Below are 71,642 nucleotides of genomic sequence, written 5' to 3' on the forward strand. Positions count from 1 at the left end.
TTTCTATTTTTGATTAAAAAAATAATAATCAAAATTTATCTTATTTAATATTTATTAAATTATTATAATATTATTTAATTAGTTCTGACAGTTTAATAAATATTAAATAAAATAAAATTTTGATTTTTTTTTTGTTTTTTTAGTATTCCTGATTTTGTTATATGTAGTTATGTACCATTATAAAGATTCAAGGAAATTAATTATTACAGCATAGAAAAGTGCAATAATTTATATTCTTTTCTCATGCATATACATACATCTTCGGAAATTAAAATAAAATTCATTTCATTCATTTATGTAGTTCTCCATATTAACAACTAGAAGTTAGTGTAAATCTTCTTTTATTGTTAAGATCATTGTTAGAATTAATGAACATATAGAATAAAAAAAGTGTATACATGCATGCAAGATCTGAAGTTTGTTAGAGGAAAAAGTGCAATACACACAATCTGAAATAAATAAAGATTTACAAATAAAATAGTATATATGTTTTCATAGAGTTATTTAAATAAATAGTGGTCATTATTTGAACCTTATATAGTGGAAAATATGGCTAGATAGAGAAAGCAAATTGCCTATGAAAATGTGGAATTGTGCTCCATCTCGTTCACATTATTGCCAGCTCAGCTTCTGAATCTTAGTTTAGTAAATATTATTACGAATATTTTATAATTATTTTTATATATAGATATATTTTTTATTATTAGATGATAAATTATAAGATTTAATTGATATATTATAATAGTGTTATTTATTTTTAAAATGTAACTAAATAAATAAAATTATATTTTTAATATAAATATCCTTATAAAAAATTATTTTTAGCATCTTTATTTAAATAGATACTTCTTAATTTTTATCGATTCTAAACTTGTAGCTCTTTCAATGGATTTCTAATGTTACGCACAATTACACTTATCTAAAAATCTTAGGCAATGGTATTTTCATTAATCAATAATTTTTTGGTTGACTGTAGTATCCAATTCATCATGTTAAGAATTAATCTATTGCGGATCGGAATTTTATTTAAGGGTTTGTTACTAGTCGATGAATTGTTGTATACAATAAACAAGATTCGAACTTCCAATACTTATTTAAGCAAACGGGTAATTTGACCACCGACTTGTCTATTGTGGTCTAATTATAATTATTCATAAATTATTAATGACTTAATCTCATCCATTGATGCTATTATTTAATGGATGGATTAGATTAAAAGTAATGACACATATAAAGATGATCATTTCTCTGTTCATCGAACATGATGTTTTTACCGTTTCTACTTTTACTAAAAACACTCTAGTAAATTGTCATCATGATGAATATATGAGGGAAAGGAAAAAAAAACCAATCTTAAAATTTAATTAAACTAATTTTAAAGTTTGACTTTATCATAATTAAAATAATTATGACAACCAATCCAAATATAAAAATCACCACTTTTAAGATCTTAATTAATGTTTTTACTTAAATTAATTTTTACATGTGGTGTTAAAGTATGTGTTTTAAAAGTATGTAATTTTTTTTGTGTAATTATGATATATAGATGATGTCTACGGTTCTAATTTTTTGATTAATTATTTATAATAGAGTTTAATTAAGTGAGTTTCAAATTTTTATGTCATCAAAACTAGATTTATGGTTATATATATTCTACCTTTTTTTCTAAAAATTTTAGTTTGACCATAAATTATACTTATATATAAATTTAGTCTTGAGTTCATAGTTAGTATTAATGATAACTATTAAATTAATATTTTAAATGCTAGCCTTAAATTTTCAATAAAAGAAAAGTTTCTAACTGGTAAGAAACTTGGGAAAACCTTAAAATTTTTCATCTCAATATAGCCAAGTTTTATGTGATCCTTTCACAATTCATGTTTACTTCTTTCACAACTATATATATATATATATATATATATATAAATGGATGAAAAGACTTAAAATGTCGATCAAAATTGAGAGAATTTATACTTCCAATTCATCAAGTAAAAATTAAAATTAAGAAAGATTCATTTTTTCAACTTGCCTCATTGAAATTCTGTAGGATTTAAGTTTAAGGTTAAATGATAACTCTTCTAGCTATTGAAATTTTAAATATTAAAAACATGTTTGAAAACTCAAATAAAAAAAAAGTATTTTTTCAACAGATAATCATATTTGGAAAAACTTTTTGAAAATAAATTATAATTGAAACTAATAATTTTAAACTAAAAGACAGCTTATAAGTGAAAGCAATATTTTGAAATTTATTATTATAAGCAAAAACTATTATTTTTAAACCGTAATGATTTTATCATTTGACTTCAACTATTAAATATTAAATAATATAACAATAATTTAATATATATTTTTCTACTTATGCCACTTAAAAATATATTCTTTATACATTTTAAACATAGTATATTATCTTAAAACTATTTTTCAGCTAAAATATCTAAATATAAATTAATTGTGGCAGGATAAATTATTATAAAACGTAATTATGTAAATCATAATTATTAAAATAAATTTTATATTTTAATTTTTTTGTTTTTACGGTATTTTTTTTATCTCAATAAATTAATGATTAGTCTACCGCAGATCTAAACTCCATTTAAGGTCAACGAGTTACTGCATACATAAGACAGAATTCAAACTCCTCTATACTTGATTAATGGACCAATGAGTTGATTACTCGACAATTCAAACTTATTTTTAATATTTTTAAATATGAATTTAATTTTGATGTACGAACATTTAAATAATGTAAAATATTTTATAGAGTTATACAATTACATTTATTTTTTTATGATTATTTACGCTACTAATATAAAACGTAATTATTTTTATTAGTGTGATATTATGAAATTTGATGTATACATAAAACTATTTTACTCTATCAATGTATTAAAATTAAATTCCTTCAAATACATTATAAAAGGATAGAAAATTGGTGGGCCCTAAGATTGGGCCTAGTGGGTTGGTTTGTTGTAGGAATGTCAAAATCTAAATAAATGCCCCTTATCTACTATCATAGTGCGCGTTATTTCGTGCATTATGCCAAATAACAAACACTGACACAGGCCTCACCTGTCGGCTTCACGTTACGCCATCTCACTTCTCGGCTCGGCTTCGCTTCAATAATAAACATGCGCACCTGATGCCCATGCTCCATCTTACACGTGGTCTTTATCCATTGGTCCAAATCCTAATGAGATAGCCTGTGACCACGTGCCATGTAAATATTATATGCTGACAGGTACCACATCTCACCCAACTATCTATCCAGGTGGGTTTTATCAATTTTTATCGAGTTAACTATTAATTTCGTAAGATTCAAGTGTTAACAAAAACATTTTTAAAAAATGTTATTAATAAAATAATTTTTAAATAATTTAAAAATACGATAAAAATAATTAATAAATATTATATTTTTTATAAATAATAAAAAAATTATATTTAGTAAATAATTTATTTATTTGATTTAAATTTTATGATAATATTTTGAATAAATTTTTAAAAGGTATATAAAAAAATTTTAAATAAAATTTAATCTCTATTTTTTTTAAGACAATGTGATCATTTACAATAAAAAAAGTTTTAAAAAAAATTTGTCTGATACAAAATTATCAAAATTTAAAAATAGAAAGATTTTATTTTTTTAATAATATTTATAAAAATTTATATCAAAATCTAATTCTTAAATTTTTTTTTTAAATATATATTTAATATTTATTTATTTTTTGTTGCGTTTTTTAATTTTTCATATGTTTATTTGTTATTAATATTTTTTTAATTTATTTTTGTCAGCGATTAAATTTTGGGTACCCTTTTAATATTTTTTAAATTTTTTTTGTAGGAAAATAAAAATTGTGTACTTGTGTTGCATTTGGGTAGAGGAGGGTGCACTTTTACTTAATTATTATCGTTACAAAAAGATAATGTTATTAATAAAAAAATTTATTTTTTTAAGACAATTTAAAAAAAAACCACGAGAAATAAGTCTATGGAGATAAATTGGCGCTATATTAGATATGCAACCATTTTTCATTTGGAATGAACAAAACCAATTGAGCTTTAATATCCTGCTTGGTTAAAAAATCTGCAACCGAGTTTGCTACTCTCTAAATGAGAGAAAACTTTAATAACTAATTGAGTGAATATTAATTCGGTTCTTATTTATTTAAAATTAAGATAAAACAATTTTTGATAAAAAGAAAATTACTCATATCGATTCATAAAATAATTTATTACTGTCTCTCTTTCTTATTTTTTTTATTAAAATTAATGAAAAAATTTGATGTGACAATTACTAGTGCTGATATGAATGTTTGTTCAAAGTTAAGTACTAATCGTGAATTAAAAAAATAGATAAGGGTCTATTTATTTCTTTGTCATTTTTAAAAACGATATTATTTTTGGATTAAAAATAGGAATTATTTAAAGGTAGTCATTTTTTCACTTTTTTCTCAACATAATTTAATTTATTCTGTAAATTTTTTTTAAAATATTCTCCATAATGAAAAACAGAAACTACTTTAAACTCATTCATCTAAAAATTATTATTACAAATCAAAATTCAATTCATGACATCTTACTGTATCAGTGATCTAAACTACTCACAAGCAATGTTATTTATTTAACAAATTAATTAAAAAACTTCAAATGTCATTCACGAAAACATTTTTAAAAAAGTACAACTAGACAAACCATTTTAATTTCACTGAATATTCCAATACCAACATACAATTTAGGAATAGAGATTGAATATTACTAATTTTTTAGATGGTAAAATCTGTCACTAACCTGAACGGCAACAAAAGCTATCTCCATTCCACGACGTCAATGATTCCGTCAATTGTGCAGTTAAAAGCGTCGTCCAGATCCTTCGTAGCAGTCTTATCAGCATCCTTGTCAACACCACCACTAACTACTTCCACCCTTGTCCTTTCGCGCGAAGAAGATTATAAGGGTTTGGTTATTTTATAAATAAGGATTAGGGCTTAGAGGTTTATATGGGTGAGAGCGACATTTGTTGGTTCCTTTTTAATCCAAAAAATGACGTCGTTTTTTAATGAGACAAGAGGATAAATTGATTCCGTCAATTTTTCCTAATCTACATTGACACTTAATTCTAAACAAACGGCTACATCAACATTGATAATTGTTAAATTAGATTTTTTTGTCAACTTTGGTCAGAGGATACGAGAGAAGAGTCACAATGGGATATTTTATAGATGAACACAGATCAACGTAAATGATTTTTTTTAGTCAAAAATCATCTTTTTCTAATTTAAAATACACAGAAATTGAATTAGATGTTCACTCTAACTAATTTCTTTACCTAATTAAGTTGAAAAATCTTTTAAAAAAATTAATTTAATACGAATATATGATCCATTGTTAGATATTAAGTTTTTACAAAATTAAATATTTCAAAATGGTCAGTTTTATATTCAAATCAATCTAATTTTTGCTCTCCAATTTTTTTGCAAGACCCCCCACCTGAATCGAAACAATCCCAAGAAATGGTTTTAACTATCTAGAAAATTTATTTCATAGAGATGCTTTCTTGATAATTATATTTGAAACAAAACCTACTAGTAAAATAAAAAGAATTGGTTACTTAAAGTAAATTTCTATAATGATATTTAAGATTTATAAAACTATTCAATTTAATTTTTGATATTATAATTTTATTATAGTAATCTTTTAGGTTGAGTTTTGGATATTATAATGATTTTTTTATATTTTTCTAATAATTCAGTTATTTTAAATTTTCAATGCTAATGTGGTTATTTTGTCCTATGCTGGAGTGTTTATAATAATATTTAATTGACCAATATATAAAAGGCATAACCTATTATTCCAATATATAGTACAAAATATTTATGAATTTTACTAAAGAGATAATAAAAATTTTTGACAATATGTATAATAGATTTTAAATTTGGCCCAAATATATATAAAAAATAAAAAACATTCCATATAAATTACCTAAATAAAAAAATTTACTCAATTATTCTAAAAAAATTACCGTCTCAAATCCTAATTTATCAAAGTATTTCACTCCAACATCCTCTTCTCTCTAACCCACTGTCACTCCATCTTCATCAATAATCATCCTACTTTATCATTATTGTTACTTGGTTTGTCACACACCACCACCGATGTCGTTCACCCATAGTGAAAATAACCATCCACGCAAGGATAAAAATAATCATCTGCATACCTAATAAATTGAACATTCAACATATTTTAATTATATATAACTAAATCCAATCCAATCAAAATAATCATCCACATAACAATTAAAATAACCATCCGCATACCTACTAAAATGACAATCCTATAATCAGTTGTGGCCGTGGCCATTTAAATATCCCAAAGTCCAAATATCCTTCATGCAATGATAATAAAGGAAGCATGCAAATTCAATCTCTTCCGTAAATATACAAAAAGAGTTTAGGTAAAGGGTCCTAATTAAATTTCTCAGAAAATTTTTCATGCGCTTGTCAACGACGACGAATGGTGTGCGTGGCATAGCAGCGCCGGGGCCGACAAGTTTAGCGCAAGGAGTACGACCGAATGAAAAGAGAGAGACGGCGATTGTTGAAAACGACCTCGGCGTTGACTTCCGGCGTTGGAGAGAGACGAGCCTGGCACAACAGACGCGCAACAAAGAGGTAGAACTTGCTGTCCGCGATGATGGCTGCCGAGAGAGTGGTGCGAAAATAGCGGCAGAGGATGAGGCGCGTCGGACTGACCGACAGAAGTGGAGGCGGTGTCGATGGAAGATTGCAGCGGCATCAGTATGGTCCGCGAAAAGTGCAACGTAATGTGAGAACTAGAAAAAATACGGTGAATTTTATACGTGTATTATTGAAGATTATGATGAGATTAGAAATAATCGTAAATAGTATAAATTAGTTTAAATGCTAATCTTAATTTTTTAAGTTTTAAAATTTAAAATTAAATAATTAATAATCTAATTTTTAATTTTAATTTTTTCTTTTTTATTTAATCTAATTATATATATTATACGCTAAAATTATTATCTTTCTATACTTTTTCAATATGTATACACCATTATAGTATTCGAAACTCAATAACAAAAATTATTATAATAAAATTAAAATTTCAAATATTAAATTGAATAATCCCGTAAGTCTCACGCATCATTATGCATGCAAATTTGCTCCGGTTGCTTATGTGTTTCAATAATAAAGAAACAACACATACATACACGTATATAATTTTAAATTTATACAATCTTCAAAAGTTGATTAAAATATTTGTCTTTTACTCTTTCTCTAGCATGTGGCAATCATGTGATACTAGCTGATTATAAATAAACTTGCCATAACTTCTGTTTGTTTATGATTGTCACCAAACTTTAACTACTCATATCATTTTATACATAATCACGTCAACAAAAATCATATTATGGACATCCATCAACAAAAAGAAAATATATCATATCATGATCATGCAATGACATGGTGATAAGATCATGGGAGAATCAAATCAAAGAGTCTTGTATTATGAAGTGTTTTTCTTTTCTGGGTGGCCCCCCGGAGGGTGGGGGTTTTTATTTTTTCATGTTTAGTTTTAAAACTACAACTTTAATATATATATTATTTTGGTTAATTAGAACTTTTGACTGAGAAATTTAGCTTACTTTAAAGTTTTAATTGTCCTCTTGATATAATCTTAAGAAATTCAATATAATTTCAAATATAAATTTTCACCATGTAGCTAGCTATATATATAGCACTTATTTTTCTAATTATAATTGATTTTTATTATGAATTTAGTTTTTATATATTAACCGTGTAAAAATATTTTATATAATTATTTAATTGTGTTTTTACCATGGTTCTGAAAATCGGATCGGACCGGCCGGTTCAACCAGAATAATTGGGAACCGGTTATTTAGTCGGTCTGGATAACGTAAAAAATCGACTGGCAAAGAACCGATGAAAAAACTGGTCGAACTGGCAGTTAACCGACGAATCAGAAGAACCCTTCGATTTTTGGCGGTTTAGTAATTTGCAACTTCAGATGCCAAACGACGTCGTTCTGGCTTAAAAAAAAAAGGCGTACGCGTAAGACCCACTATGCCACTAACCCTAATCTCCCCTTTCTTTCCTTTTCCAAGTGCATTCAGCGCCAGCGGCCATTCACCCACCAAGGCCACCATTGCCACCAAGCTCCATATTCCAGAAACCACCGAGCCACCCACAGCCATCGACGGCAGCCGCGACCACCACCGCGTTCGGCTTCTCGCTGAGTGATAAACCCCAATTTGACGGTTTATTTTGTATTGAATTTAGAGTATTTTGATAACCTTTTGTCACATTTAGCCTATAAATTAGCATGGTTTTGTTATCTCTCCCGTATTTGTGCCTAAGTGTAAAAACATGCTTTTTAAGCCGTATTTTGATAATTTTAATTCATCCTTGATTCCATAAGATGCCTTGATGCGTTTGTTAGTAATCTCAGGTTGAAATAGGCTAGGCATGGATCAAAGGAAGCAAGGAAGGAAGCATGCAAGTGGAGAGAAGCACAAAAAGCCAAAGAAGTGATCTCGGTCAAGCACGCGTACGCGCACAAGGCGCTCGCGCGCACATCGCAGAATTAGCCAGGGACGCGCACGCGTACCGTGCGCGCACGCGTCGTAGTCCGCACGTGATTCTTTTATTGCAGCACGTGCCTGGCGATTTTGGAAGGTTTCAGCAACCAACTTTGGCGCCAAAATGCATATAAGAGCCAATGATTGAAGGGGGTTGACACACATTCACATCCATAGACTCATTTTACAAGTTTTTAGATATTTTTAGTTAGTTACATTTGTAGAGAGAGAAACTCCAATTTCTCTCTAGGATTCATCTTCATTTTGTCAATTCTCAACCATTTCTTAGTGAGATCTATTACAACACTCAATTTACCTTGTTCATATTGTAGATCATCTTCTCTAATCTCAATTAGTGTTTGTAATTGTTCAATTCTCATAGATCTTAGGTTTAACTTTGTTGTTTTGGATTCTATTAATTCATTGAAGATCTCCTTTTCATTGTTGTTCATTCTTGATTGTTGTTAATCTCTTGTGTTGAATTACTTTGCTTCTAAAACTTTTTCTCAATTTTACTATGTCTTTCATTCTTGCCCTCCAAGTGTTTGAGAAAATGCCAACTTTAGATATGGAGTAGCATCCCCTCACTTGGCCTAATGGTTGAGTCATTGGAGACACTTGAATGGTGGATGTCAATTGTTGATTGAGAATTGAGAATTGCTAATTGACTTAGAGTGCACTAAAGCTAGACTTCCCTAGGGTAAGACTAGGACTTGTAACTTGAGTTAATTACTTTTACTTGACTTTCCTCTATGATTAGGGGTTAACTAAGTAAAGCAACACTCCTTTGTTATCACAATTGAAGGAAGCTATAGTGATGGAACTTCCAATGTTCAACCTTGACCAAGGCTTTTAATATTGATTGATTGTTGTTTTCTTTTATTCACACTTTTATGCCACACTCTTCAAGCCACAAAAGACCACTTAACCAATAACATGCACCCTTGTAGCATTCCTAGGGAAGAACGACTCGGGACTAATACTCTCGATTATAGATTGTAGATTTGTTTGATGATGGATTTTGCGTCGGTTTAGACTATACTACGATTGATTACTTGATAATTTCTATACCGGCAAAAATTCACTTATCAAAATGGCGCCGTTGCCGGGGAATGCGCATGAGTGCCATGTCTTTGGTTAATGTAAATATGTGAATATTGTGAATATGTTTGTCTTTTGTTTGTTTGTTGGTTTCCATTAGTTTTAGATCTCTATTAGTTTTGTTCTTATTTGCCACTATGAGTTCTCGTTCTTGTGGTTTTGGATATGACTATGACTATTTTGTAGGCGATGAAAATTTGAATGATAGCTCACATTATGGGAGAGATAAATTCTTAGGAAGGGAGCCATATCCATATGAGCAATCATCATGGCAACCTTCCCCCTCAAGTTACTACGATGGTAATCCTTCCTATAATGCATATCATTCCTATGGATATGATGATTCTTATCATGGTTATACCACTCAACCACCACCATTCTATGCACCATATTCTCAACCCACATCTTATTTCCACCAAGTGCCCACATATGATCCAAATCTATATTCCCCCTATGCATACCCTTGTGACGATTATGAACAAGCAACCCTTGAATCACCACCACTCCAACACTTTTACCCTCCAACCCAAGTTCCCATGGATGATACACTTGGCATCATTCTTCAAGAGCAAGAAGAGCTCCAAACCGCACTCACTAGTTTCACCTCAACCCTCCAAGAATTTACATCCCGTATAATTCCATCCTCTACCAATAACCAAAATAACTTCCCACCTCAAAGCTTTGATGAATCTCCTTTCCAACCCTATCATGATTTTCCCTCTCCGCCACAAACCTCCATGGAAGCGTATCAATGTCCATTAATCCAAGAGCAATATGATCCTACTTATGTTAGTAAAGCGGAACAAGAATTAAGGGATCGTTTCAAGGAAGAAATGGATCGACTTCAAGCAACCATCCGTCAAAAGATAGATTCTTGGGATTCATACAACAAGCAAAGCATCTTCACGGATGAATGTGAGAAACCAATCGAAGAGATGAGCATAAGGAGATTTTAAGATCCCAACACGAGGACAAGGAGATGGGATATGTCTTGCAACAAGTAGAGGAGGAAGAGATCATTGAGAAGGACGAAATGGTTAAAGGATTAAAAGAAGTTAAACAAGAAGTGGATTTCAAGCTTGAGAACACTTTCACACCAACTGATAGTGTTAATGATCTTGTGGAAGTTGTTGAAGTCTCTTCTATTGAACTTGAAAATGATGTTGAGGAGGATAATACGCAACCTCCAACACATGACTTGATCAATGATAAAGGTTTGGAGGAAGTTAGCAACCAAGAAGAATTTAAAGAAAGTTATCAAAAGATGGAAATCATCATGGAGGAGCCAAAGGAAGTGGAACCTACAATGTCAAGACCATTGGATATCTTTCTTGCTAAGTCGCCGTCCCAATTACAAATTGAGTGGGTAATCATCTCATCCTTTAATTTTCTTGGCCCATATCAATACGCGTTGTTAGAAACGGACGGTCAACTTACAACTCTTTGTGGGCTAGAGAGTAAGAACGGATTAGATGTTGGTGGACAATTTGAATCAAGGAGCATAAGGGATGGAAGATCAAACTTTGAGTTTCAAAAGTGGAGTGAAGCCAAATTCAATGGAACTAGGATGATGCGTATGAGTTACAAAGAGAATTCAATAAGTGTGTCACCCTATTGGAAGCATGAAGATCAAGAAGAAAAGGGGTTGACAAATAAAGTATGGGACCCCGGAACATACATAGACCACTATCAACTTAAGGGCCTCGTTACTTGCTTAGGCCCCCTTGAAGGCCTTGTACGTTTAAATTGGGACCCGGAGGCTATTGGAAGTGCAAAAACTGGTGGGGATTCGAAGAAGAGTTCAAGCATAAGCCACCATAGCAAGGACTCCATCAAAATGTCCAACTTAAGGACTTAAACTAAAAGTGCTAGGTGGGAGACACCCCACCATGGTAAACTCTTTCCACGCTCTTCTAATTTTATTTAATAAGTGATTTGAGTTACCATTGTAGGTAAGTTTTCATCTCATAATTAGCTTGTTTGTGTACATTAGTTGCTAGCATATTAACATGTATGTTGTGCTTAGTAGAAATAGAATAAATTTCAAAACCAACTTGCATTTTAGAAAGTGTGTGATTTTGACTAAATAAGGAGTTGTAGGCACCATGGGGAGTCTTTGGACAATTAGAGCTTTTAGGCATTTCAAAAAAAAAAAAAGAGGGGGGTGGACGCGCGCGCACCATGTACGCGCACGCGTCCATGAGCGGATGTATCATCACCCATATTCCAGAGAGTTGGGCCTCTCCTAGGCCAGCGTTGTGCCTCAAGCCCAACTCACTCCACGCTGACGCGCACTACGTGCGTGCACGTCCATACAACTATAGGGAAATGCACGCGTACGCACACCTGCCGTGTACGCGTCGATCGGCTGCTGCAACTTCTGGGCCAATACCCTGAGAGTTGAGCCGGCTCTGGGCAAACAATAAGCCTCTGGCCCAACTCAACTCGCGCGGACGCGTACATGCCGCGTGCGCGTCCATACGCCAAGAGAAGAAAAGGACGCGAGCGCACGTATCGCGCTTGCGCGCCCTATGGCAAACTGCCAATTATACGCGGACGCGCACATACCGCGTACGCGCAGGCCTAGTAGTGCAACCTCCAGGCCATTGACCAGAGAGTTAGGCCTCATATGGGCCAACCTTAAGCCTCCAGCCCAACTTCTTGCACGCGTGTGCGCACGGTACGCGCACGCGTCCTTGTCTATTTTGATCACCCACGCGTGAGCGCATTGTACGCGCACGCGTAGGTCCCTAGATTCTTCAATGCGCGCAGATTTACAGACTGAGGGTGTTCATGTGGCTGAGCCAGCACATATGGAGGCACCACCTTAGACACAGGAGTCTCAGCCGGTACCACCGCCACAGCCAGAGCCTATCGGTGTACCTATCTCGGATCCTCAGGATTAGCATCGAGGACGATGCTTGATCTTAAGTGTGGGGAGGTAGCCGGTGGCATCATTAGATACCGGTGAATATTTTAGCCACTTTTCTAGCTATCTCACTTTGCACACCTTTTGTGTATATTTGATGTATTTTGAGTTTATTTTGGATACTTTTACTGCTTGATACTTTTACTGCTTATTTTGGATTTATTTTGGATTTTAGATACTTTGATGCTTATGGATATCCTTAGATGTTTTAGATGATAGATTTCATACTTTTAGTTGGACTTTTCTTTATACATTTTTGCATACCTTTCTTTTTAGTTTGTGGTTGTGATTAGAAATCATACTTTGAATTGCAAATACTTAGTCACCCTTTTTGCATAAGAAATTGGTTTTAAGTGAAAAAGAAAAGGGTGAACTAAGAAAATTTTTGGATTTTTCAATCACAACAATGCTTAGTCAAACATTGAGATTTTTCAAGAAGTTTAATTGTAGGGCATTAACCCAATTGATTGGAAGAAAAATTTTTTGTGAAACTTGCTTGAATTTCATACCTTGTGAAGCATGTATTGAATTGAGAACACAAGCTTGTGAGACTTGAGCCTATTGATGTGGTTGCATTTTATACCCACTTATCTTCCATTCTTGTGTGAAATTGTTCTCTTTCTATGATTGTAATCCTTGATTTGCTTGATTCTATATGTCCATTTATTTCTTGTATTTATGCATTTATATGATTGAGGCCATCATTTCATTAGCTTACTTATCCAAATTGCCAACCCTTTTATATTCCTTTGTTAGCCAAATTGAGCCTACGACTAACCAACTTATTCCCATTTTAGCACATTACAAGCCTAAGGCGGAAAACCAATGAAAAGTCCTTGTTTGGATCTTTGATTAGCCTAGACTAGTGAGAGTGTTTATTATTCAAAGTTGGTGAGGCTTGGGAACATTGGATGGGATAAAAGGGGTAGTACACTTTCATGTTTAGGAATTGGGTACATATTCATGTATTGATTAAATGTATAGACCTTATGCATTGATGTTCTTGTGTATAGTTTGAAAGAAAAAAAAAAGAAGAAAAGAAAAGAAAAAAATTTGTATATAGAAAAAGAAAGAAAAAATAATAAAGAGGGGACAAAATGCCCCAAAGTGAAGTCAATAAAAAGGAATCAATGCATAGGTGTTATGAATCAAATAAGAATGCATGAGTATGTAAGAAAAAAAAAAGTGAAGAATGGGTGGTTAGAGTAGTTTGAACTTGTATAGGTCATTATAAAGTTAGGTGGGAAAGTCTATACTAATCAAAGATTCAAATCCTAGTCCACTTAACCATAAATGATCCTACCTTGACCCTAACCCCATTACAACCTCAATGAAAGACCTCATGATGAATGTATGCATGCATTAAATAAGTGTTGATTGTTAGAAGAAAATCAAATTTTGGAAAGCATGATTAGAAGAGAATTGAGTGGATTAACCCTTAAACACTTGAGCAAATAGAGCGGATACACATCCGATGAGGGTTCAAAAGTTCAATCACATGTGTTCACTCATATTGTTTATATTCTTGCAAGTTTGAACTCTTTTTGATAATTCAATACAATTGTGGTTTGGAATTAATTCCTATTGCCTAGCTCTTGTGCTTACACATGCTCTCTTGGGAATTGATTTGTTTGAACTAAGCATTTCCATTTGCTTAGATAATTGCATTTAGATAGGATTCATATAGTTTAGTTGCATTCAATAAATGTCATAACCCTTAGTTCCTTCTTATTTTAGCATGAGGACATACTAAGGACTAAGTGTGGGGAGGTTGATAAACCCCAATTTGACGGTTTATTTTGTATTGAATTTAGAGTATTTTGATAACATTTTGTCACATTTAGCCTATAAATTAGCATGGTTTTGTTATCTCTCCCGTATTTGTGCCTAAGTGTAAAAACATGCTTTTTAAGCCGTATTTTGATAATTTTAATTCATCCTTGATTCCATAAGATGCCTTGATGCGTTTGTTAGTAATCTCAGGTTGAAATAGGCTAGGCATGGATCAAAGAAAGCAAGGAAGGAAACATGCAAGTGGAGAGAAGCACAAAAAGTCAAAGAAGTGATCTCGGTCAAGCACGCGTACGCGCACAAGGCGCTCGCGCGCACATCGCAGAATTAGCCAGGGATGCGCACGCGTACCGTGCGCGCATGCGTTGTAGTCCGCACGTGATTCTTTTATTGCAGCACGTGCCTGGCGATTTTGGAAGGTTTCAGCAACCAACTTTGGCGCCAAAATGCATATAAGAGCCAAGGATTGAAGGGGGTTGACACACATTCACATCCATAGACTCATTTTACAAGTTTTTAGATATTTTTAGTTAGTTACATTTGTAGAGAGAGAAACTCCAATTTCTCTCTAGGATTCATCTTCATTTTGTCAATTCTCAACCATTTCTTGGTGAGATCTATTACAACACTCAATTTACCTTGTTCATATTGTAGATCATCTTCTCTAATCTCAATTAGTGTTTGTAATTGTTCAATTCTCATAGATCTTAGGTTTAACTTTGTTGTTTTGGATTCTATTAATTCATTGAAGATCTCCTTTTCATTGTTGTTCATTCTTGATTGTTGTTAATCTCTTGTGTTGAATTACTTTGCTTCTAAAACTTTTTCTCAATTTTACTATGTCTTTCATTCTTGCCCTCCAAGTGTTTGAGAAAATGCCAACTTTAGATATGGAGTAGCATCCCCTCACTTGGCCTAATGGTTGAGTCATTGGAGACACTTGAATGGTGGATGTCAATTGTTGATTGAGAATTGAGAATTGCTAATTGACTTAGAGTGCACTAAAGCTAGACTTCCCTAGGGTAAGACTAGGACTTGTGACTTGAGTTAATTACTTTTACTTGACTTTCCTCTATGATTAGGGGTTAACTAAGTAAAGCAACACTCCTTTGTTATCACAATTGAAGGAAGCTATAGTGATGGAACTTCCAATGTTCAACCTTGACCAAGGCTTTTAATATTGATTGATTGTTGTTTTCTTTTATTCACACTTTTATGCCACACTCTTCAAGCCACAAAAGACCACTTAACCAATAACATGCACCCTTGTAGCATTCCTAGGGAAGAACGACTCGGGACTAATACTCTCGATTATAGATTGTAGATTTGTTTGATGATGGATTTTGCGTCGGTTTAGACTATACTACGATTGATTACTTGATAATTTCTATACCGGCAAAAATTCACTTATCACTGAGCCCGCCTCCACGTCGCCGAGCTCGCCGAGCCCGCCTCCTCATTCGCTACCCACAGCCATCCACAGCAGCCGCGATCACCACCGCGTTCTGCTTCTCGCTGAGCCCGCCTCCTCATTCACCGGTAAGACTCTGTTCTTGTCTTCTGGATTTTGAACTTGCTTCCTTCTGGATTTTGAACTTGCTTCCTTTTGAATTCTGTTCTATGCTGCCTTCTTGATTTTTGTTTTTGATTTTCTGAGGTTCTAATCTTGATTTATGAGCTCGCCTGTTCTATGCTGCCTTCTTGATTTATGTTTTTTATTTTCTGAGGTTATTTTGATTGCTGTTTCATTATTTTCATGATTGCTGTTTTTTATTTTGAATATGTTTTGCTGCTTCTGTTTGCTGCTTCATGAATCATGATGAATATTTTTTGCTGCTTCTGAATATGTTTGCTGTTTCATTATTTTCATGATTGCTGTTTTTTATTTTGAATATGTTTTGCTACTTTTGTTTACTGCTTCATGAATCATGATGAATATTTTTTGCTGCTTCTGAATATGTTTGCTGTTTTATTATTTTCATGATTGCTGTTTTTTATTTTGAATATGTTTTGCACTTTTGCTGCTTCTGTTTGCTGCTTCATGATGAATATTTTTTGCTGCTTCTGAATATGCTTGCTGTTTCATTATTTTCATGGTTTTCTGAAGTTGTTTTCCGGTCTTTGATTTTCTTATTGTTATAGATGGAACAATCATAAAGTAACCCATAACCACAAGATAATGCTGTTCAAGATTCTCAAACTGGTTCATCCAGAGATAAATCTGATCCACCTTGGTAGTATTTTACAGCGAAGTATGACAAAAATAACAAGACTCAATATACATGTATTTTCTGCTCAATATATTCAAACTGTTATGCTTGTTGGTCCTCTAATTAAGTTATTGATGCTTGTTGATGCTGATGAGAAACCTTCTCTGGGTATCATGTATGAGGGCATGCAAAGAGCCAAAATTGCTATCAAGACAATGTTTAGAAATAAGAAATCTGCATACACACCTTATACAAGTATCTTGAAAATGCTGTGGGATAAGCATTTGAAGCGTGACCTCCATGCAGCAGCATACTTTTTGAATCCAGATTTCTTCTATAGTGAGGGGTTTGTTGAGAAGGCAAATATCTTGAGGTCTTTGCTTGATTTATTTGATATTGAAACTCTTTGCGATGACTCGGTTGCCGCAATGTAAGAGATACAGTTGTATCGAGATCGAAAAGGAAGTTTTGGAAGGGAAAGTGCATTGAAAGCAATTAAGAGACTTGAACCTGGTAAGTTATTATATTTCTATGTTCAATTTATTTTGAATGTTTTTTAAATATTAATGAGAATTGATGGTTGACTTTCATATCCTGGTAGGTGAATGGTGGAGGCTACACGGTGGGAGTGCTCCTAACTTGCAAAAAATGGCAATTCGTCTTCTTCATCAAACATCTTCATCATCCGGCTGTGAGAGGAACTGGAGCCTCTTTGAACAAATCCATTCAAATAGGAGGAACCGATTAGAGCATCAAAGGCTGAGTGACATTGTTTATGTCACTTATAATCTACGCCTTCAATCTAGAATGCATCGCAAGAAGAAGAATTATGATCCAATTGACATTCAAAGCATTGACACAGTAGATTTTTGGGTAATGCCGGATGAAGATGATCCTGAATTTACTAATGGAGACATCGAAGGCATTGAAAATTTAATTTATACGGATAATACTATGCCTTCATATCCTAAAGGTGATTGAAATAGCAAAACTTGTTTCATTTCCTCTCAATATCTGATGTAAAGTTGTAACTTTATTTTTTTCTTGATTTTCTATTTTATTTTATTAGATGGAGGAGATGTGGAACTTGATGTGGATTTGCCTAATGTTGCTGATTCTTCAAATACAGCTTCTTTTGGTGGTACTTCTGATGATGGTGGCTTTGTATTGCCTGTTTATGATGGAGATGTTGGAACACTTAATGATAATTATGATTTTTGATGAGTTGAACCTTTGATTAGTTGAAAACTTGTTAGTAATTGTTTCTTTTGAATGTAGAACATTATGGGTTTGTCATTATGTATGTTTTTTTTATTTAGTTATAAATTTTGATGTTTGAAGTTGTTTGTGAACCTCTAATATTAAGTAATGGATAATTTATTATGTGAAATATTAAATTTTATTAAGTTAAAAATTATTAAATTTATATACCTAAGATTATTTTAAATTTTTTAATAATTTTATTTAATATTTAATTAAACCGGTTAAACTCCTGTTAAACCTCAGTCGAACCAGTAAACTATTGAACCAATAATTTCACTGATTTATTAACCGATCCGGTTCTCGCAACCTTGATTTTCACACACCAATGATAGTAACTAACTTCGCGTATACTTAATTTGGTATAAAAATTAGGGCAAGGTCATATAAATATAATCACGTTTTAATTAGATTCTTGGAATTCACTACCTTTAACTTAGAGAGCACCTTAATTAATAGCTCCCTATTCACAAGAGAATCCACACACTAAGTAGGAGCCAATCTCTCACCACTCAAACAATCTAATCGCGGAAATAATAATTGCACCACGATTTGCTATTAGGGAACTCTACATGGTCATTAATAACTCTTCATCGTCTATAAATACTAACTCAATAACTCTTTTTTTATTTTGTTAAATTCGATATTAGATCAGAGTCTTTTACATGTATCTCACTGTCATTTAAAGAGTATTTTAGTAAAGAGTTGACAGTGGATAGAGTCTAAATTCTATCTACGAATTTAATTTTTTTTAAAATTTATTTTTATTTTATTAAATTGAGAATTTTACAATTTTAATTTTATTGGCATCCTACAATTTTTCACTCAATTCTATCCACAATAAATTAAATTTTTTAATCAAACATAATATTTAATTATTTCATATTTCATAAATACACTAATAAAATAAAAAATACAAAACTAAATTTATATTAAAATTAAAAACAACAAAATTAAAATGAAATTCACGTTAAAATTACAAAAAAAAGTGATTCAATCGCCATCATTTTTAGTATATATAATAATTTTTAGTATATATAATAATTTTTAAATATATACTATAATATATCAAAAATTGATCATATAGAGTTAGTTTTAAATTCACACCTAGAAATTGATATTTCAGGAATTTTTCAAAAATTAGGGTTTAGTGGGAGTACATATTCCGTACTCTGTACAATTTTAAAAGTCGAAGATGAGTGGTGGAGTAAGCGGGAAAGAGACTTTGAAGGTGAAACACGATGAGGCAGCCGATAATATCGGCAGAATAGATAAGGGGGAGAGCGGGGAGGGATTGCATTAGGAGAAAAGGAGGATCATATTTTGGGAGGGGTTTCTAAGTCTTTGAAGATTTCTTTCAGGGACAAAGTTGTGGGCTCCAAGATTGCTAAAGCTTTTTCACTCGTTGGAACTTTATCGGAAGATAACATTGCGGTAGTTTCTGGGAAGCAAGGAGATCTCTTGCCATCGAGTGTCACGTTATAAGGATGCTATAGTGATTAAGGTGTTAGGTAAACATTATAGCTACACTGCATTGTCTCATAAACTTCGAACGGTATGGAAGATTAAGGGAGATTTTGATTTATTGGATGTGGGATTTGACTACTTTCTTGTGATGTTTGATGTGGCTGAGGAGCGAGAAAAGATTCTCTTAGGAGGTCCATGGATGATCGAGGAAAATTATGTGGCTGTGAAGCCTTGGGATCAAGAGTTTAGATCAAGTGAAAACTGTTTTGGAGCAACTTTAGTGTGGATTAGAATTTTCGGATTACCAATTTGGTGCTACCAAGAAGATGCAATGCTCCGTGTTGCGGCTGTAGTTGGCATTCCCATTAAGGTTGATTTGGCAACAAAATTAGCTGAAAGAGGACGATATGCTCGAGCCTGTGTTCAGATAGATTTATGATTGCCAGTGACTAAGAATATTCTTGTTAAAGGTGTTGAATATGAGGTTGAATATGAAAGTCTTCACCTTATTTGTGGCTCATGTCTCAAGTTTGGTCATGATATGAAGGTGTGCAAGACTGACAGCAATGCGGGAGGAGGAACTAATGCCAAGGTGGTCAGCGATGTAGCAAAGCAGCCAGAAAGCTCAAATTCAAAAAATTCAGTGCATGTGAAAAAGGCAAGTTTTCATTTTGGCAAGAATCTTGGAGATGCGACTGTAAATGTTACTGTCCCGGATTTGGTGGAGAGTGATTTGCATGCTGTTCATGTAGACCATGCACAACATGAGGATCTGAAAGGCTGGACTCAAGTGATTAGGAAAGGAAAGTATAAAATGGGTCAAAATCCTTTTCCTAGCACCCATCAGGTCCAACCAAAAGCAAAGAAGACTCCTAACAAGGCTACCAATACTTGGACAAGGCCTAATCACCAACGTACAACACATGCTACTGGATCTAAAGTAAAATTAAGCAGGGGCATCAATATTGGAAAACTGGTTAGTGTGGCTTCTTTGGGGACCCGGCACAATGTTCATCATCAGCAGCAAGGTGAGACAACAAATGGCACTGTGCCAAAGCGTCCTCGCCCAAACTCTTTGCAGAATTCACCAGTAGATAAGGATGGAGCATCGACGGCGGGTATGGTGCAAGTTTCAACGGAGAAAATTGGGCTACAACTTGAGAGTCCATTAAAGGCAGAATCGTCGAAGACAGGGACATCATGTTGAGTCTCGGGTTTGTTATTGGAGCTCCCTTTTTGCTGTTTTTATGGATAGTTTCAATATCATAGCGTGGAATATGAGGGGTGCGTCTAACAAGATGCCCCGTGTGTATTGCAAAAATTTGGTGAGAACATATAAACCATCTTTCTTCTTTCTCTTTGATACTCATACCATATTTAATAATTTGAAGAATTTTTGGGATAAGTTGGGTTTTCATTGTGTTGGTATTGAGGAAGCAGTAGGACACAGGGGTGGCATTTGGTTTCTATCTTCTATTGCGAATACTTTTTGTGTGGTTATTGATCAAATTGACCAATGTATCACAGTGAAAGTGAGTGTGGGTAACTTAATTTGGCTTTGTAGTGCAGTATATGGGAGTCCTCAATTCGAAAAAAGATGTATGCTTTGGGATCATTTGCGTTCTATTAATTCAGGCCATAACGGACCATGGATAGCTGTTGGTGATTTTAATGAGATTGTAGCACCAGATGAGAGTACATGTGCTTATTTTTCTTCTCACAGAGCTAGTCTATTAGCTACTACTCTAGATGACTGTGAGCTCTTTGATCTTAAAGTGATTGGTAGGATATATACTTGGTATAGAGCAGTTCAGGCTGGCAGGAACTTGGCTAAAAGGTTGGATAAAGCTCTAGTTAATGAGGCGTGGATGACAATGTTTCCTGAGAGTTATTCTAAAATTCTTAGCAGGCTTCATTCTGATCATTGTCCTATTTTAGTTTGTTGTCATGGTAGCCTCATAGTGAAAGGTTCTCGTCCTTTTAGGTTCCAAGCTGCGTGGGCAACACATCCTTCTTATAAACATGTTATTAGTAAGGCTTAGAATCAAGAGGTTGGAGGCGTTACTGAAAGGCTTAAGATGGTTCAACAGGCTTCTTTGGACTTCAACTCAGATTTTTGGGAATATTTTTGTGCGAAAAAATAAGCTAGAATATCAGATTGATCTGATTTAACGGCGTTTAGAGGTTACCGATGTGTTATCTCTGAGAATTAAAGAAGCTGAACTGAGGGAAGATTACAATAGACTTTTATTGCAAGAGGAACTTTTTTGGTACCAGAAATCTAGAGAGCAGTGGGTCAAGTATGGGGATAGAAACATTAAATTCTTTCATCTTCAGACTTTGGTGCGTAGAAACCATAATAGAGTACATGGATTATATGTTAGAGATGGGTCTTGGTCTACTGATCCAGATATTCTCCAGGAAGAAGCCCTCTCTTTTTACAAGAATCTCTTTGGTACAACGGAAGAGGTTGAGGTTGATTGTTTAGGGGATTTTCCGATGCCCACTCTAAGCACTGAGGCTTGTACTAGGTTAATTGACCCTGTCTCTTTTGCGGAAGTCAAGTCAGCAGTATTCAGTATGAGCCCTTTTAAAGCTCCTGGTCCAGATGGCTTTCAAGCTTATTTTTTTAAAGAATATTAGGAGATAGTAGGCACTGAGATTTGGAATATTGTCCGGAGAGCTTTTTTGGGAGAGTTCTTAAATCCTAGCATAATGAAAACTCTGATTGTGCTTATTCCTAAAATTGATAACCCTACCTTTATGAAGGATTTCAGGCCTATTAGCTTATGTAATGTTGTTTATAAAATTATCACCAAAGTATTTACTAACCGACTTCGGCCTTTTCTTCCAGATATTGTTAGTCCTTTACAAGGAAGTTTTATTCTGGGTCGTGGTGCTCCTGATAATATTATTGTGGCCCAAGAAATTCTGAATTTCATGAAGCACACAAAATCCAAGAAAGGTACTCTTGCTTTTAAAATTGATCTTGAAAAAGCTTATGATATGGTGGATTGGAGGTTTTTGGAGAGTACTCTCATTGGTTTTGGCTTTCCTATCATCACTGTTAATTTGATTATGAATTGTGTCCGTGCATCATCTCTTTCTATTATGTGGAATGGGAATAGATTGGATAGTTTTGCTCCTAGAAGGGGGCTTAGACAGGGCGATCCAATATCTCCTTACTTATTTGTGCTTTGTATGGAAAGACTTGCTTGCTATATATCTCATAAGGTGGTCGAGGGTGTGTGGAAACCAGTTTCTGTCACTAGGGGTGGCCCAAAATTTTCTCATTTGATGTTTACAGATGATCTCTTACTCTTTTGTCAGGCTACAAAGAGTCAGGTTCAAATGGTCATGCATTCTCTTAACATTTTTTGCAAGGCATCTGGCATGAAAGTGAATCTTAAAAATTCTAAAGCTTTTTGTTCTATAAATGTGACTGCTCGTAGAAGAGATATTTTTACTAGTGTTTCTTCAATACGTTTTGCTTTGGACTTAGGAAGATATCTTGGAGTTAACCTTAATCATTCCCGTACCAGTAGGGCTTCTTTTCATTCGGTGATTGAAAAGGTGAGGGGAAGATTAGCTAATTGGAAAGGAAGGCTTCTAAATAAAGCAGGGAAACTTTGCCTAATCAATTCTGTTGCAGCATCCATTCCTGTCTATCATATGCAAGTATCTTTTTTCCAAATTGGGTTTGCGATAAATTATCTTTTATGATGAGACAGTTCTTTTAGAATGGTCAAGTTGATGGTAGAGGTCTTTCTCTTGTTAATAAGAAATTTGGTGGCCTGGGTGTTAGAGATCCTGCGTGTGTTAATATATCTTTACTTGGTAAATTGGTTTGTCAACTTTTTCATTGTCAGGACAAGCCTTGGGTTGCTCTATTGAGGGCGAAGTATCTGAGGAATGAGGAAGTTTTAGATGGCCATGTCCCTTGCAATGCTTCTCATGTTTGAAAGAGTATCTCAAAGGCTTTTGGTGTTCTTAAGGATGCCTTCTCTTAGTGCGTTGGGTCACTTGATCAATCCTTTTGGTTTGACAATTGGAGTATTGAGGGCCCAATTGCTCAAAATGTTCCTTTTATACATATATCTGACTCTGATTTAACTATTAGAGACGTTTGAAAAGATGGTCAATAAAATCTTCATGATATTTTCTCTATCATTCCAGAAGATGTCAAACAGCATTTGAATGCTTATAATCCGGATTTGAATGCTGGAGAGAGTTCGGGTTGGTCGTGGAGTGTGGCATCTTCTAGACTCTACTCAGCTAGGAGTGGGTACAGTTGGCTAGCCAAAAGAAAGTTTGACTGGAATGAGCATGATAATTGGTTGTGGGTATGGCGACTGCATATTCCTGAGAAGTACAAGTTCTTGATTTGGCTTAGTCTTCATAATGCTATTCCTACGGCAGAGTTTCGTTTGGGTCGTGGTTTAGCTTTATGTAGCACCTATCATCGATGTCAGAATGGTTCTGAATCCATTCTTCATTGTTTTCGGGAGTGCCCTAGTGCTAAGGAGGTCTGGAACCTTTTAGGCCTGTATTCAGATAACTTGAATTTACATGATTGGCTCTACAGAGGTGCAAAGAGTGGAGATATTTTTCTTTTTTTTTCGACCATCTGGTGGATTTGGAGAAGCAGGAATCAGGACTTATTTAGTATAGATGATTCATGGAGTGCTAGTAAAGTGGTGAGTTTGATTCGTAGTTCAGTAAGGGAGTTTCACACTATTTTTGCTATGCATCAATCTTTGTCTCCTCCTTCACTTTGTTTGCATTGGGTTCCACCTCTATTTTATTCTGTTAAATTGAATTGTGATGCTAGTTGGTTTACTCGTTTTGGCTATGCTGGTTTTGGTTGTATCATTCGCAATCCTGATGGATGTTGGTTGAAAGGTTGCACTGGGAAAGTCGAAGTGTGCAGTGTTCTTTTTGCTGAATTGTATGCAATTTGGAGAGGTTTACTTCTTGCTTGGAAGAGTAGATTTCGTGAGGTTATTTGTGAAATAGACTGTTTAGAAGCTCTTTTCTTGGTAAACCAAAGAATGCTTGGTAAGGATATTCCGAAATGGGATTTGGCAAAGCATATACAGGAGGTTATGAATTGGAATTGGAGAGTCTCTATTCTTTTAACTCAGAGGACTGCAAATAGTGTTGCAGATTGTATGGCTAAAGCAGTTGCTTCTGGCGCGGACATTCATTCGAATTAGAGCCAACCATGGAGTGAGTTTCAACATCTAATAAATTTATATATGACCCTAGCCAATTAATTTAGTTTTGTTTTTTTTTCTTTCTTTTCTATTTAGTTACCAAAAAAAATTCACACCTAATTTTTTCTGCAGTCTAATCAACTACAAATTAAATTGCGAATCCAATTCAAACGGAATTGAATAAGATTGAATATTCACAGACAGAATTAATATTCCCTGTTCTAGTGGCCACTTATTCCACCAAAGCTCATCACAAAAAAAAAAGAAAGGAAATGACCAGTCTGTCCAATAGACACTAAATATGGACGGTCCAAAATATTAGTTTATCTCGTTTTTTGGCAAATTAATAGGTTGATCTGCTTACAAACTCAAAGTATATATATATATATATATATATATATATATATATACACCACAATTCAGCATCAATTAAAAAAAAAATCAAGTTTGGTGTCTAATTATGATATTACTAATTTACTATCACAACAACATAATTTCAGCAAACTCAAAAGATTGAGATTGAGAGAAAAAAAAAAGAGTAATTAAAATTTGGGAAAAAAGAATTGTAAAAAAAAATAAACTACACATTCTTAGTAATAGCTAAATAACTTTTAGTTTAATAGTAATCTGTTCTGAATTTAAATTTCATTTAAAATTCTGCCACTATATGGAGATATATATGATGACGTGATGGATATATATGATCGGTTAATAACTGTCCTAGTTGTTAATTGCGTAAAATAAAGATATTTGTGTAATATGAAACAATCAAGTGTAGTCCAAGGTGTTACAAGTTACAACTAATGTTGGATGAGGATCTAAGCAAGAAAATTAAATATTGGAATAAAGTGGAAAGATGAATAATAATTAACGATGAGGAAGAAGAAGGAACTTATCCGATCCATGAATAGCTAGCTATAGCCTGGACCATCTAAGACTAGATTGGCATATCCTCATCCATGCAAACCCATAACCTCCATAATGCCCCAATTTTTAATTAATCACTCCTTATTATTTTTATTAATTAAGGTCAAATAGGAAAACAACAATGTGAATACAGCATATATTAATGTCACAAAAGTGATGGGGGAGGAGACACAGGAGACAGTCCAAAACCAAGAGGAGAAATACGCCTGTATATAAAATGTACATAGCCAAAAATCACACGTCTTAATTAATGTTAAAATATTTTCAATCTACAAATAAAATAAAATAAAATATTAAAAAATTTTAAGCTCAAATAAAATTAGAGTAGAATCAAAATTCTATTCTATCGTTCTTATTTTAATCTAAATATTTACCATGTTTATAATTTTATATATGTATATCAAATATGTTTATACATCATTTAAGTAGTGTTTGGTTAGGGGAACTGAGACTGAGATTAGAGAACTGAAATTCGATATTATATTTAGTGGCTAAGAACTGAAACTAAAATTTTAGTTTCCGTCTAAAAAATTTCAGTCTCTTTAGTATCTCTAAAAAGTGGAGATATAAGAAACTAAAATTTTAAAAATAGAGACTGAAATTTTAATAATATTTATTTTTAAAAATATTTTAATTTAATTTTTTAAATTTTAAAATTTTCTCCCAATTTTCATATTTATTTTAAATTAAACATAATACTAAGTCATAACTTAATTCAATATATTTTACACTAAATACAATACAAAAACTTAATTCAATCTCAGTTTTTTAATTTTTATTTTCCAATTTTAATCTCCCCGTCTTTCTTCCAAAGGCAGCCATATATTAGCCTGCGCTCAATGCAATGAGCATGGGTGGCTTGAGTTCAACATATGGTACGTAGTGATAATAATAGTAATTATGATAGTTATATAAAATTTTGATAATATATATATATATATATATATATATATATATATATATATAGACAAGATCAAAATCATATTTTTTATTAAAAAATATTATTAAATAATAAAAAACATAATTCTAATTTTAGTTTAACTTTTTAAATATTATCAAAATTTTATTATAATCACCTTAAAATTTACCTTATTATTATTATAATATGTCCAATATATGATAAAACCATTAATAATGTGTAGAAATTGAAACACAAAGATGTCTCCTAAGGATTTGAAAATAAGGGAAAAAGGGCGTGACCACTGAGCAGTGACCACCCATTTTTGACAAAATGGAATATGCATGATGATAATATTTTAATATTGTTTATTTTCAGGTACATGCATGTACGAGTACAATCATTCAATGGGCTTAGGTCAATAAGCAATAAAAGAACAAATGGTGGGGGCTCTATTATCACATTCAGAATGAACCATCATTTTCTTTTACCATTTATTTATGGAAGTTTTTGTGGTGGTTTTATCCTAGAATAATTTCCTAAGCTGGCCTGCCTTTGCCGATTGCCATGCTCAAGGGTAGCAATGATATGAATTATTCAATTTGATGTTGACCCCCACGTGCACACTCTATCAGGCCCACACAATAATTTATGTCTTTTTTTTTTCGGTTTTTATTTTTTTTTAAAGAAATTTTGTCCTTAACTAAATTAGATTTGTTTAGTAGTTAATTCACTAATCTACTTAAATAAGTGTTAAGATTTAAATTTTATTTTGTATATGCAGCGATCTATTATCTAATAACAAATCTTTAAATAAAATTCCAATCCACAATAAATTAGTGTTTAGTCTACCAAACTAAAAAATACAATAACAAAAAAATTGTTTTGTTCTTTGTAAATACCTTCATTTTTTCTTATATTTTTTTTTTGTTTTGATGTGTTAAAATTTAAAATTTGTTTATTTTAGTCAACTCGTTATAATATTTTATTAAGTACTAACGTGACAAAATTAAATGAGAGATTAAACACTAATTTGATTCATTTTGTTACATTAACATTTTAGCTTGTCATATTAATATTTAACTTGTTATATCAAAATTAAGGATGACAACAGATTTCTATAGAGATAGGATCCTTTCTCGTTTTTCTATTTCCACATGATACTAATTTATTTTATTTTAATTTATATGTTAAAAATTTTATGTATATATCAGCTACGAGTTTTATTTGTCATTTTTAATTAAAAGGTAATTTACTTATATAAAATAATTGTGAAAAATTTTTACTTGATACTCTTGGAAAATGTAACACATAAACCGTGAGTGGCAGCTACGGTTTATGAAAAAGTTTGTGTGTGCATAAAATCTTTGAAGTAGTTACGGTTTATGCATGGGCCACTATAAATATAGAAGCCGTTGTTGGTGAGGGCGGATCACTTTTGAGGATTCAAAACTTTGGTGAAGTTGGGTGGCTGAGAGAGAATTCAGAGAATTTTGTGGTTTAGGGACCGGTTTGAGATTTTGAACCAGTTGAGTGGTGGACTGATGGAAGACGAAGCTCGTATGTACCGGTTAAATGGCGTTGCGCATGTGGCTGGATATATCGATCAAGAGGTTAGTTAAACAACTTTTTTATTATTATTATTGTTATTATTATTAAAGCTAGTTGTTTTATTAGAATTATTATTATTATTATTATAAATATTATTATTATTATTATCATAAATGTGACTTTTTAATTTTTATTATTTTTCTAATTATTATTGTTGTTATTATTATTAGTAGTCTAAATTTGTTAGTATTATTGTTATTATTATTATTGTTATTATTGGGAGTTGTTAGTATTATTATTGTTGTTGTTGTTACTTTTGTGATTCCTGTTGGTATTGTTAGTTTTGTTACTGTTGTCATTATTAGAACTATTGTCATCAGTAGAGTACATAGAAAACCAATGTTGGTGTATAATAATTTTTTAAAATTAGATTAGATGTTATTAGTGTTGGTCGTATGTTGAGGATTTTCTTATCCATATTTTTGCAGCCGACTAGGGTTATTAGCGATGTCAGGAGACAACAGAATATGTCTTTACACGACCGGATCATACCGTATATGGAGACCGTGGGCTTGTATCACTTGGCTAGGCTGAACAGTCAGTGGTTCTGGGTTGATGAGCCTCTACTTAGCGCATTTATTGAGAGGTGGCGTCCTGAGACCCATACCTTTCATATGCCCTTTGGGGAGTGTACTGTTACCTTGCAAGACGTGGCCTATCAGCTGGGTTTGCCGATCGATGGGGAGCCACATGAGTGGGTGCCTGACTGACTTTGAGAATCTAATGGAAAACGAAAGACTGGCATGGGTGTGGTTCCGCGAGTTGTTTGGGGAGTTACCTCCACAGAATAAAGTCAAGCAGATGACAGTGTGCTACACATGGTTCCATGAGCGGTTTCGGGTTCTCTCAGCATATGCTACTGACGAGACCGTGCATATATACGCGCGTGCCTATATTATGATGTTGTTGTCGTCTCAGCTGTTAGCGGACAAGAACGCAATCCGGGTCCACCTTCGCTGGTTGCCTTATTTGGCATCGTTGGATGACTTGGGTAGATATAGCTGGGGCTCGGCGGCATTGGCCTGGTTGTATAGATGTCTTTGTCGTGGGACAAACAGAAACGTTGTTAACTTGGCGGGGTCACTTTAGCTTCTACAGTCTTGGATTTTCTGGAGGTTTCTGAGTTTGAGGCCTAGTGGTTTCAATATCTCTGGGTTTTTGCTTGCATCCAGGTACGGATTTATTATTTTAGGTCCACAACTTATTCAATTACATGTGTTGTTACCCGTTATGACATGCTTTGAATGAAACTTGTAGGTGGGCTGAGTATATACCGAGAAACGATGCAGTGGATCAAAGAGTGGTGGCTGCACGCATTTGTTTGAATAGATTGCGTGTACATGATGTGAGTCGTTTAGTTATCGCTGTTACAATTAGTTCTTCCTGTGTAAAGTTATTCTTTTACCTAACGTTACATTCTGCGATGCAGTTCGTGTGGGAGCCTTATTCCTCTCCCGATGTGGCAGCTGTTGTTCATCCGGAGATACTAGTTGACGAGCACTACCGGCTATGGACGGCGGTTACTAGTCTGATTTATTTTGCCGCGATTGAGTGGCACCATGTGGATAGGGTGATGCCGCAGTTCGGAGGGGTTCAGCATCTCCCTCAGTTGGCTCTGAACATAGATTGGCTTCATGCGAAGGATGGGAGGGGTGGAGACCAATGGTTCCCCAATTATTATTGGAAGTGGCATCAGCATTGGGAGGACCGACTTGATACAGTCATACCGGAAGACCGAGTCGCTGATCTCGGTCCATCAACTGAGTACTTGGACTGGTGGTGCCGTGTGGCCCACAGATTCTTATCCCCTGAGGTTGCATTTCAGGATCCCAAGTCGATTGTGTTGACGGAGGAGGCTCGTCACAGAGGGTCGTCACAGGCACCTCTCAGGGTGCAGGTTGTCGACAGACCGGATAACTGGCGAGTGGATCGGCGTCGGCGTATAGGCACACGTACCATCGATCGAGAGTGGCGATGGCTTGCCGATCGTTTGGATGAGGAGCAGGCTGGTGCTGATCATAGAGGTGTTGTTGATTATTATGTTCCTCGACGTAGAGCCAGACGACAAGGTGGGCAGGATGGCAGTGAACGGGCTCGGGGTAGAGGACCATCCATTGAGGATGACAGTGCTCAGCAGGCTGTTGGTGAGGATATTGGTGGTGTGGCCACAGGGATGGATCAGCCCACCTACGATATGGGGGGTACCTCTCAGATGTTCAGGAGTGTCGACCCACAGGCGTTTGCCGACTTTACTACCGCGGCCATTGGCATGGACATCTTTACCTTTGAAGCTAAGGCTAAAATTTGCTGCCACATGACGGATACAATACGCTCGATAAGCACACGTGGAGGCAGCCTTGATGCCATTATGCTTGTCTGAGATAACAAGGATACCCTCCTGTGGCGTCACATGCGTTCGTAGGTTGGACAAGAAGAATGACCATGACTCGCATTTTCACCCTCCACAAGCGCGAATGCTATTGGGAGGATGTTCGAGTTCTCATCCTGCGCAATCGCCAACAGTAAGGTGCATCCATACTTGCCATACAAGTGGGTACCGTCAATACTCACAAGCGGCTTGCAATGTTGGAAGGCCTCGACGCAAGGTGGAAATGTCCAGAAGAGACGATGAAAGTGCACTGTAGACTCATCAAGCTGATCCCCAACTCGAACAGGAGAGGTCTTCAACACAGTAACTGTCCCGGGCATGGTCAACTGTACCCCTAGCATCCAACGTGGCAACTCGGCATATGACTCTTCCCAGTCTCCATATATTTGTGCAACTGCCTTCTGTTTTGTCATCCAAACCTTCCGGTAACTAGGCTTGAATCCATAATCAGCTTCTGTTGCTTGTTGCAACACCTTTATCGTAACTGCAGCATCCGCCCTAACCAATGGAAAAATTCTCGCACAGATAACGTGGTAATCAAGCTGACGGTGATCACTGGAAATAAAGGTGGCCAAGCAAGTGTGGGGACCGTTGTACCTCTTAACCTCCCAAGTGCCCTTTCTTGCACGGAGCGATATTCGAATCAACCAACTACAACCCTTCCCGAACTCCTTGCATTTTTCATGATACTTCAGATGATCCAATTCCAACACTCGGTACTCAACACCTCGACGGATGCTATAGTCCTTCACACTCAGAACAGCTTCATCTTTATTCTGGAACGATTGCCCAATCTGAAATTCTGTAGATGAACCCCTAATTGTAGCACATTCGTCCGCCTGTTGACCCAGAGCCTCCAAGTTTAGAGTGGAGAAGTGTGGAGGGTACTGCTATGTGCCAGAACTTGAAGGCGCTTGTTGTGCATGTGGATTAACACCTGTATCATCATCGCTGTCCCTAATGATATCTACAGGCTCCTGGTCAGAGTCATCGTCCTGCATTGCATTCTCTACTCGATTAGGTTCCCCGAAGCCTTCAACTTCATGAACTATGCCACGACCTGTATCCCCCTCAAATGCCTACTGCCAGACCCCAGGATTCTCCAACGGTACATAACCAACTGCCTCCGTTCATTCTAAATCAGCCGCGAAGGAAGGGGATGCGACCTGCGGAACAAATGGCCGGGCCGCAGGCATCGAACTAGACGCACCGCCTGCGGCAGTCGAGCTATGAACTGGAGCTGATGCCCCAGAACTATCGACGCCAACCTCCAACTTCGCATACAGCTCATGTATTCTGACCTCCGGAAAACTCCTAACGCAATGAAACAGAACCCTAATATCTTCATCAGCCGCTAGCACAAACATATCATGCTTAACACCGGTCGAGACTACTGCGATAGAAATCTTGTAGAATATCTTCTTCACCAACTTGCTCCCAAATACCCCAAGCTTTTGCAAGATGCTGTTCTTGACATCTGACAAAGTGCTTGATGAACTAATGAATACACTCGATGGTTCTCTGTCAGTGAACTTCACACTATATTTTTTTCTTCTTTTGATTTTTTCATAGCAATGCACTAAGACAAGAAAACTCTCTTTCTCACTTGACATTGTGATAATAATCTCTTCACCAGCTTGAATCTCACTCACGTATATATATAATTTCTCTCTTCATAAACCGTGGGAGCTAATAATGGTTTATGCACATTCCAAATCCTTCATAAACCGTTACTACCAGCCACGTTTTATGCACATTTGTCTTCATAAACCGTGGCTACCTACCACGGTTTATGTTGAGCTCCTCTTCCAAGTAAACCTTTCCTGCCAGTCACGGTTTATGTGTAATTAAGAACTGTAGTTGGCTCCCACGGTTTATATAGAAATTCAAACAAGACATGTACATATCAATTTTCCCATTGTTGTAATCTGATAAACATTTCTCAAGTTTATTTTATATAAGTCAACTGCGCTTAATTAAAATTTAATGGAATAAACTAATGACATACATGAAATAGAAAACTTTAACATTTTCCTGAACCAAAATAAAATTAAATAACATTTATAAGAACCAAAATAAATTTAATAAGAACCAAAATAAAGAAAAAGGCTGTCTATCTCTAAGAAGACACTTTCAGACTAAGCTAAATGAATACCAACCAACATCCCTTTCTTTTATTTTTTTTAATAATTGGGCCATGCCTCAATTATTGATCTAGATTTTTAACATTTTACTTCTACTTTTTAGGCTCAGACATTCTACTTCAGGGACATGCTTTGAAAAGATGAAGCCCATCACGGCCCAATAGAAGCCCTTCTAAATGGGAAATGAAATGGCCCATCATTGACCGAACCTTTATCAGCTGGTTCAGCCCATTCTTCTAGTAAAGATATAAGGTTTTTATGACAAAAAACAAAGAGGAGGTTTCTAATGATTTTATTCTATTTTAATATTTTTAAAGCAAAATGAAATTAAATCTCTTTTTTGTTTTTTTTTAAGCCTCCAAGATCACGCTGAAAAACCATAAGAAAAATGAAAAAGAAAAAAATCTCATGCGCGTAACACCGCCTATAAAATTGCATATCTCATCCAATTCAAACTGCACGTTTAAATTAAGCCACAATTTATCACATGTTAAGTAAAAGAGATTGAGAAAAAAAAGGTTGAAACAAAATCTTCCATTAAAAAACCAAAAAATCAACCACAATCTTTTTTTTCTCTCTTTCTACACCAGCTAGCGTTGAATCAATGTCATGATTAAGAAGACTTGAGTGACAAATGAGACGCTTCCAAATGTCACATGATTAGAGGGTGTCCATTCAATTACCTAGAGAGAATAATTAAGTGAGGCTTATGTTGTTAATGAAATCAAATATTTGGTAGGAATTGCAAGGACATGATCCTTATACGGATTTTTCGTTGAAAAATGGCCAAATGAAAAATATGTGGTGAGACCTGGTCACACACATAGAATATGCCATGTGTTACTCTCAAATCCAATTTGCTCAAACAGCTTTATAATCATCAATTTAACATCATCATCATGATTATCATACTGAAACTATTTTTACCTTAATTTAGTACTTGTGATTTCTAGGTGATCTTGTGTTCCTACTAAATCTATTTTTCTTATTACATTTTTTTTTTCTCTTTCTCTATTTTGTACTTAATAGAGAAAGCCTATGTGTTTCTATGATGAGTATCCATTATTAGGTAAACACTTATCTTATGTGTTGTTAATCCATGATCATAATGGACAATAAAAGAATATGTTTCTTTGAAGCTTGTTAAAGTTTTATATAATTTTTTATTGGGGTAGGAGATTTTCTTTTCTTCTTCCTTGACAAATTGGTAGTCACAATTGATGTGAAAGGAATGAAATACCATAAGTTGTTAAATTTGGCAAATTAGATACATGAAGTTTGTGTGAGTGAAGCTAAGAGAGTGTAGAAAGAAATAAAGAAAGAAAGAAAGAAAGAGGAGTATCTATGATGAAAGGGGCAATTATTGATGAAGGAAAAGAAATAATTCCAATGTTCCCAAGATTGCATGTTAAAGATGCTGAAAAAGGAGGAGGGCCTAAAGCACCACCAAGGAATAAGATGGCTCTCTATGAACAATTCAACATTAATATGCATATGCCTTCTCAAAATTATGCCTCAGGATCATCAACATCCTTGTTTCCTCTCCATCTTAGAAGCTTCACACCTCCTTCAATTTCTCCCTATGTGAGTCAAGTAAAAAATGCCATTTCATAACATGTTTGAATCCTTTAGGTAACTTTAAAGGTTACATTGTTAGCTTTATTTGCTTCAAGTTACACTTAGGATTTGGTTGACTTTTACAACTTGTTACAACATTATAGACATAGACACATGTTAATATGTTATGATGTTAATACATATTTCTATTCACTTTAGTTAAATTGTTCATATTTTGCTGAGAATATTCAAGCTTATAACTCCAAAAAGATTAACTTAGCCAAATTGATGGTAAGTTACATGAGTGAGACAAAAAAACTACCTTTGAGTACTGTTTTTGAGACAAAATTTTAGAAATAATAAACATAAAATTGAGACATTTTTTTGGTTCCGAAAAACAGAATATTTTATGTACTTTTTATCTCGCTGTCTTTGTCACTCTGTCTGTGTATTTTTGTTCCAAAACCAAAATCCAAGTGTAACTTTACCGAATTTTATATTTTCTATGTTGATTACCGTTTAATGACAAATACAATTTGTTTCAGCCAGATGATTTCATCAACACTAGGTGTTTTCTGAAAACATTTGATGGTGAATATGCTAGTTCTGCCCATGAGGGAAATTCAGGTTGTAACCTTAAGCAACATGACAAGGATGAAGACAAACTTCCACTTAAAAGTCTCAATTCATTTAGAGAGAAGGTGAATTCACTTGTGACAATAGAACTGAATTCCACACAATATGAGAAAAATGAAAGAGAAGAAGAAGTGTCTCAAAAGTTACAAGAAGATGAAGAGAAGACATATAGACATTATAGTGGCTTAAATAAACTAAGGTTGGAATGTAAATTGGGCATGGATATTTCCCCAAATGATGTTCTAGGAGTTATTGGTGAAAAGCAATTTTGGAAAGCAAGAACAACTATAATCAAGTAAGCTTCTATTTACATTGTAATTTTCATTTACATTTACATTCAGATAACAAAAAAGTTGTGACTACTAAGAGCTACTCAAATTATTATTTTGTGTTTATAATTTAATTCCTATACCTTGCTACCAAATTTATTTCTTAATCTGTTGATACTTCTCTTAAAAGTGATGATCAAAGTGACTTGTTTACCAAGTTTGGCTGTTATCAAATTAAGGAAGAAACTAGTTTAGTTATAGCCTCCTAATCTTAATTACCTTACTAAACAATAATGATGATCTATAGTAATATAATATGCTGAACTAGTACAATTAGTCTTCAAATTAAATTGATCCTCTTATCTTACATGGTCTTGCATTCCTCAGATTATAATGTAATAATATAGATTGATCATGGGAAATATTTCTTCAAGTTACAAACAAAATTATTTCATTTTTTATTTCTTATGTTTCTTTTATTTTGCTCTTATTAATTGTTGTCTTAGACCTAATATATATACTTACATTGCTATTTCAGTCAACAAAGAAGCTTCCTCATACAAGTGTTTGAGTTGCACAGACTCATAGAGGTAATTAATTGCTAGATGATATATTATTAATTGTTTGTTTTATCAAATAATTATATTTTTTTTTCTTCATTGTATTACCATAAGGAAATTAATTAACTCTTATATTTCTTAAAATCAGGTACAAAAAACAATTGCTAGATCACCTCATTTATTGCTTGAAGATATCCATGTCCTGAACAGAACACTACCAAAACCATCACCATTCAAGAGGTTACAATCTGACTATGTCGCCGATCAATCGCCGGCCGGTAAACTCGCGAATCATTCCGAAAACATTGCAATTGGTGGCAAGATTCCCCTTCCTCCTCCTTGTATCAACAACATAAGCAAAGGTCATTTTAATAACCCTGGACATTATATAGGAAAGCCTACATTATTAACCTCTCTAGATTCAATGAATACCAAAAATACCCTAAGTTGTGGTGTGTACCCTACTTCACAAGGAAACCAATGGTTAGTTCCTGTTATGTCCCCATTAGAAGGCCTTGTATATAAGCCAATCATAGGGCCATGCCCTCCAAATCCAAGTCTCATAACACCAATATATGGTCCTTATAGTCCTCAGCATGTTCAAGAAGTACCAACTCTTCCCCCCACAAATTCTCACCAAAGAATTGGATCCCTCTCTGACTCTTTTTCACCACCAATAATGCATCCATCTATTGAGCACCCCAATAATAATAATAATAATAATATTAATAATGGTCATGAAAGTCACCATTATTCATCATCACTTGGAGAAGTGAATTCCTCCATATTGTACAAAAGCTCATCATCTAACATTATTACCAATTACCATACAAGTCAAATAATGCCAAGAACTACCAATAATGTTACAAAAGATAAAGATAGAAGCACAACAAGTAGTAGGAGTAGTAGTCCTTGCAAGAAAAGGAAAGGTGATGTACTTCCTTTGTTCCCTGTGGCACCAACATTTTTGGCATCAAATAATGTTGATCATCATCATCATCACCAGGCAAAAGTTATCAAAGCATTGCCTCACAATCCAAAATCAGCAACTGAATCAGCTGCAAGGATATTTAGATCAATACAAGAAGAAAGGAAATATTTGTAGTTGGTCATCAATGTCATATTATATATATTATGTCACACTCTTGAATTTGCAAAGAATGCATAGGTGTCATGCGTTAATTTATTTTTAGCACCAGCACATCATCATAATTTGTCATTGTCTTTTGGTTTAGAATTTCAAATTGAACTAACTAACGTCGCCATCATCAAAACGTTAAGGGAAAGGAACATAACAATCTAGTAATAGTAGAACTTAATAGATTGAATAAGTTTGGTTACCCAGATTATTCTTCCTTGTACCCATATGTCCATCAACAAATTAGTTTCTCTAATACTCCCAATTATTGTTCAACAAAGGATATTGCATTCGCCAGTAGCAAGTATGTGTCTCATGAATACATACATTGTAGCGCTCCATTCCTAGATTGAACAATGACATCACGTCCAGTATCGGAGCCATCAAAGTCACCAACAATAAGACCAACAATTTCAGTATCCATGGGTTCACTATACACTCGAGGGTCTGCAGCTTGATGTCTAAACAATCAAATGCAAAAAGACTCATCAGGATGTTGTTGATAAAACTGTTTAGATACGAAAAGATTTTGCAACAACATTATTTTCGTCAATCATCTTCAATAAATCTTCAATTAATATTGAATCCAAAAAACCTATACACTGCTCAAACTTGATACAAGATGAACTTTAAGATACTTATACATAGAAAAGAATATAAAACAAATTTGAATACAACAACATTTAGAAGTTACTTAAGCATAATCAAACTATACCGAAAAACTCCCTCTTTATGTGCCAACTCATTCTCAGTATCAAAGATATACAACTGAGCAAACTACCAATCTTATGGTAACTTTCACCGCAAAGAATAAACGGAGACGGACCTACTCCATTGCTAAGAGATGTGTCAACCCTTCCACCAATAGAAGTGAAACAAAACAAATTATTATACTCTCAAATGTTCTTCAAAAGGTGTTTATTCCTTCAATCATTTCCATTGAAAAGTGATACTAACAATTCAGGGGGCTCTTTCAACAATGACAATTGCACTTTGCCTTTAAGACAACATATTGAAAATACTGGATAATTAACTTTAGATTTTCTTAGAACACGTTCAGAATACCAAAAAGCCGCACCACACCATGTGAGTGTAATTATAATCACCATGGTCCAAGTATTCTATTTATATAATAATATCTATCATTGGAGTATCATATGTCACAAAAAAGAAAGATGTGAAGATCAATATAGGGAAAAAACAGAAAATATTGAGCTTATTTATTAAAACTAATTACACACCTTTCATTTCACTTGGTGTAAACATCACATGATCCTTGAGATCAAGAGGAGTTGTCAATACTCAATACATTATTGAGAGTGTCATCGATAATATCTTCATCTAAGTCAACCAATGTATTTAGTAAATCCAAAATTAAAAGATAACAAAATAGCACTAAAAACTCAATTATTATTAGCCACTATTTATAAAAACAAAAAAAATATATATGCATATAAGCATATTTGTGTGTATCTGTGTGTATATATACCTCCATCAATCAATATCGATCAATCAGAAGTTAGTATACTCTCGAACAAAAAGGTCTTTTGATCTATATAAAAAAAACATATAATTTTAATACTAAAACTGAGGGAAAAAAATAAACACAACTATACAAACCACATACCACGTATATACAAAATTTTGGTGATATTCATAAACTCATGTAAACATAAGTAATACATCATTAATCAAATAAATAACAATAATCACAAGAAACAACTAACCATTTCTTATTGTAAATTCTTCATCTCTTTTTCTCTTCATTGAAATTTTTCTACTCTTTAATTATGATATTGTTGGCTAAAGAATAGGAATAACAAAAATAAGTGAATAGATGAATCACACCTAATAGAAAGAGTATGTCTAGCTTTGGTTTAATATGAAAGAGCAATAAAGTGAATGCCATAATACTTGGTGTGTGTAAGTACAATGATATCTAAAGAGAAACTTATTGATAATTTTAGAATATATAAAAGAAGATCAAACATTAAGAAGTGAATTATGGTTTTTATTTCATTTATTTTGGATCCTTTTGAAATCGCTTATGTTCAAATTGAATATTTGGTCCCAAAAAGATTTTTTTTTTTTTCTTTTCAGTGCAGGAAGTTTCTGAATATGCGTCAACCGCTGGTCAATGCAATCATCGAGTGCAGCAAGTTCACTCCATATCTTCTAATCACATCATATCTTTGCCTATTTCCCAGATACTCTATTTTAGATTTCTAGCTAGCTAGCTGCTGCTAAAAATCCTAATTCTAGCTACTTCTGTACCGTATCTTTGCCAATTGATTGAGATTTCTTTTTTGATGTGGAGGTGAATGATGGGTTGGGATGGATATTGGTTAGGGTTGCTGTTGATGATGACGACTCTATCATCTACTGGGTCTGTTTGATTTGAAATCCTTCTGGCGTAGGTATGTCAGGGTTTTCAGTTCATTTTATTTAAATGTTTTCCGTTCATGCTAAAACACACTCGTATCTCCTTGTTGTTCCAGTCTATCTCCCGATGAGAAAACATGAACTCTACCCTTCACTAAAATCCAACTACACCCAGGTCTCTTCCTCATGCCTTTCAACCTCATTTCTTTTCTCAAACTTGCCCCCTCAATGTGGCAAGCTTTTGCAGCATATACATTACAGAGAGCAACATGGCCTGGGATATTTAGAGGATCCAACTCAAGCAGTCGCTTTGCAGCATGCCTAGCAACATCCACATCTGTTTTACCCAAACCGCAAACCGCAAGCAATGCCCCCCAAATGGCATAATCTGGTTCTATAGGAAGCCCCAAGACAAACTCCTCTGCATCCTTAACCTTTCCTGCTCGTCCCAGAAGATTGATCATACTAATGCAATGCTCAAGACCAGGTTGTATTCCATGAACATTAACCATGGCACGAAATAACTCCAACCCTTTATCAACAAGACCAGCATGAGCACATGCTGTCAAGACACCTAGAAAAGTAACACCATCTGGGTTAATACCATATTCATGCATGATTTCGTACTCCTTTAAAGCCTCACTAGCCCTCCCATGATCTCCAAAGCCCATAATCATTATGTTCCAAGAAATTTTGTCTCGGTAGTACATGCTAGAGAATATCCTATATGCATCCTCTATCTCTCCACATTTTGCATACATTGATATAAGAGAGTTCTCAAGAATCAAATCATAGTCATATATGGTCTTCAACTGCATGGCATGTAATTGGCGCCCCTGTTCAAGATATGCAACTGAACCAATAGCACCGAAAAGAACAGAGAATGTAGAATTTATTGGCATAACACCATCAGCCATCATTGCAGCAAACAAGTCGATGGCTTCGGTAATCAACTCATTTTCAACATACCCATAAATCATTGAAGTCCATGCAAGGGAATCCTTGTCAACCATGTTATTAAAGAGATTGCATGCCTTTAATACTTTCCCAGCACTAAGATAGCCAGCAATCATGCATGTGCTTGCAATTGTGTTTTTGATGGGTAGTCTGTGAAACAAATCTTCAGCTTTTTCTAACTCACCAGCCTGAATGTAACCATTTATCATAGAATTAAATGATTGTTCATCACAGTTATTCACATCACTTTCTAGTAGACTTTGAGCTGAGTCCATAAGACCAAATGCAGAGTACATCCGAATGAGACTTCTTTGTAGCCTGCCATCATAATCATCAAGCTTACAACCATTGACAATTATATAAGCATGTAACTGCTTGCCAAGGGTAGGAAAACCTAAACCTGCACATGCATAGGCCAAAGAAATAAAGGTCTCACTGTTCGGTATTGCATTAGAGTGTCTCATCTCAAGAAAAAGCGATAATGCCTCTGCACACAAGCCGTTCCAGGTAAATCCACCAATCATGGCTGTCCAAGAAACTACATTTTTCTCCGACATGGTCTGGAACAAACTATAAGCTTCATCCACATTGCCTACCCTACAGTAACCAGAAATCATGCTTGTCCAACTAACCACATTCCTACACCCCATCTCCTCAAACAACGCTCTTGCTTCATCCATTCTACCTTTTTCCACATAACCCGCGATCATACCATTCCAAGAAGCCACATTTTTTTCTGGGGTCTGTTCAAAAACCATCCTTGCTTTGTCCCACTCCCCATTCCTTACCAACCCTGCCACCATCGAATTCCAAGAGATCACATTCTTCTCTGGCATTTCATCAAACAGCCTCCAAGCATCTCCAATCCTCCCTGCATCTGCCAACCCACCAAGCATAGCAGTCCAGGAAATAACATTCCTCTTCGGCATATGCTCAAAGAACCATGAAGCCTCATCAAGCATGCCAGATTGCAGGTACCCAGACAACATCGCGTTATAAGTGACTATGTTTCTGTGAGGCATTATATCGAACAGCATTCGAGCTTCACGGATGAAACCGTCTCGCGAGTACTTTGTGAGCAGGGAAGTCCAATGAACAATACGAGCATGGGGGTGGCCTCGAGAGGACTTGTAAAGTAGATCTCGTGCTTCATGGTGCCAGCCATTGGAGAGGTAACGGAGGAGCAAAGTATCATTGAATTCGAGTGTTGGGCCATTGGTTCTGAAAAAAGGCAAAGCATGATTAAAGGGTTGAGAATGGTAGTGAAGATTGTGATTGCGAGAGACATTTGAAAGAGGGAAGTATCTGAGAGTAGAGGGGCGCATCAATAGATTTTCAAAATGAGGTTTTTTTTTCCGTATCTATCTTATATTCTTAAAACATTTTTAGCTCCATGCCAAAGGACCACACCTTCAACCACGTTCACGACCCCATTGAGCAGCACATTCACTCGCTGCACCTAATGCCAAATGGCAAACGAAGTTGCAGAAGCATAAAGTGGTGCAAGATAAAGGTGCACCGAGTGTAGTGTTCAATACAGCAGCTTTTCTTCTTTGACATGTGTGTTTGCATGCAAACCTGCACAGAAATTAATGCAGAATTAATAAACAAACATTAAAAGAACAACGGAACTGGTGTATGACTGGTATACAAAATGTATAGGATTGTTCTAAACCGTAGCTTGGGCAGCAAAGATGAAAAAGTAGTTTTATATGAATGTATGAGATGCTTACAATTGGCTAACCCTCTCAACTTGATTTTCTAATTAAAGTGCTCCTTATCTTTGAAATCTAATACTTTGCTTAACTATTTAGTTAAAATAAATAAATAAATTACATTTTGAACATAAAATGTTTATTAAATAATAATAATACATTAATCATATAAAATATAACGAACTGAACATATTATAAGTAAAATTATAAATATAATAATAAAATAATAATATTATAGCATATTGTGCGGTTTGGATTTGATTGGATCAGTTTTGACTTTTGAGAGTAGATCCGAATTCTGATGTGATCCATGCGGTTTGCAAAAAATAGAATCAAATCAAATCCAAATTAGTGCGATTTTAATCGGTTTTCGGTTTGGATTGAATTGGATGAGTGGTTTAATTTGGATTGATTTGGATTTGAGTTGCTAGGCATGCTGCGAAGCGAACTACTTGAGTTGGATCCTCTAAATATTCCAGGCCATGTTGCTCTCTGTAATGTATATGCTGCAAAAGATTGCCACATTGATGGGGCAAGTTTGAGAAAAGAAATGAGGTTGAAGGGCATGATGAAGAGACCTGGGTATAGTTGGATTTTAGTGAAGGGTAGAGTTCATGTTTTCTCATCGGGAGATAGACTGGAACCACAAGGAGATACGGGTGTGTTTTAGCATGAGGTTGCTCTGAAAAGGATCTTGGCCATGGGTATTCTGGTATGTGTCACAGAATGGACACACCAGTACCCTTTTTTTTAGGGTTTTAGACTTGTAATGGGGTTTCCTGGTTCTATAAATATTTATATATGTGCCTTCAATACATAGTTATCAAAACCGAACCAGTAATTGACCCAGTCATACGATCGGATCACTGGTTAAACCGGTGGATAACTGATTCACCCGGTCATAATTAAATAAAAATATAAAATTATAAAAAAATAAAATCAAAAGTTAAAATGCATGTCTTTACAAACATATTAATATTAATCAAGTATCAACTTGTAGATATAAGTCACAACTAACTATATAAAGTTATAAACATAGATGATAAACTAGTTACTAATACAAAATACTTTCTCAATTTAAATGAAAAAGAGAGCAAAACATAACACAGTCAGTAAATTAATGATTAACAAACTAATCAAAAACATAAATTCAACTAATTTATAAATCAATCCATCAAATTTAGCTCAATACAACAACAAATTTAGCTCAATACAGCAACAAATTCAACTCAATACAACAATAAATTTGACTCAATACAGCCACAAATTCACAGCAACAAAAGATGGTTCAGTAATGATTTACAACAACAAATTGACAGGGACAAGGAAAAAGGAAAAATTGAAAAAGATAGAAGAGGGGAAAGCAGGGACAAAAGAAATAAAAGAATTTCAGCAATAAAAGATTTAGCTAAGTGATATTCAGCAACAAATTCAACTTAGAGCAACAATTTAAAAGCAATAAAAGATAGGTATTCTATCATACTCATCTGTCACAATAAAATGCTTCATCAATTCAACATGTTTTTCAGCAACTAAAAAATTTGCTGAGCGATATATTCAGCAACAAATTCAACTTATACAGCAACAAATTCAGCTCATTGATAATTTTCAACAACAAATCAACTATGATAATTTTCAGCAACAAAAACTTTACCTACAAATATGATTTATAGCAACCAAAAAAAATTAACAATCATTATTTCAGCAACAAATTCAACTTTCAGCAATAAATTCAAGGTGTACTGATGATATACAGCAACAAAATTGAAAAAGAAATACCAGGGCCGAAGGAAGCTCACCTCAGCACCTGCCAGGGACCAACTGACGGCGAAGGAAGGAAGCTGACCAACTGAACTGACGGCGGAAGTAAGAAGACGACAATGACCACCACCCGAGGGAGCAGATGCTAGTTCCGTCTGGTTCTTCCGCCGGCGAAGCGAGCGCAGAAGGGCGGCGACTGAGCTTGAGACGGTGAGGACACAGCGCGACGAGCTTGAGTCTGAAACGGTGACTGCCAGACCGAGAGAGAAGTGTGACACCGGAGACAAGAGTGGCGTGAGAGAGCTTGAGGGAGAGAGTGGCGAGAAAGAAACCCCAGAGAAGAGCGACGTTGAGGCTTGGTCGTGGGTGATCACTGCACTTCAGAATTTGGGCATTTGGGATGGGGGGTTGGCTTGGAAACGACGTCGTTTCCCTTTGTTATCCCCCAAAAAATTAAACATGACCCATTTCGGGTCAGGTCACCGGTTTTGCTTCAATCCGTCCAGGTCGAACCGTTTTCCCCCGGGTCTAGAACATGGGCGATCTAATGAGTGATTCGGTCTGACCAAATAATCAGGTGACAGGCAGACTGAATTTTCGGTCGAACTGGCTAGAATCAGATTTGATAAGTATGCTCTAATAGAATCTATGTTGAAATGAATAAAAGATTGAGACAAAAAGCCAAATTGTAATATGGTGTTTGTTTTTGGTGAAAATATTCAATTTTGTCTCTAAAATTATATTTGAGTTTTAATTTAGTCTTTAAAATTTTAATTATTTTAATTTATTTCATAAATTTTTCAATTGATTCTGTGATAAAAATCAACGTAGAGACTAATATGATTAAAATTTGAAAAATTTAGCGACTAAATTGAGACAATTGAAACTTTAAAAACTAAATTGAGGTTTGAGTATAATTTTAAGGATCAAACTGAGTATTTTTTTTTTTTTGTTTTTGCTTACTTAATCATTTGATCTAGGCAACTACTCTAATAAAAATGCTAAAAATATCTTCTCATGATGATTTTTATTTAAAAAGTATAATTTATTTATTTAGCCACACTTTAAATAAAAATAATACTTTTATAACATATAAAAATCAAGTTTTATAATTTATCATCTAATGATCAAAATAAAATATTTTTACACAATAATAATCGTAAAATCTTTATTGAAGTAGTCATCTTTAATCTAGGTTTGATTTTGGGATTTGCTTTGGTTATCCTAAGCTTTGTTTTTGAATTAGGTGTGGGTTTGTGTTATTCAGAGGGAAAAAAATATGGTCTAAAAATATAAGACCATTAATAAGATGTCTATTCACACCAATAAAATTATAGAATTTGAATTTTTTAATGAGAAAAAATTAGTAAAGTTATAAAAAAAAACAAATAAATTATTATAAGATTTATAATTTGAGTAAAGTATTGTTTTTGTCCCCAACGTTTGGGGTAAATCTTAAAATTGTCCCTAACGTTTCAATCGTCCTATTTACATCCCTAACGTTTTAAAATTGACTCAATGTTGTCCTACCGTTAGGGATCCGTTAATAAAATTAACGGCGGGACAAAATTGAGACGATTTTGAAACGTTAGAGACGTAAATAGGACTAAAACGTTGGGGACAAAAACGATACATAGAAATAAATTTTAATTTTATTCTTCAATAATATCAATTTTTACTGTACATAGTATTCAATTATTTTTAATCATATTTACACTTAATCACCTTATTTTTATTCTAAATAAATTTATTTTTTTAATTTTACACTTAAAGTAATGTATTTTTTTATAAATAAATAAATTTTACACTTTTATTCTAAATAAATAATGTAATGTGATTAGAATGAAAGTGTAAAACTATAAAAAAAATATAAGTAATGTGATTAAGTAATGAAAGTAAAATTACATTATTTATTTAGAATGAAAGTATAAAATTTATTTATTTATAAAAAAATTATATTACTTTAACCGTAAAATTATAAAAAAATTAATTTATTTAGAATGAAAATAAAGTGATTAAGTGTAAATATGATTAAAAATAATTAATACTATGTATAGTAAAAAATTGATATTATTGAAGAATAAAATTAAAATTTATTTCTATGTATCGTTTTTGTCCTCAACGTTTTAGTCCTATTTACGTCCCTAACGTTTAAAAATCGTCTCAATTTTGTCCCGCCGTTAATTTTATTAACGGATCCCTAACGGCAGGATAACATTGAGTCAATTTAAAAACGTTAGGGACGTAAATAGGACGATTGAAACGTTAGGGACAATTTTGAGATTTACCCCAAACGTTGGGGACAAAAGCAATACTTTACTCTTTATAATTTTTATTAAGGTTGTAAGAATTGAATCAAATTTTATCTATAAATAATCTCTAAATGAGTATGAAAATATTATACCATTAAACTATAGATAGTTGATTTTCTTCACAATTCTATATACATATATCTATCTATAAAGTTAATTTGGATTTATATATGAAGTGAGAATAGTTTAATAATAGTTTTTATTGTTAGGGGTGTCCATGGATTGGATTATATCCGTAAATACGCAGTAAATATCCGCATCCGATCTAAAAATTGCGGATACGATCCGATCCGCAAATTGATCGGATCGGATCGCGGATATCTGCTCTATATCTGCGGATTCGCAGATTCGCACAATAATAATTAAAAATAAATAAATATATATGTTTGGTATTATATTTACTTGTTTGTATGTTTTAGTTAGTAATTATTATTCATATATTGTATTATTTTATTTTTGTTATTTAGAAAGAGTTTGATTAAAAATATTTTAGAAATAAATAAGTTTAAAAGTATAAAAGAAATATTTTTATTGAATTTTTTTACATAGAAATATAATTAAAAAGAGAAAGTTTAATTATGCGGATATATCCGATATCCAATCCGATCCGTACATTTCCGTATTGAATCAGATCGGATCTAACACTAAAAAGCGCGGATATCATATCCGATCCGATAAAAATTATATGGATCGGATCGAATTTTCGATTATATCCGATCGATCCGATCCGCAAATAACCTTATTTATCGTTGTGCTGATAACATATACATTAAAAATTAAATAAGCTTAAATTAAGAAAATTTTACTTTAATACGTGAGAAAGAGTTATCTTACTCTGAATTATCAAATTTTAATTTCAGAGATTCTTTTAATTTGAACTGAAAAATAATTAATGCGCACACATATATATACTAGCAAAATATCTGTGCATTGCACGAATTAAATATATTTGTCAAACAAACTACTTTATTAGATATAAAGATTATTTTTTCGTCTTCTTAAAAATATTTGTTACACACGTTGTTTCAAAAAAAAAAAATAATAATAATACATCAATTCCATCATTTTCAGTAAAATACACCGTAAATATAAAAGTCAATATTACTAACAATCTCAACGGCATTCACATTAAACATCGACTTATAAAAAGATAAAAAAATTGCAAACACCACAAATAATAATAATAGTTTAAGACTTTAAATTGTTTGTACCTTTTAGTATATTGTTGAGTGATGTATTATATGTGATTTTTATATCAATTTTTAATATGGTTAAATTAAATTATAAATTAATTAATCAACTTAGTATATAATTTTAAAAATAATAGTTAATTTATTTTGTGTGTATTCTTTATGTAAAAAAACTTTTAATTTTTTATTTATCAGTTATAATATTAAATAAAAAAATAAAGATACCAAAAAATATCTCTCTAAAAATTGATATGGCTAATTAAATCAAGTTATTTGCTCTTTTAAGTAATATTTTAAAATTTTGTTAAAAAGAGAGACCTTGACTCGTTAAAATTAAATAGAAAATTAATAAATTAGGATGTAAATATTTTTTTTATGTTTTGATGTTATCAATAATGTTTAAAATATTTATTAAGAATAGAAATGAATAAAAGAAGAAAAAATAATTCACTTAAAACAAAGAGGTAAAGCAATTTTTTATTTTATTTTAATTTTACTTAATTTTTGTACTAATTAACTTTTCTTTTTACTTTTATAGGTATTGTCCAAGTTTATGATCAAATCAAATCTTGTTTTCATGGTATAATACTCTTTTTTTTTTATAAAATAGAAAAAACAACATATCCTCACCATAATTTAGATAATTACAAATCTTAATATACTGAAATTATTTAATATGATTAGTAAAAGAAATAATTTTTGAAAACTTTAGGCAGTAGTAGCAGCTCCCCTATTCCCTTGGTGCAATTTTTATGCCTAATAAAAAAAATAACAATAACTTTTAAAGTCATCTTATCTTTTATAATAAAAAATCACATATAAATCACAGTTTAATAAATATTAATAGCATGCTAAAAGTTTTTTCAAATTAATAATAATCATCAATGACAATAACATTGGCAATAACGGTTAAAACAATAAAACAACTCAATCAAAAAATAAAAAATAGAAATTTATTTTCCAAAATACAGTATCTTCTATTTTTATTGTCATTACTTTAAAACTAATAGCTTCTCTTGCTTGTATATTTTTTTTTTCTAATAAAAAATTACCCACTAAATCTATCAGAGATATGAGAACAACAACAGTTAAAAAGACTTAAAACACAGAAGATAACCCTATTATTATCTTGCTAATTGCTAAATAAACCAATACCTTAGAAAAACTACTATTTAAAAACAAACAAAAAAGATAAAACCATTTTTCTAATAATAACAATAATCAAGACCACAATCAGACAAATCATATATACCTTTCATCCACTCCTCAATTTCAAATTTTTCTCTCATGTACTCTTCTTTATTTATATCCAAGTTTGACTTCAATACTTTATCTCCTATTTCATGACCTTTGTATTTAGATTTTTGTTTTTAAATATTTTATAGCTTTTATCCTTCCAAATATACTATGTAGTTGTAAAAAAGTTAGACACCCACTGTTACTTATACCTCGTTGAAATTGGTGCCACAATTCATGACTTAAAACATTCCTTAGCTTATCCTGGCCATGTTTAATACAGACACATATTATATAATACATCATCCCAAAGACTCAATACTACGTCACTACACAATATAAAATGGCGCATACTCTTTGACTCTTCACTACACATTAGACATCTTTTATAGAGGCGAAAAAAATTCAACACCTATATAATTTGTCTTTAAGATTACAACTTTTCCATCAAAACAAACATGTTTAATAGTTCAACACGGAGTAGTGTTAAACCATCTGATAATTTTTTCATGAACCTGAAATTGTCCTTTTCACCTGTTATATCTTTATAATATACTTGTAGAATCTTACCTCCGTCCCTTTTAAGTCCATCAAATCAAACTAATATCTGCAAGTAATGAATAAACAAAGAAACACTTAGAAATCAAATAGGTCACTAGAATCTATGAGATTACAAAATAAAATTGAGTGTTTTATAGCAAACACATAAATGTATTTGATATATGAAATATGAACAGAGATATTATGTTTAGAGATACTGAATTATTGTATTTTATGTTTATTCTAATAAAAAAGACACAAAGACACAATTTATTTTTTATTTTTTTTCATTATTCTTGTTAATTTTTTATAATTAAAATTTTTATTATTATATATTTTTTTAAATTTTTGAATGAAAAAGTATGAGAAGAAATTGGATTTCTATAATTTATTTTAATTTATCACCAAACAAAATATAAAAATACTAATTTTTGTGTCTCTATTATTTATGTCTTGTTCTTAATATATTTTATCATATTTTCAAAACCAAACGCAGCCTAATAATTAGAATCTTAATTTATTGCATCCGGATTCGAATCTTAATGATAATCAAGTGGTGGATAAAATTCTTTAATGTGTATATGAGTGTGTGATATATGTGTTAAAATGTCTAAAATTAAGAAGTGTTCAATTTATCTGACTAAAAAATTCAAAATTAAATAATTTTTAATAAATAATTTAATTATTTTATACTTTAAGATCATTTTAATAATATAATAATGATTTTTTAAAAAAATATATTAAACATTTTTTTTAAAATCATATTTTTGATAGATTCATTTTTAAATATTTTTTACAAATAAAAAATATTGTATTCTTTATTAATTAGATAAATATTAATTTTTTATTTATTATATTTTATATCAATGATTTAAATTTAAAATTTAAAATATATAGTTTAAGATTCAAAATTTAGAATTTAGATTAGAATTGAAAGAGCATTACACTCCTTAATTTAATTTTATGAGAGCCCATTAGCATTTGCCATTTTGGTATAGTTATTTTGAAACATATTTTTAATATATATATATATATATATAGTTAGTTCTTTTATGAGAGTGAAGAATCAAAACGATGTCGTTTTGAGTAAAAAAAAAAGCACGCAATGGCAAGCCCTAGTTAGGAGTAGGAACCCAGGCATTCCTCTCTTCTCCCTCTTCCCTCATCCTTTCTCTTATCCCTTCGTTCCACCGCCTCGTCACTTCCTTCCGCCGTCGCCTCAGTTTTGGTAGGTCCTCTGCTCTCTTATAACCCTAGCCCTGATCCCTTCCTTCTCGCCGCTCTCTCTCTCTCATACTTTCTTCTATTCACTGCGTGTCTCGGCTCAATCTCTCTTCATTGTGTGTCTGCCGTGCGCCGTCGCTGCTTCTCTGCTTCTGTCTGTCGCTGCTTCTCTGCTCCTCACCGTGTCTCTTCGCTGCTTCTCTGCTCCTCGCCGTGTCTCTTCTCCTTTCCTAATTCGAGTGACTCAGCCTCTGTTTAGGTAACTCAAGTGTCTTTTCTCCTCTGATTTTAATTGATTTGGTTACTGTTATGATTTTACAACCATGCTTAGGGCTACACCAAAATCAGCCACATGTACAGGATACACATTCAAATACAAAATATACACTAAGAATATAGTTTATACATAAATTTATAGTGGCTAATTTTAACGTGTAAATAGCATTTTTGATTATTTTATTATGATTTGGTATAATGCTGCTCTGTTTTGTTATGAAACTAATCACTATAACTGACTTTAACTGATTTGGTAACTTCTGTTTCTGTTATGATTTTATGTTACTATGGAATAATGCTGCTGTGTTTATTATGAAATTAATTGATTTGGTTTCTGCTATGATTTTATTATGAAATTAATTCATTTGGTTTGGCTTGTTCTATTATGATTTTCTTATTGCTTAGCTAATTGTCTATCCACAAATAGATTCATTTTTGTTTTAAAAAACCTGATTTAGTATAATTCTTGTTCAGTTCTTACAATGTCTATCCATGAGAACATTAATGCTCAAGAACTTTCACCCTTCACAAGTGAAAGTGAAACACAGAGCTATGATCCACTGCCAAGAATTGTTATTTTATTATGTTGGAAACTCTCTTGATTTTATTTTCTTTTAATGTGTATGTTGGAGATTTTATTTGTATGTGGATTGTGGTAAATTTGTGTATATATCGTGTTTTAATATGTTAAATTTGGTTGATTTGTATTGGATTATATTATTATGGTTCTGTTAATTTTTTAAAATTTTTTTCAAGGATATATCCATGGATACCCGCGGGTATCTGCGCTTCTCGCGGGAGAAATAAAAGGGGACGACAGGGGGTGGGGGAGGGGTACCCGCATCCATGGATACCCATTGCCAACCTTATCTTTGCTAAGTTCATACACATTAGCATAAATTATTGTTTAGTATATTTTCATCTCTTAGGGGAGGAGAGTTTAGGTTGTCAAAAATAAAGGACACGGCAATATAGTGTATAGTATATTTGCAGAAGATGAAAGGGAGGAGCATAATTGTAATTACTTTCTTCTATTCTCAACTTTCTCTTTGTTGTGGTTGAATTGATATGGTGATAGTTTGCAGGCTGTGGAATGCTAGAAGGAATGTATCTCCCGTGTTCGGGAGTTTCTGCAAGAACAATTGCTCTATATCCTCCTGCCTCATCTCTAGGTCATTACAGAATTAATTCATATGTAAAAATTAGGGGGCTAAAGTGTGCTTCTTTGAAAACATCTTTTGTGTGCGAAGCAAGGAGAAACCCCGACTTTTCCAGGCAAAACAGGTCTGGCTACTCCAGAAGCAGGAACAAGAACAATGACGGGAGAGATGGCTTTGAGAGCTTTGAGGAAGATATGTTGTCTTTGAAAAATGGACCTTTGGTATCACTTTCTGCCTCAGGTAAATCGCAGACCACATCAGCGCCTGGTCCTAGAGAGAAGGAGATTGTTGAACTATTCAAGAAGGTGCAGGCGAGGCTGCGTGAGAGAGCTGCCAATAAAGAAGAAAAGAAGGTTGAAACCTCACCAGGGAAAAGTAAAGAGAATGGTACCGTGGATTCGCTCCTCAAACTACTAAAGAAACACTCGGTTGAGCAAGTAAAAAGAAGCAGCGGAGGAAGTAAAGGAAAAGATCACAGTGCGGAACAGGTTCAAGAAAGTAGCCAATATAGTAGAGGGCGAAGTAATAAATTTTCAGATTTGGATAGTGCTCCAAGGCACGAATCCCAAGAAGCCAACTCCTCTGTCACTAGGCCAAGGTCAAATTTCCAACGAAGATCCCCTGTTCCTCGCGTAAAATACCAGCCTGTCTCTTACAATGAGGATGTTATGAATGTGGAGCCACTAAGTAGTAGGGTTGGAGAGAACATTCGGGATCAGCTAGGTCTGAAGCATGATGATGAACCGGAGATTGATTCTGAAACAGATATTGATCACGAGCCAGAGCCTGATCTTGATCCAAAGAATGAGTTGTTCTTCCCAGATATTGGCATTGCTGACATGTCAAACGATGATTCTCATGACCATGAACAAACCGAAGAAATCGATCATGATGAGCACATGGAGGAGGAGGAGGAGGAGCTAACTGTTCACCATGAGGATTTGAGCGCGATGAAGCTTGTGGATTTGAGGGCACTTGCCAAATCTCGCGGTCTAAAAGGGTTCTCAAAGATGAAGAAAGTGGAGCTCTTGGATTTACTAACTGGGAACTGATTCTGATCAATTGATAGGAGGAAAGCAAAAAAGAGGAGACAACACAAGTGAGTTCATAATTTTTCTTTTCCCACCTTACTTCTTTCTCTTTTTTTTTTTTAATATATATAATTAAAACTAAGTCTTGCAGGTACCGGAGAGCTTGTGGATCATTAGAGTAATCTTGATATATCTGTCTAGAGGAATTTTGGATTTGTGGTTTTTTTTCCAGTCAGATCTGTGAAGTCTTGTCAGTGATTCTGCATATGCTTATGCTTGTGAAATTTCACAATTATACTTAATTGCTTTTTGACTATTTTACTAATATACCATATCTCCTTTTGGTTTTTTCAAAAAATGATGTTATATAGATTTTTTAACTAAACAATGTATTTATTTTTGTGAACAAAATATTTGAGTCGATATTTTTATTTTTATTATATTAAAAATCAAATCTTAGAAATGAGAGCCCTTTGATGAGAGGTCTTTCTACTATTTAGATGAGCAACTGAATCAGCTGCAATCAATACAAGAAGGAAATAATTATAATTATAGTTGGTCATGATCAATATGTAATTATGTATTGTGTCCATCGACTCTAACTAGTATTCCTACGAGTAAAACTACTAGAATGGTATCAAAAGTTCACATCACCAACAAAAATAATTTTAAAAGATGCTAATAACAAATAAATTTTGGAAAGATTTAAAAATGAGACAAAAAGAATTAGATATTAAATATTTTTTTATTTTAAAATTAAATTTTGATGTAACTTCTCATAAATATTATTTGAAAAATAAGATTTGTTTATCTTTAATTTTTGATAATTTTATGTGAAGTAAATATTTTTAAAAAGTTTTTTTTTATTGTGAATGACTCTTTTAAAAAAAAAATTTAGAGATCAAATTTTTTCGTTTATCTTTCAATTAGTGGATTAATAGTTAACTCTATTTCAATTTGGAAACTATATATCAAATACATATATTGATATATACTAATGACACGCTAATAATCTGTCCGATCAGATTGTATAACCATTTTTTTCTCTTGTGATGTATTCAGTGATTAAGAAAAGGGAAGGGTTGATTCTTGGTCTCCCTTTTAACTTTTCTTAAAACCTTTCTTTTTGATGAGAGAAAACAGAAGAGATTTTAATTTTATCTTCTCACATGGTAGGAAACAGAACAGAATTATTTGCAAGGAAAATTATAAAGAAGTGAAGTTTTATAGAAAAATAAAGAAGATATTTTATTTTTGTCTCGTTTAATATAGAAACAGAGAAGAGAGTAAAGAATGATACACAGATGTATCTTGGTTCCGTTATCCTGTGCAATGTAATTTGCATCCAGTCTCTATCACAATAATGATGGAATTTCACTTTTTTTTCACCACACTATTCGGTGGTATGGTGTGGTATTGGAATGAAATGAAATTTTTTTTCTTTTTGGTTGATAAATTGGACAACTCCCAATTTTAGGTTACACAATACCCTCACTCACACACACTACTACTACTAACATGGATTCTATATTCGTGATGCTGCCATTGAACCAAGGCCTTGGCTGCGAATGAAATGAAATTTCAATACCTAGTTAGTGACTATGTGAATTGTATGGATTTAGGTATTGATCCACTTATTGGACTTGTGTTGGATATGGACTTAATTTTTTTCCTTTCATTAAATATTTGGCAAGCGACTTGTTTTACATTAGGAGCTTTTGTGATAGAGCATGTAATTTTTGGGCCATTTATGTGAGTGTTTGTGGGCTAGATTACTATGTGAATTGGGTTACAGACTTCTGGGCCATTTTCTATTCAATTTGTCTCCTCCAGACTAAATAAAATCCATCACATATACACAGTAACCTATTGGCCAGCGATAAACCCTTAAATGGTCAGTACTGTGACGGATTATTCTTTGACCTGTCGGACTGAGGGATATCGTGAAAAAACAAAAAAAATCCATCACATACTCATTGTCTAGCGGCAAATTCTTAAATGGAGTTCAGATCCGCGACGAATTAGTCCTTAACCTGTCAGATTAAAAAATACCGTGAAAAAAAAAATCCATCACATAAACAATTTAACATTAATTCAATAATGTTTAGTCATCATCTTATTCAAAATTTAGTTGTCCAAACTCAACATGGTATATTCACTCCAATCTCCATAATAGTTTGATGAAGATAACCCTTGAATGAAACTTGAAAATTAAACCACCGATCCAAACTAACCAAGTAGCGAATTTGCTATCGTTGTTACACGTTAATATTGCTGATCAAAATATAAATAAAGTGGTAATTTTTTTAGTGACTTAAATAAAGTGGTAATTGACATATCATATGCTATTTTGATTCTTTAACATTATCAATCGTAGTGCCAGAAAAAAGTTAATTTACATTATTTACTGTATTACTATTACTATGCCTAATATAACTTGTTCTTGAAAGAACTTAAAAGACACTTATCCCTACTTCTTGCAAAGAATGCATAGGTGTCATGTGTTAATTCATTAGCACCAAGCACATCAAAATTAGTCACTGTCTTTTAGTTAAGAATTTCAAATTGAACTAACGTCGCCATCATCAAAAGATCAAGAGAAAGGAACATAGCAATCTAGTTTCTTCAACAAATTACTTTCTCTAGAAACTGCTCCATATGCCCATCAACAAAAAGAGGTTTGGGTAATGTTAGGAAGACAAAAAAAAAATCAAAACTTATCTTATTTAGTATTTATTAATTATTATTTTATTTAGTATTTATTAATTATCGTAACAATTAATAAATACTAAATAAGATAAATTATAATTATTTTTAACTGATTTTCTTTAGTTACCAAATATTTTCGAGAGGCATATGATGGTTATATTTGTTATGGTTGGTAAATTTTTAATTAATAATGTAATTATTGGCATGTGATGTGATAGTAGAAAAGAACAGCCCTACTAGGTGGAGTTAATCTATTCAATTTTTTAATATATATTTTTAAAAATCTTAACTCCAAAGCTAACAGACAAGAATCTGTGAAACTTACCTTAGGTTTTAATCAATTAACCAACCACTCTGCTGTTTCATACTTTCATCTTTTTAATTCCATTTCACAAATTCTCAAAAAAAAAAAAAAAAGAGTGCCACCCTTTCCACATATTTTTGAATTTTTTAGTTTGTGTTTGGAGATTCCAAGGAGCTGCCAACCAACAATAATTAAAAAATAGCCCCCCGTCATACTTTTACTTATTTGCAACTTGGCCCTCACGTTTTCTCCAATTTGGCAATTTTGAATCAACATCACAACTAGTGAGAGTTAGGGATGTTTACGGCGTGATTCAAATTTGAAAAAAAAAATAAGAATCAAACAATTTTAATGGATTTAGTTTGTTCGAATTTGGATTTTTTTGAGTAAATTTGAATAATCTGAATTGATTAAACTAGAGTTGGATCGGTTTAAGTAATTGGATACTCGATTGAGGATAAAATTTTAAAAAAACTGAAAAGAATTGAAAAAATAAAAAATTTTTATGTAAATAATGTATAATAATAAAAAAATAATACATAATCTAATTTATATTTAAATAATATCATAAGTTGACATATTTTATAAAATTGTATATATATTATTATATATTATTTTTAAATTAAATTAATTTAATTGAATTGGTTCGAATTCTATAATCTCAAAACTAATATAATTAAGTCTCAATTATCCATCAAATATATAATTAATATAATCAGTTTTAGCAAGATAATTAACTCTTAATAAACTAATATCAACTAAACTAATATCAACTCTAGTTATTCTTCGAACACAACTGAAAAGGAATGAAATCTATATAATCGAAATTAAGAATTTGTTGCTTTTCAAGGTGTCCCTTGAATGTGAACGATGAAAACCTTGTCATAGTTAGTACCTACTAAATTAAAATAGAAAGTGTAATGTGGTCCTACATGAAGCAAGCAATCGTTCACAAAATTGCAACCAAGTATTTCTTCATTTTGATCACTCTATATATTTTTTTCACACAACTCATGACCACTATTAGTAGTGTCTACTCATAATTTGCATTCATTGTGAAAATGTTAGGTTGTTTCAGGGTTTACCACCAAACCTGTCTATGATGCTAATTAAAGATTAGAAAAGATACGGGACCAAGTTGCAAATAAATAAATTTGATTAGGGGTTATTTGTGAGTGAATATCCATTTTGGTCTCTGATTTTTTTTAAAGATTACGAAGTCTGATTTCCGATAAAAAAAATACACATTTTGGTTCTTGATGTTTAATTTTGTGAGATTGGTTAATTTTTATGTCAATGATCTCTCTCCAAAATATGTTTATGTCACATATTAATCACTAATATATTTTTTATAAGTAAAAATAATTTAAAAATCATTAATATTTTTTAGTTTATATTAGTAAATTTGGCCAATATATTTTACAAAAAGAACAAAAAAAATTCTGACAATTACCTTAAAAAATAGTAAGACTCAAAAAAAAAAAATTATCAATCCTAGTTGACTCTTAATGGATAAATCAATAGTTTAACATGTCATGCAAGTTATACTGTTAATACAGAAAGAAAATATTGATAAAGAAACTAATCAATCTCACATAAATAAAGATCAAGAACCGAAAAAATATTTTTTTTATTGATGATTCGTTATCTTTTAAAGTAATTGTCTAAGACTTGGTTTGATAAAATTTTTCGAAGAAGTGTTTATACTTTTTAAAAGCTCAAATTCCTCAACTCCTCATTTTGTGTTTGATAAATAAAAAAAACATATGCTTGTACTTGCAATTTTTAAAATATTTAAATTCTTTTAAAAACACTTAAAATAAATTTTTTTAAAAATAGTTTATACTTTTTAAAATTTAAAAATCTAATATAATATCATATGTTAACTAATTTTTAAATTTAATATATTTATTTAGGTTTATTATAGTAATTTTAAATTTTAAAAATTATTTTACTAAATATAATTGTTATTACTTATGTTTATTAAATATTATTTTTAATTTAATTTATTAAATATAAATATTATAATTTAAAAAAAGACATATTTTAAAAATTAATTTTTATAAACTACTTTTAAAAAATAAAAAATTTACCAAAGCTCAAACTCATTTAGAATTTTTTTTTTCGGTGATCTGTTATTCCGTTATCACCAACCCTAACTAATTGTGATTCTGTATGAAGATTAAAAGAAGACAGGGACCAAGTTGCAAATAAGCAAAAACGTGATCGGGGGCTATTTTCAAATTATTATTGATAGCTCCATCGATTACTTTGCCTAGTGTTTGAGTCGAAGGTAAGAGCATAGAGAGCTTGCAGAGATTAACAAAACAATAATCTCTCTCTCTCTCTCTCTCTCTCTCTCTCTCTCTCTCAAACACACACACACACTCTTCCACTGAAATCTGGCGCAATTCGGTTGTAGAGAGGAGAAAAGTGTGAAGGGGACCCACCACTTTGTTCCTCAAACGTCTTTCATTTTGGAATTAATTGAACTCTCTTTCTCTCTCTCTATCTCTATATAGCTGGATTATTCTCTCAAACATGGCACCACGGTGATGCGCTTCTCACGTTTCTCTGCTTTTTGTTTTGTTTTTATTATTATTCCCTTTTGAATACACCCTGTTTGGTGCCAAGAACATAGGAAAAGGAAAGTTTTGGTTTTTAACCATTTAGACAATTGTTGCTTTTGTGGGGTGCCGGGTTTTTCATGTTGTATGAGTTTATTTGATCCGGGGCTGCAGGATTTGATCTATTGGTATGTGGGGGTTTTGATTGATTCTCATCAATTTTGGAGGTATACCCATGTGGCAGAACAGAATAGTATGATATGCTTGTTTTTGATCTGGTTTTGCCTTGAAAGGTGAGAATTTTGATGATGCTTTTGAGGTTTGGTTATGTATGTGAAGGCACAAGAAGAGTAGACAGATCTTTTAGATTTGTTTAGATTAGAAACTTAGAATAGAGGAACAAAAATGCAATCTAGGTTGGAGGAAGTGAAGGACCCTTCTGCAGCAAGAATTAGTTCTTCTAGGCCCTTCCCTGTGAGGCTTCTGCAGTTCTTCTTGCTGTTTTTGGTTATAGGCATAGGTGCTTCGTTTCTTAGTATGTACATGATTCGCCATTTTGGTATTCACAATGTTGCTCTGGTGCAATCCACCTTTAGGCCTTGTTTTCAGACACCAGGAACCATAGAGAGTTTCATTATGCCTCCTGTGAATTTGATGCATAAGATGAATGACACTGAACTCTTCTGGAGAGCTTCTTTTGATACGAGGATCAAAGATTATCCGTTTCGAAGAGTTCCTAAGATTGCATTCATGTTCTTGACCAAGGGACCCTTGCCAATGGCACCACTTTGGGAGAAGTTCTTTAAAGGCCATGAGCAGCTGTATTCTATATATGTTCATTCGCTGCCATCTTATACACCTGATTTTTCACCATCCTCGGTGTTTTATAGGAGGCATATCCCAAGCCAGGTATGAGCTTGCTTTATCCAATTTCAAACATGTCACATGTTTATGACTGAATGGCATAAATGTTAGTCTTTATAATGTAATGCTAGTTATCAATTAGTTATGGACTTAATCACCATTATCTGTTATAAGAGTTTTGTGGTTGTTGCTAATTTTTTGTCAGACAAATTTTGATTGGTATATAATATAACTATTACTTTTATGTCAAACATAAGATAGGAAATATTGCTTTTTTTGTCAATGAGTTTTTTATTGGAACTATGTAACATGTGGATCTAAGTGTTGCCTTCTTTACTGGAATAAGATACAATTTGGACACAAATAATTTTTCATATTCTTCATTTATGAGTAAGATCATGGTAAGAGGGGAAATCCGTTTGCTTTGTTCTGTTTAATAGAGTTTTCTAAGAAACAGTAAACATTCCTGCCACATTATGTTACTCTATTGATATAAAATATACTAGAGAACTGGTCATCTTCCTAAGCACACCATCTTAGACTGGGGGAATTGATCTCCCTCATTATGATGTTGTGGTTGTTGCATTTATGTTTATGCACAAAATTTACTATATGTAGCAATTAGAAACAACAGCCCTTTTGTATGATGTGATAGAAGGTCAATTCAACCAGCTAACCAAGATTTCTAACAATCTTGATAATGTGTTGGAGGAAAGTGGATAGTGTTGATCTGCACCATTCATTATTGCCCTCATATTTAAATATTGCATCAATTGCCAAGGAGAGATAGGAGATAGGATTTATCTTGGATTTTTTTTCCTATTTGGTTTATGTGTTATTTCGTTTTCAGAACTTTGCGAAGAAAAAAAGTGAGAAACAGTACAAACAAAATAATCTTGTTCACTTTTTCATTTTATGTTTTCACTCTTCACAAAATGTTGAAAATAGGAAACACTTGAAATGAAAAGAGAAACTTTTGTCATTGTTACTTGGCCAATTCACGAGCTTTCGATACAAGAAAAAGTAGTTCAACTTAGCAATCAAACATGTCAGCTACTCTGCTATTTTATGGTTTTCTTATTATCCTGCAATTTATTTGGAGAACATGCTTCTATAACCATAGAATCATAGAAAGTTTGTCAAGATATTTAAACTCCTTGAAATGTTGTTTTCATAGTGCACTGCTTTCCAATTTTAATAATGTTATTTTCAGACCGAGATTAGAAAAATAGAATTCAGGTTGAATATTTTTGTGTTTTTAAGTAATTTCTAAGCAGCTTCTGTCTCCTTCACAGGTGGCAGAGTGGGGAATGATGAGTATGTGTGATGCCGAAAGACGGCTGCTTGCTAACGCATTGCTCGACATCTCAAATGAATGGTTTATCCTTTTATCAGAGTCTTGCATTCCTCTCCAGAACTTCAGCATTATCTACCGATACATATCACGATCATGGTACAGCTTTATGGGAGCAGTTGACGAACCTGGTCCTTACGGGAGAGGACGCTATGAGGACAGCATGGCGCCCGAGATCAACATCAGCGACTGGCGTAAGGGGTCTCAGTGGTTTGAAATCAACCGCAAACTTGCCATTCGAATAGTTGAAGACAGCACTTATTATCCAAAGCTCAGAGACTTCTGTTTGCCGCACAAATGCTATGTTGACGAGCACTATTTCCAGACGATGTTAACCATTACGATGCCTCATCTTTTGGCGAACCGGAGCCTCACTTATGTGGACTGGTCGAGGGGTGGTGCTCATCCGGCTACATTTGGAAAAGACGACATCAAGGAAGATTTCTTCAAGAGAATCTTGGTAGATCAGACATGTATTTACAATGGCCAGCCAACATCCACATGTTTCTTATTTGCCAGAAAGTTTGCTCCTAATGCTTTGGAACCTCTTTTAGATATCGCACCGAGAGTTCTAGGAATTTGAAAAGGAGATCAGTTTTCGTGGGCTACGTTTTACAGTGTCACCCAATTAAATTACAAGAAAGTGAGAAATCGCGACAGGTAGTTATGTATGCCAATGGCCGACACTGTCAGTAGAAACGATGCCTGGCTTCGGCAGCGAATCCTTGAAGCAGTGCTTCTGATTGGAGCATGTTAGTTAGCTATATCAGCTGACTCCATCTTAGTCACATGATTGATCTTTGTATTGTTTCTATATGCTGCAGAAATTTTGAGTTACCACTCCAGCCTTTAGGTGTGTAGAACATTGAATCTAAACCACATTTTACACTAGTATTAGTTCAAAATATAGAGTAGTGTTTTTATTGGATTACTTGTTAACTGAATAAATATCTTAGCTTTCTTTTTTCTTTTTAATTATTTTTGTTAAATATATGAATGCTCTATTCTTATACAAGTCTAGTCTAGCTATGGCTGTTACAATTTCTCCACACAAAATGTTCACCCAATTTTGTGAGAAGTGATAAGATGCTTACTGTTACTATAATACAGACAATTTCAGTTATACATTGGTGTCAAATAGTGATTTTGAGGTGCAACAATAAGATTAAACAATGATATTTAAATAGTGATGAAAATGATCTTGATTTGATATCCAAGTAGAGTGCATTTTACAAATAACCCTTAGCCTCACCAACTATGAACTATCATCTTGGTTGCTTTTGTTAGGCATTCTTTTCTTTTTCTGATCATGAATCCATCACACTAGACTTCTATTTTCTAACTCATAATTGTTGATTATTTTTATAATTTTGATTTTGATGTAATGCATTATTGTCCTTGTTAAGGTTTGCTTATCATAAAGCCGGCCTCCTTTGTTTATCACGTTTGACTTTCTAATTGCTTCTATGATCTATTTTTATTTGTTGTTTCAGGAAAATTTTATATATATTATTCTCATAGTCATGTGACATGGATTTATTATTAATGTTTTGATTTTATGATTTATAAATTATGGTTAACTAAGACGCATAGTATGATAGTGACAGAAATGTAAATAAAGCTATTGAAGTTAAAAATTCAGTAAGAGTATTTTAATTAAGGCGAAGACTTATATGCAGTTGTTTTCATGTGAATTTGTTAGTAAAGAATTATTAGAAACGGTTTTCAACTAGGAACTTCACGTAAAGACAACTATATGCGAATTTCAACCTTTAAATAATCAAATAGTAGAGAAGATCTGAATTTAAATGACTTGGACATGACAGTATTAGTTGATAAATTCAACAATATTTCGTTAAAAACAGTAAAAAGTATTTTCTTTCTGTTACTAAAAATGTATGTAAATTGTGTCTATACAATGAATTATTCTTTAGTCAAACACATTATTGCTGCATTAATACATGAAGAGAGATCAATGCAAAAAGCCTTTAAATATGAACAACACATGAAAATGAAATCCTTTACAACTCATCATGATATTTACCCTCTAAAAGAGGTATATCCTGCTGAAGTTTTAGAAGGTAAGTAGAAGCCAAGGATGCATGAAGTGCAGCTCCTAAAGGAAGTGCATCTTCATTGACTTTATAATAAGGTGAGTGTGCGCCGGCAAGCCGTTCATGCGACGCGTTCTGCATTCCAAGCACGAAGTAGTATCCAGGTATAACCTCTTGATAGAACGAGAAGTCTTCGGCTCCCATTGACGGTCGCATCTCATTAAATTTTTGGATGCCAAGAGACTTTGTGGCAATGTCAAGAAAATGCTTGTGCAAGTCACCATTGTTTATGGTTGCAGGGTAGAAAGGTTTCTCTTCTTGAAGGAAGTCCACTGTTGCGTTACACCTATGGACGGCGGCTTGGCCAATAATAACCTAGATACAGACTCAAATGAATCATCCCTAGTCTCCATCAAAAGAATGTGATTGATGTAAAAGTATTCTCAGGTTTCTACTTTCTACCAAAGAGTTCAAGGTTTTGAAAGAAATAGTTCATGACATTGCACATATATGCTTTTGAAAAAAGGCAGCTCGTGCACAAGCATCTCACGTTAACATAGAGTTAAGGGAAGAACTGCACCTAAAGGGTGATTCGAAGTCGTGACAAAACCAAGTAGCTCGTTAAAAAGGACTAGAAAGGCTTAGATGCAATGGTAAGTAAGCTACAAAACAAGCCACAAGAATGTAACTAGTCCCCCATATTACTTACAATTTTGTTGAGCAGTGATCTCTTTTGAGGGGAATTATGACATTAAAAATAAAATAGTATCAAGATAGATAGGAAAAATTAATATAAAATTCTCAATGGCATACCTGCTCAATACGCTGCTGCAGTTGCCTGAAGCCTTCTTTTGAAAATGCCCGGAAGGTGCCACCAATCGTGACAGTATCGGGAATAATATTGAACGCGCTGCCTCCTTCGACTTTTCCTACTGTCACAACCTGCAGGTAAAATGCCTATGTTAGGGAGACATAATAGTTTCTTCTCATAAACAATGAAGGGCCTTCAGTATACAAGCCTTCCATCATTTTCAATTAGCACACACTGAAAATACTTGAACATCAGCTAACTCATACACCCATATGCACATAGAAATGAACCACTTCTATGGAAATTTTCATATGCTTAATTTTATAGATTAGCTTTTAAAATTATTCTCAGTTTAAAGACTTTAAGTGGCAAAAAAAATTTCATGCTTGACTTTCTCTATACAGCTTATACCTAAATTGCAATTTCTAGTAATTATTAGAAGTGTAAATCATAAGTTCTCAGTTTGAGTAAAGTGATGAATAGGTGGATTCAAAATATGCATATAATACCTTAGGAATATGGTAACAAATCAACAACAATGTAAGCCAAAAGTGCTTGAAAGGAGGGAAATAAGATGAATTTACCTGGGAGTCAAGAGGATCGGCTTCTCGAGAAATAAGGTGCTGTAAGCTAACAATTACATTAGAAGCTGCTAATATAGGGTCTATAGAATGTTGAGGAATAGCTGCATGACCTCCCTTTCCACTTATCGTTGCTTCAAAGAAACCAGAATTTGCATACATGAGACCAGATCTAGAAGCTACTTCGCCTATTAGAAACTTTCCTGTGATATGCAATCCAAAGATAGCATTAACATTTTCTAAGACTCCGGATTCTACAATTTTCTTAGCCCCTGCACCCCCTTCCTCAGCCGGTTGGAAAACAAGAATAACAGTTCCCTATATATTTAGACAACAAAATAATGAATGATTGAGGAAAATCTGGAGAGAGTCTTAGAACAGAGGAAAAGTAAGTTAGCTAATAGAGAAAATCACACTTTTATCTCATTTTCATTTTGTTTGAGGATCATTGCAGCACCGAGAAGCATAGCAACATGAGCATCATGACCGCATGCGTGCATCTTTCCAGGTACTTTACTCTTGTGCTCCCAATCCACCATTTCCTATGTATACACATTGCAATAAATCAGTGAAATATACAATACATAGACCATGAAATAGGAAACACAGAAAATTACTCTCTAAATTTTCCAATTAAACAGCATCACACACATTAGTTCTTGAAGAAAAAAAAAATCCTAGCATGGTTCCTGATAATTAGAAATGTCCATCATATTACTTTTGTTACACAGGTTTTGACGAGTTTAATTCATCTCCATTTTCAAAACATCACATTTTGGTGAACTATTCTAAAATAACACAATCTTGAAAGCTAGTTTTTCTCATCTTATAAACTCCTCACTGTTCCTTGCTTTCTTCAATGTATGACTAATTTCATACACTACACGTCACACTTGCAACATTAACACTAAGTTGTTCAATTAGAATTCTTTTAAGACTAAATTGGAGTATTACTCATGAAATTTTCAACTCACCACAATTATCTTTTAGGAACAAATTTCCAAGGTAGGGTTAAAACTACACATGGTGCAGAGTAAGATATCATGGAGCTAAATTGCAATCATCCAAAACAAAATTCTACTCAAACCTAGATAAAGTTCTAAAAGCCAAAACCTTGGAAAAGAGTCATGTGCCAAAAAAAAAAAAGATTTGAGACCTGTAAAGCAAGAGCATCCATGTCAGCTCTTAGAGCAACAAAAGGAGGTTTTCGAGTTCCAATGTATCCAATGACACCGGTTTCAGCAATTGGATGCTTATATGAAATTCCCAATTTGTCCAACTCTGCTCTTATGACCTCACTGGTCTCAAATTCCTGATACCCCAATTCCGGATTCTCATGAATCTTCCTCCTGATGTTCACCATCCAATCAAAAACCTCAGGACTCTTAGCTGAATCAAGAAACTTGAATTCGGTTGTTGTGGCAGCAATAATAATAAGGAAATAGAAAATAGGGAGTAAGTGGAAGTAGAAGCACTTGAAAGAGGAACGCATAGTTACAAAAAAAAAAATGGGTAACAGGGTCAGAGAGTGAAGTGGTTCAAGCGACAGAAACTAGAACAGTAGACTTTGTTAAGATCATGTGGTCCCTACAGCCGCCTCTTGCAACCGTGTGCAATGTGTTACATTGCCAAACCAAAATCCATATCTATATTCTCAGCAATCTGTTTAAATTTGTCCATGGAAGATCACGCTACGGGGCAGGTCAATAACACATGTCAGTGACACTTGATATATATAAAAAAATTTTTTATTAATCAAAATAGTCCTTAAAAATTTAGACGTAGGTCATTTTTATCTCTCAAATTTAAAAATTAGTCAAATTAGTCTTTATATAATTTTTTTTTTCATAAAATTATCTCTCTCTTTTAATTTTTCTCAAAATCTCTCTTATTCTTTTCTATTCTAAAACTTTTTTTGTTACATTACTACATTTTGCTGGAATATATATATACTCAAAATTGAAATGTATGTATTTATTAACCTAAACAAAGTTATATGTTCAAAATTAAAATTTATGTATGTTAACCTAAATAAAGTTATACTACTATTTTTTTCTACTATATCTTTTTTTTTTCATTACGGTATTACTTATATATAGAAGATAATGGTAGTGATACTTAGAGTCAAAATTCAAGAAGATCCACAAATTTTGCTTCAATTCCAAACTTTACAAAATATTGAAAATTTGTTGGTTAATTATTATTATTATAAATGAATTGCTTCTTAAGCGTAATACGTGCAAACATCATAATAAATTTTTGTGTGTTTCATATGTTTGAGATAGATTATATAATTTTTCTTTTTATTTCACAAATTAATGAGAAAAAATGAAATAAAAAATATTATACCTATGCATAACACAGGCTACTCCACACTAGTACATTATATAAATAGATATGCTTCGTATTAAAATAAAGTTCCTTTTGTTTTAAATGAAATATTTAAAAAATTATATTAGAATATTAAGATTCAAAAACTGATTCCATAAACTAGTTTTTCAATTATTGAGTTTTACTATATAAATTAAATAATAATAAAAATTATAATTTTAAAAAATTTAAAAGATTTTAAATTTAAAATAATTACTATATTATTTAGTAAAATTTAAAATATTAAATTTTTAAATATATAATCAACAATAATTTGATAAACTCATTTAAATAAAAAAAATTCATATAAAAAATTACAATTTAAAAATATAAAATTTTAAAATACAAATGACAAAATAACTTTATAAAAATTTAATTATTTTTATTATTTTATGTAAAGAGAATTTTGTTTATTAAGGTTTAAAAAATAATATTAAAATTAGCAGTATAAACAAATATTATAAATTTAATATTATAAAAAAATTATATAAAGACTAGTTTGACTAATTTTTAAAATTTGAGGGATGAAAATGACTTACGTCTGGACTTTCAAAGACTATTTTGACTAATAGAAAACTTTTGTATATATCAAGTGACACGTAGCATGCCATGGTTACTGACCTGTCACGTGGCGTGTCACGTGTTACTGACTTGCCACGTGGCGTGTCACGTTATCATGCCACGTGACACTTAACGTGACACGTCATCATCCAATGACGGAAGGACTAATTTGGCTAACAATTTATCTTTCAAGACTAATTTGATTAAAAAAATCATTCGAGGACGAAAATGAAGATCGCGTGATTTTTCAGGGACGAATTTGAACATTAACCCTTATAAATTTGGACCAAAAAAGTTTCTAATAATCATAATTTATAACTCATTTATTTGTCAAGTAATTAGATAATGAATATTGTTATTTTTATTTTGATAATATCGTTTTTTTTATAAATTTATACAAATATACGATACAAAAATATTATATATAGTGATGTTATAAAAAAAATAAATTTAATTTAATTTTAATTTCAAGACATGATTAAATCGTTATTTTTAAAAAAATATTCGCCTCCCATACTTATGTTATTATAAGATTTATTATGATACTTTTTCATAATATAATGAAATCAATGAATTGCTTGAATATCAATTATCAAACATTTTTCTTATATTTAGAACTTGAAAATTAATAAAATCAGAAATTATTTTTAATATAAAGATGAAGATGATATTTGGTTGAATATTGATATTTAAAATGTATTGTAATATTTTATATGTATAAAATAGGCTTTTTATTGAAATAAATAATAAAAAACATTATTTCCCTAAATACGCATTCCTAAAAATTATTATCTAAATACGCAGCACCATCTCTTGATCATCACCCACAAAATGGGTTTAGCCTCTATTTCATAAATGTCATCCACGAAATGAAACCAAGACTGATATGAGAAGCATTGACCACCATCTCAATTCTGTCACCCGCAAAATGGAGAACTGCACATCATTGGAGGCAACAGCGAAATGGCGACATCAAGGGTGACGCATGCGAAATGGAGCATCCCGCTCCTAACATACACGAGTTGGTGTAGTTCTACCATTACCGTAGCATATTATCATTTTAAGAAAATACTACTTATACAACAAAATTTAGTCTTTGGTCAGCCTTTAATATTATTTAATTATTTTTTAATTAAAATATATTCTTATTTTTTAGGATACACATTTATAATTAAAATTAATTTAAATTTTAAAAACTAAAATTTCTCTAACTTCCTACCCACTTCATAGTTAGTTATTATTTTTTTCTTTTACGTTTCTTCTTTCGTCTGTTCTGCTACAATATTCCAATTTGTATCTGCAGAAAAAAAAAGAATTCAAAGTCAGTGCATTTAGAAAAAAATTAATCCCTTACTTATTGTACCTTTGATAAAATGCAGGATCTGTTTTACGACTTTCTAGTGATGAATTATCGAATATAATTATTTATACAAACTAAAATATTTTCAATTGTAATTTTTTTTAATTGTAATACATCTAAAATTATTAAATTATATAAAAAATGTTTTTAAAACACATCCAAAATCATAAATCTAAAATTTAAATTTAAATATTAAAAAACAATTGTAAAACATCTAAAATTATGAAGTTATATAGAAATTATTTTTGAAACACATACAAAATCATAAATCTAAAATTTAAATTTAAACATTAAAAAATAATTGTAACACATCTAAAATTATGAAATTATACAAAAAATATTTTTGAAACACTTTCAAAATACAGAAATTACACGGTAAATTTAAAATTTCAGTTTTAAATCTGAAATAGAAATTTAAAATTTAAATTTTAAATTTTAGTTTTATTTAGTTTGTATTTTGAATGTGTATTAATTTTAAAAATATAGTAAATCTATTCATAATTTTTAGATGTGTTTATTTTAATTTTTTTTAATTATTGTAATAAAAGGCTGAATATTGTATCATTTTTAAAGGATACCTAGTTGAAGAAACATATTATTTTTAAAAAAAATATTCATTAACAAAAGTTTTATTTTTCTTTATTAAATTTTGCTTACTAAAATACTTCTTAATAAATTATTCTTTTATTGATTAAATTATATTTTAAAAAAATAATAATTATATTATTTTTTTCTAAAATACCCTTCTATAATGTTTTAATTATTAAATTATAATTTTACTAAAATACCCTTTAAATTTTTTTTATATTTTACTATTAATTTTTTGATATCTATATATATTATTTTAACATTAAATAAAAAATTTTAATAAGATTATTTTTCAATATCAATATATATTAATTGTTGTACATATTAATAATGATAAAAAAACTTTTATTTAATGTTAAAATAATATATATTGATATCGAAAATTAATAGTAAAATATAAAAATAATTATTAACAAAAATTTTGGTAAAATCATAATTTAATAATTAAAAAATTATTAAAAGGTAGGTATCTTAAAAAAAATTTTAATTTTTAATTTTTTTAAAGTATTTTATTATGAGGTCTGGTGATAAAAATATTTATGTACAAAGGGTAAAATAGTGAAACTAAATGGAATAGGAGTGGAAAAATAATTGCATGGTGGGAGAAAAAGGACACTTGGCTCATGTCAGTTTTGGCTCTATTTCGTGGGTGGCATATATGAAATGGAGGCTAAATCTATTTCGTGGGTGGTGACTAAAAAATGATGGTGCGTATTTAAATAATAATTTTCAGAGGTGCGTATTTAGAGAAAGAATGTTTTTTGTTTATTTATTTCAATAAAAAAGCCGTATAAAATAAGTGTTCAATATACATAATGCATATTGGTCAAAATGTTAACATTGTCTACCAATAAACATCCTGTGTATTGTTAAGATGATGACACGTGTCCAACACGTATCCTATGTGTTAACTCTTTATTTACAAAATTTACTCGCATATAATTACACTAAATAATCTTATTTTTAATAATATTTTTGTATAAAAAAAAATAACCCAATAAAACCCCTTATATTTAGGCATATATTTACAGATAGGGCCGGAGTTTAGGTAGGGCAATATATGGGGCTATGGCCTCCACAAAAATTTTATAAAAAATAGTTTTCGCTTGTTTTAAATATATAAAGTTGTTGGATTAATGTTCATTATTCTTATAAGTCCTTCACAATGCTATTGTCACCATTGGTTCAATTCTCACTTCAACCATATTTTCTTCTTTTATTGTCCATTGGAGATATATTTTTTTTTCTCTTTGTTCGAATGAAATCAAATTTTTATTTTTTTATTTTTATTTATTTATATCTTAATTTCATATTATAATTATAAGTAATATTTTTTAAGTTTATAATTAGAAGGATAAGCTAATTATTTTAAATTATAATGATTTTACTAAATAAAATGCAACTATAAAATAATAAATAAACTATAAAATAGATAAATTAATTTCACATGATTTATCAGATAAAATATATATATATTATTTAAATAAGTCCAATTTTTTAATTATCTATGTTATTGTCAAAATATATTGCACAATAGAATATATAAGTGATATTATAAAATCAAATAAAAAAAATCTTGTTCGATTTTAAGTTTATCATTTTATATTTTTCTTATTGATCTTAAATATTTAAAAAAAATAATTTGGACAAACAAAAATATAATTCTAAAAGCTATTATGGTAATTATAATTTTTTAATTTTTTTAGAATTTATTACAGTCCTATAGTTAGAATTTATAATAATTGAAAAATAAAAAAATTAACATTTAATTTGAATATAAATACTTTTACATCATTTATATACTTGAATATATATTTGGCTCTCCTAATTTTTTTTTCAAGATCTGCCACTGTTTATAAAACCAACCAATGCACGCATATGATTAATAAACATAAAGCATCATGTCCCAAAATACCATGTTTGAACCATTGTATTTGTTTTGTTTAAATCATTGTGTCGTATAATATTCGAATTAATGAAATAACACATCCTCTTAAAATACAATTTCAAGTTTAAAACGATTAGTCACAAACGGTTACACTTAATAATCGTAACATTCTAATTAACTTTTATAAAATATCGCATAATCATTTTCTAAGTAATTAAGCAAATTAAATAAAATAGTTGAACACATATGTAGATTCTTTATTAAACATAAAGCTAATAATAAACCAATAAATTAAGAGTTATTTTTCGCATACAAGCGATTAAAACTTGTAAACCTTACAAGTTCAATTAAAACTAACTCAAAACGCACTTCGAACCATTCTTCTTCCTCTTCGTCTTCTTCTTCTTCTTCTTCTTTTCTTTCGTTTCTGCACGTTCTTCTTCCTCTTCTTCTTCCTCTTCTTCTTCTTCTTCATTTACGTTCTTTTCTCTCTATTTTCTCATTTTTTTTCGATTTTTTATGATGAAATCGTTTTTGAAGAAGAAGAAGCAGCAGAAGATGAGGAGGAGAAAGAGATAGAATTCTGAATTATGCATAAGATGTACTTCAACGAATTTTGGGTGTATTTCTTAAATTCTTTGGGTGTAGTTTTGTAATCTTTTGGGTATATTTCTGTAATCCTTTTGGGTGTATTCCTATAATCGTTTGGGTGAATTCCTATAACCGTTTAGGTGTATTTCTGTAATCATTTGGGTGTATTTCTGTAATCGTTTGGGTGTATTTCTGAAGTTCCATTATCTTCAAAAGGATTATAGAAATACACCCAAAAGATTACGAAAATACACCCAAAAGATTTAAGAAATACACCCAAAATTCGTTGCATAATTCAGAACTCTTTCTCTTTCTCCTCATCTTCTGCTGCTTCTTTTTCTTCAAAACGATTTCAAAGGTTAATTTCAGAAACCATGAAAATAAAAAAAAAACGAAGAAGAAGAAGAAGAAGAGGAGGAAGAGGAAGAGGAAGAAGAAGAAGAACCGTTCTGAGTATAGCGCTTTGAAAACAGGAAAATCGAAAAAAAAACGAAGAAGAAAAAGAAGAAGAGGAGGAAGAGGAAGAGGAAGAGGAA

General features: G+C 32.3%; 8 protein-coding genes across 11 annotated transcripts; 5 read left to right on the top strand and 3 right to left on the bottom strand.

Annotated features, from left to right (window-relative positions):
• The first annotated feature begins 16,692 nt into the window (after window positions 1–16,692).
• Window positions 16,693–17,869, top strand: LOC130948909 (uncharacterized). Its single transcript, XM_057877772.1, has 4 exons — window positions 16,693–17,007; window positions 17,092–17,161; window positions 17,250–17,621; window positions 17,718–17,869. The coding sequence occupies exons 1-4, from the start codon at window positions 16,693–16,695 to the stop codon at window positions 17,867–17,869; spliced, it is 909 nt and encodes a 302-aa protein (XP_057733755.1).
• Window positions 17,870–20,673: 2,804 nt separating this feature from the next.
• Window positions 20,674–22,018, top strand: LOC130948910 (uncharacterized). Its single transcript, XM_057877773.1, has 3 exons — window positions 20,674–20,917; window positions 21,011–21,343; window positions 21,558–22,018. Exons 1-3 carry the CDS (start codon window positions 20,674–20,676, stop codon window positions 22,016–22,018), a joined length of 1,038 nt encoding a protein of 345 aa, XP_057733756.1.
• An 8,415-nt stretch (window positions 22,019–30,433) lies between these two features.
• On the bottom strand, window positions 30,434–32,029 carry LOC130948912 (uncharacterized). Its single transcript, XM_057877774.1, has 3 exons — window positions 31,583–32,029; window positions 31,352–31,495; window positions 30,434–31,255 (listed from the first exon to the last, which is right to left on the bottom strand). The coding sequence occupies exons 1-3, from the start codon at window positions 32,027–32,029 to the stop codon at window positions 30,434–30,436; spliced, it is 1,413 nt and encodes a 470-aa protein (XP_057733757.1).
• Window positions 32,030–33,904: 1,875 nt separating this feature from the next.
• On the top strand, window positions 33,905–36,687 carry LOC130948913 (ELF3-like protein 2). The gene is made up of 4 exons (XM_057877775.1): window positions 33,905–34,144; window positions 34,663–35,048; window positions 35,561–35,612; window positions 35,731–36,687. The coding sequence occupies exons 1-4, from the start codon at window positions 33,905–33,907 to the stop codon at window positions 36,685–36,687; spliced, it is 1,635 nt and encodes a 544-aa protein (XP_057733758.1).
• On the bottom strand, window positions 36,412–43,783 carry LOC130950946 (pentatricopeptide repeat-containing protein At1g32415, mitochondrial-like). Of its 3 annotated transcripts, XM_057879552.1 has the most exons (5): window positions 43,574–43,783; window positions 38,210–41,637; window positions 37,962–38,061; window positions 36,924–37,181; window positions 36,412–36,640 (listed from the first exon to the last, which is right to left on the bottom strand). In XM_057879552.1, exon 2 carries the CDS (start codon window positions 41,382–41,384, stop codon window positions 39,186–39,188), a length of 2,199 nt encoding a protein of 732 aa, XP_057735535.1. In that variant the 5' UTR covers window positions 41,385–41,637; window positions 43,574–43,783; the 3' UTR covers window positions 36,412–36,640; window positions 36,924–37,181; window positions 37,962–38,061; window positions 38,210–39,185. The 3 variants fall into 3 exon arrangements, with proteins under 3 accessions (XP_057735535.1, XP_057735534.1, XP_057735536.1); XM_057879551.1 differs by having other exon boundaries at window positions 37,962–41,637; XM_057879553.1 differs by having other exon boundaries at window positions 36,520–36,640; window positions 37,048–37,181; window positions 37,962–41,637.
• A 6,114-nt stretch (window positions 43,784–49,897) lies between these two features.
• On the top strand, window positions 49,898–52,892 carry LOC130950948 (rho-N domain-containing protein 1, chloroplastic). Of its 2 annotated transcripts, none has more exons than XM_057879556.1 (3): window positions 49,898–50,296; window positions 51,392–52,572; window positions 52,656–52,892. In XM_057879556.1, exon 2 carries the CDS (start codon window positions 51,407–51,409, stop codon window positions 52,523–52,525), a length of 1,119 nt encoding a protein of 372 aa, XP_057735539.1. In that variant the 5' UTR covers window positions 49,898–50,296; window positions 51,392–51,406; the 3' UTR covers window positions 52,526–52,572; window positions 52,656–52,892. The 2 variants fall into 2 exon arrangements, with proteins under 2 accessions (XP_057735539.1, XP_057735538.1); XM_057879555.1 differs by having other exon boundaries at window positions 51,399–52,572.
• A 4,919-nt stretch (window positions 52,893–57,811) lies between these two features.
• LOC130947453 (glycosyltransferase BC10-like) lies at window positions 57,812–61,277 on the top strand. The gene is made up of 2 exons (XM_057876159.1): window positions 57,812–58,993; window positions 60,244–61,277. Exons 1-2 carry the CDS (start codon window positions 58,490–58,492, stop codon window positions 60,883–60,885), a joined length of 1,146 nt encoding a protein of 381 aa, XP_057732142.1. The 5' UTR covers window positions 57,812–58,489; the 3' UTR covers window positions 60,886–61,277.
• Window positions 61,278–62,190: 913 nt separating this feature from the next.
• Window positions 62,191–65,397, bottom strand: LOC130947698 (IAA-amino acid hydrolase ILR1-like 4). The gene is made up of 5 exons (XM_057876399.1): window positions 64,905–65,397; window positions 64,165–64,290; window positions 63,752–64,066; window positions 63,170–63,298; window positions 62,191–62,731 (listed from the first exon to the last, which is right to left on the bottom strand). Exons 1-5 carry the CDS (start codon window positions 65,238–65,240, stop codon window positions 62,324–62,326), a joined length of 1,314 nt encoding a protein of 437 aa, XP_057732382.1. The 5' UTR covers window positions 65,241–65,397; the 3' UTR covers window positions 62,191–62,323.
• Window positions 65,398–71,642: the final 6,245 nt, after the last annotated feature.

This window comes from Arachis stenosperma, chromosome 9 (assembly GCF_014773155.1).
Source record: "Arachis stenosperma cultivar V10309 chromosome 9, arast.V10309.gnm1.PFL2, whole genome shotgun sequence".
Taxonomy (NCBI): domain Eukaryota; kingdom Viridiplantae; phylum Streptophyta; class Magnoliopsida; order Fabales; family Fabaceae; genus Arachis; species Arachis stenosperma.

Excerpts from the sequence above, each read along its gene's own strand:
- LOC130948910 (XM_057877773.1), top strand. The coding sequence starts at position 20,674 with ATGCCCCGTGTGTATTGCAAAAATTTGGTGAGAACATATAAACCATCT. Across the intron at positions 20,918-21,010 it reads CACAGTGAAAGTGAGTGTGG|GCCATAACGGACCATGGATA; the intron begins GTAACTTAATTT and ends CTATTAATTCAG. Across the intron at positions 21,344-21,557 it reads TGGTAGCCTCATAGTGAAAG|AGGTTACCGATGTGTTATCT; the intron begins GTTCTCGTCCTT and ends AACGGCGTTTAG.
- LOC130950948 (XM_057879556.1), top strand. The coding sequence starts at position 51,407 with ATGCTAGAAGGAATGTATCTCCCGTGTTCGGGAGTTTCTGCAAGAACA.
- LOC130950946 (XM_057879552.1), bottom strand. The coding sequence starts at position 41,384 with ATGCGCCCCTCTACTCTCAGATACTTCCCTCTTTCAAATGTCTCTCGC.
- LOC130947698 (XM_057876399.1), bottom strand. The coding sequence starts at position 65,240 with ATGCGTTCCTCTTTCAAGTGCTTCTACTTCCACTTACTCCCTATTTTC. Across the intron at positions 64,067-64,164 it reads AAAATGAAAATGAGATAAAA|GGAACTGTTATTCTTGTTTT; the intron begins GTGTGATTTTCT and ends CTAAATATATAG. Across the intron at positions 63,299-63,751 it reads CCGATCCTCTTGACTCCCAG|GTTGTGACAGTAGGAAAAGT; the intron begins GTAAATTCATCT and ends TTTTACCTGCAG.
- LOC130948913 (XM_057877775.1), top strand. The coding sequence starts at position 33,905 with ATGATGAAAGGGGCAATTATTGATGAAGGAAAAGAAATAATTCCAATG. Across the intron at positions 35,049-35,560 it reads GCAAGAACAACTATAATCAA|TCAACAAAGAAGCTTCCTCA; the intron begins GTAAGCTTCTAT and ends TTGCTATTTCAG. Across the intron at positions 35,613-35,730 it reads AGTTGCACAGACTCATAGAG|GTACAAAAAACAATTGCTAG; the intron begins GTAATTAATTGC and ends TCTTAAAATCAG.
- LOC130948912 (XM_057877774.1), bottom strand. The coding sequence starts at position 32,029 with ATGTCAAGTGAGAAAGAGAGTTTTCTTGTCTTAGTGCATTGCTATGAA. Across the intron at positions 31,496-31,582 it reads CCCGGCCATTTGTTCCGCAG|GCATTTGAGGGGGATACAGG; the intron begins GTCGCATCCCCT and ends GTCTGGCAGTAG. Across the intron at positions 31,256-31,351 it reads ACAGCGATGATGATACAGGT|GCGGACGAATGTGCTACAAT; the intron begins GTTAATCCACAT and ends CTGGGTCAACAG.
- LOC130948909 (XM_057877772.1), top strand. The coding sequence starts at position 16,693 with ATGACAAAAATAACAAGACTCAATATACATGTATTTTCTGCTCAATAT. Across the intron at positions 17,162-17,249 it reads AATTAAGAGACTTGAACCTG|GTGAATGGTGGAGGCTACAC; the intron begins GTAAGTTATTAT and ends ATATCCTGGTAG. Across the intron at positions 17,622-17,717 it reads TATGCCTTCATATCCTAAAG|ATGGAGGAGATGTGGAACTT; the intron begins GTGATTGAAATA and ends TTATTTTATTAG.
- LOC130947453 (XM_057876159.1), top strand. The coding sequence starts at position 58,490 with ATGCAATCTAGGTTGGAGGAAGTGAAGGACCCTTCTGCAGCAAGAATT. Across the intron at positions 58,994-60,243 it reads GGAGGCATATCCCAAGCCAG|GTGGCAGAGTGGGGAATGAT; the intron begins GTATGAGCTTGC and ends TCTCCTTCACAG.